Source organism: Delphinapterus leucas, chromosome 8 (genome assembly GCF_059928025.1).
Source record: "Delphinapterus leucas isolate spDelLeu-1000000601 "Yukka" chromosome 8, BTC_Dleu_Yukka2, whole genome shotgun sequence".
Lineage (NCBI taxonomy): Eukaryota > Metazoa > Chordata > Mammalia > Artiodactyla > Monodontidae > Delphinapterus > Delphinapterus leucas.
In genome coordinates this window covers 66,294,145-66,366,233 of record NC_143136.1, presented here as the reverse complement: position 1 = coordinate 66,366,233, position 72,089 = coordinate 66,294,145, and the positions used below count along the sequence as shown (strand labels likewise).

General features: G+C 37.8%; 1 protein-coding gene across 5 annotated transcripts; it reads right to left on the bottom strand.

Moving 5' to 3' along the window:
• Positions 1–24,679: 24,679 nt before the first annotated feature.
• Positions 24,680–71,581, bottom strand: GALNT3 (polypeptide N-acetylgalactosaminyltransferase 3). Of its 5 annotated transcripts, XM_089916742.1 has the most exons (12): positions 70,858–71,135; positions 55,736–55,798; positions 46,633–47,256; positions 42,254–42,426; positions 38,611–38,760; positions 36,350–36,584; positions 35,614–35,731; positions 33,979–34,179; positions 31,842–31,973; positions 31,536–31,637; positions 27,080–27,232; positions 24,680–26,209 (listed from the first exon to the last, which is right to left on the bottom strand). In XM_089916742.1, exons 3-12 carry the CDS (start codon positions 47,145–47,147, stop codon positions 26,087–26,089), a joined length of 1,902 nt encoding a protein of 633 aa, XP_089772868.1. In that variant the 5' UTR covers positions 47,148–47,256; positions 55,736–55,798; positions 70,858–71,135; the 3' UTR covers positions 24,680–26,086. The 5 variants fall into 5 exon arrangements, with proteins under 5 accessions (XP_089772868.1, XP_022425639.2, XP_022425640.2 ...); XM_022569931.3 differs by lacking the exons at positions 55,736–55,798; positions 70,858–71,135 and adding an exon at positions 71,409–71,581; XM_022569932.3 differs by lacking the exons at positions 55,736–55,798; positions 70,858–71,135 and adding an exon at positions 71,178–71,378.
• Positions 71,582–72,089: the final 508 nt, after the last annotated feature.

The window sequence follows — 72,089 nt, the reverse complement described above, 5'->3', positions numbered from 1 at the left end:
GGGCACACATTAAAGCAACAGCAGGACTCAGATCAGAGCCTTTGGCCTGGATCCTATGTTATAGAGGCTTTTGCAAAAAGCATGGGACATGGGGAAAAAAGGATTCCAAAGAAACAGCACAGCATCTGAGCTTTTCCACAGCATTTACTATCTGCTGGCCCACTGCTATGACAGCCTGCGAGCGCACAGACAAAGCATGGTCAGTAATGACCTAGAAAATTTGCGGAAGAGCAAGATGTACATTAGAAAAACCCTCACAAACTTTCATTCTAGGAGGAAAGGTTGTCATGGAAATGTGTTCATAATTACTTTGTGATGGCTCCCCTTACTGGCCGACAGGCAGAACGTCCTAGATCCCATTCTGAAGACAAGTGGGAGGACATACATAACACCGAGGCATCCTGCTTAACTTCTAAGTTTCCTGCGTTAAAAAAAAAAAAAAAAAAAATGTTGCTAAAGTAGATTTTATTTTCTGAATATCAAAGTAAAACAAGGGAAATTTCAGCCATGGCATTTATAAAATCCACCAGACTTATTCTTTGATCTTTATATTAATTATCCCCAGGGGATGGTTAGAGTCCCATGATAGGATTTGTGATTTATAAAGTAATATGATTGCTTTAAATGTTTTAATTCTTTAAACTTTTATAGTTACATCTAATTTCAAAATCTACTTGAGGTGATGGATGAGGTACACACAAGCACACACACACACACACACACACATCAGGATTGATATATATAAATGAGCTGCATTTTTTGAAGACTATATGCTTACAATAAGGAGACTGTCATTGTTCAAAGCAATCTTGAATTTCTTTTTTATTCTATTGTTTGGACTATAACTTTGTGGCAAGTATTAATACTTTAAAAATCTATTTGGCATTTTGTAACATCCAAAAATCATTCAGAATCAACTATGTTGAATTGTGAATGAACTAATAAAGTTAAACAATTGTATCTAAAATAATAAAAATAAAATATATGTCTTCCACAATGTTCCCCAGGATTTCCCCCCAAATAATCTTTAAAATGTCAAATAATGTGCTAACTTAGCACATGAGGTGCTATATATATCATCCACCTTTCCCACAGGTTGTGTATGTGTTTTTTTTATTTAAACATAAGGACAGGAATATTTTATTTAAAAATTTAAAATCTATATATAGGTATGGTCAAATATCTTTATATGCGCTTTGCTATCAAGAAGTCTGAGTAGAAAAATTCAGTTGCTAGTACAAGACTGATTTTTTACTTTAAACCAAGACTAGTAAATTTTGCTTGCAAGACAAATGATATTGGCATGGAAGTAATCACACTATTAAACTGATTTTTTTTAATTTAAGCTGACCAGCAAGAGATAGGACACTCTTGAGATTAACAGTTTACATTGAAATTATTCATTCTCATTAGATTTTTCACTCTTTTCTTTTTATTTTACTATATCGACTGTGTTAGTCAAGAGATTCGAACTTATGTTTAGGGGCAAACAAGCCTCTAAATCTCAATGGTTTGAAACCTGGTCTCACATCAGGTCCATCTTAAATGGGAAGGGCACTCTGCTCCAAGCTGTCCTCACACAAGTATTGAGACTGATGGAAACTTCCAGCATCTGAAACATTTCAGGCAGCGGGAGGAAGGTGGTTAATCGCTCACTGTTTCTTAAGGATTTTTGGCTGGAAGTAACATGTCACTTCCACTACAATTGCAGTGACCAAAATAAGCCAGATGGGCAGAAATAGAATTGCATTTTACTTCCTATTGTCTTAGTTGACTCCCAACAAAAATACTTTAATCTTTCATAGAAACAAAAGGGGTTGGGTAATGCTATCCTACTATGTGCTTGGAAAGAGAACAGAAACACTGAACAACATGAAAAACTACCACACTTAGACTGAATGAGGAACTTTATCTTAATTCAAGGAAAGGGGACATTGCTTCCTACCTGAGAATCAAATACAGCAACAGGATACAGTGAAATTTATGTTTTGATTTTTTAACAGAAAGAGGCTGAACATAATATTTGCTGATTAGATTTAATGCCTGAACTTCTTTCCAAGTCTTACTTTTTACTGAAATAAATTGTACTTAAATTGAGCTCTCTGGGGATTTCACAGTGATTGATTGATTAGACTGTGGTTAGGGCCACTCAGGATAAGTGTGAGACATGGGGCAACGGTGCGAGAGCAGCTGCTTTCAGGGCTCCGGCCTTAATCTTGAGTGTTGCCATGGTGACAGCTGCCAGCAGGAACCCACTGGGAGCCCAGTAGGCGCACTGGCTGCCAGACCTTTGTATCAGACATACCATCCCCAGCCTTTCAGACATAAGCATAATGAACTCTTTAGCCAGGGTGTTTCTGCTTCCTATCCTAGGGGACAGTTTATTCTTGCTTCAACTGTCAATTATCAGATGTCAGTTCGGAAAGACAAACTCTATTTCCTCTTTCTTCCTGTACTCTTCCTTACAGCTTATTTTCATATCACAGCCCACCCTTTTCCCCATTTTATAGTTACATAATTAACAATTCTTAATAGAGCAACCTCAACACGTATGTCCTCTAATACAACGCTGACCAGTAGAACTTTCTGTGATGATGAAAATGTTCTATGTCTGTGCCATTCAATACAGCAGCCACTGGCCACATGTGCCTAGTCAGCATTTGAAGTGTGGTCAATACAACTGAGTCACTAAATTTTTAAAATTTATTTAATTTTAGCTCATTTTAATTTTATTTTAATTAGCTACATGTGGCTAGGACGATAGCATTGAACAGCACAGTTCTAGAATCATATTTAAGCTCAGGGAGTTGTACGACCTACAGCTGCCCAGAAGGGAACCATCCTTAGCAGCTTCCTCTCATTTGGAGCAGCGTATCGTCTGTTCTAAAGCATATTATTGCTACTGCTGCATAAGGTATGCCTTGCCCTGCACTAACCTCCTTGCTTCTTGTAAATTTAATTATGCAGCCAAAGAAAGAGGAGTAAAAGGAAATATGATGATTTGGGCCATTAAAGGTAATAGTCATCTAGAAGCAAACCTTAATAATGGGAAAGATGTTACTGTTTCTAATTAATATACTGGCCACATTACTGTGATTCTGCAAAAGAACCAGATCCTCACTAGAAGTCATCAGTTCTAGTCCCAGAGTTTAGGCTAGTTACTATTTAGGGAAGACACACAGCAGAGGGTTTTGTGGGGGTTTTTTTGCCTAAAATTTCTCCTCTGTATGAAAAGGGGGATAATAATATTTACCGTTTGTTTACTCACATGACAGAGGCTTTAAGTCTCATTTATTCCTTTTAACGAGTCAATAAATTAGGATTTATTATGTACAATATACAGATGAGGAAACTGAAGCATAGGAGGGTTAAGTGGTTAAGATTTCTCAGCTAGTAATTTTAAGAACCAAATGACCTTCCAACTCAAGTCTGTCTCCAAAACCCAAGTTCTTTCTACTAAATATCATTAGAATGTTTCTATAATCCCTTCCAACTCTTGATTATCACTAAAGTGAGTGCCATGTATTTAAACGTATTGAATGAGCTTTGCAAACAAGCAAAAATAGAATTCTTAACTGTACTCCAGTTTTAAAAACATTATAATAACTGTAACTATTAGATACTTCCCCAGCTGGACCCATCTAAGATGCCCCAGTTTCGTGGCTTTCAATCCTGGCTTCACACTAGAATTATTTGGAGAGTTTCTTTTAAAATATGGATGCCAGGGATCTTTCCCAAACTAATTAAATCAGAATTTCCAGGAATGGGGCCCAGGGATAGCTTGTTTTAAGACCGTCAAGTGGTGCCAATGTGCAGCAGGGCTGAGAACTGATCTACCAGGTGTGGAATTTGCAGAAATCTGGCTCTGTTGAGCCACCTGCTAGAACTTCATGAACCTGTGTCCAGGAGAAAGCCCCTTGGCATCTTGGTTGATGTGTTTCATTTTACGGACATGTGCTGGGGGCAACTGCCATGTGGAGATGACGAAGCAGTCTCACACAAACAAGCTCCTCCTCCTGAAGGCTGGTTAACCATGGACACCAGAGGAATTTTTCATTCTGAGCCTTAGGATCCCTAAGCCTCTGTCACACGCAAAATTGGAAGGAAAGTAGTGCAAAAAGAGTAATTATCTGATGGGAGAAAGGACTTGCCAACTTCGTTCTGAATTTCTTTCCATGTGCATAGGAGCTATAACAGGGCAAGTCCAAGTTCAGATTGCAACAGCGTTCGAAAGGCTTCCCTCCTGGCAGGTAATGCCATAGAGAGCAGGTATGTTAAAGTGGGATTCCTCCAACGGGCAAAGGAGTTTATTAGTTAGGTTGGTTCATAGACTAGAAAAATAGGCTTGCCCATCCTCTCACACCAAAACCAGTTGCTTTTGTTTTCCTTTTTTTCAATCTGAATTCTGTGCAGAATTTTCTGTTACCAAAAAAATGAGCAGAAGTAGACCAAAACTTCAGTAGCCCTCAACAGAGCTTAACTCTGACATGATTTTAAAGAGCTCAAGTTTATCATCCTCAAAAATTTTGAGTGACATGCCTTTTCTCACAGCACTGATTCTCAAACTTGAGAAGTTTGTTTAAAATGCATATTTCTGGATCCCAATCCTGGAGGTCTAGAGTGGAACCTATTTGAAATTTGTATATTTTAAGGATTCCAGTAAATCTGTTCTAAGTGATCATGGTAGGCTGAGTAATGGTCCCCATAAGATGTTCACATTGTAATTCTCAGAATATGTGAATAAGTTAGCTTAAATAACAAAAGAGACTTTGCGGATGTGATTAAAATAAGGATCTTAAGCTGGGAAGACTATCCTGGTCATCCAGGGGGGCCCAATGTAACTACAAGGGCCTTATAAGAGGGAAGCAAGAGGGTCAAAGTTTAAAAAGGAAATGTGACAATGGGACCAGAGGTTGAAATGAGGCACTTTGAAGATGAAGGAGCCACGAGCCAAGGAATGCAGACAGCCTCTAGAAGCTGGAAAAGACAAGCAAATAGATTCTCTGATTGTCTCCTAAAAACTCCAGAAGGAATGCTGCTCTGCCAACATCTTGATTTTAGACTTCTGACTTCTAGAACTGTAAAAGAATCGCTTTATGTTGTTTTAAGCCACTAAGTTTGTGCTAATTTGTTACAGCAGTAATAGGAAACTAGTACGGTGATCCAGGCATTAACCCAAATAAAAAGCTGTAGAAATCAGCTTCAATACCTCCCATTATAGAAAAGTAACCTTGAGCACAAAGAGTGAAGTAAATTAGCTAACTTCACTCACAGACCTGTGGAAAGTCCAGGAGAAAAGTGGAATTTTCTTAGTTTGGTTCTATCTCTTTAACCTGGCGCTCAAGGTGTATCTCCTCAATCTAACCCAACCTTTTCCACATTATCCCAGTACTCCTATATCCTCACTCCTATGGAAGAGCAAACTAGGAGACACATTCCTCCCCCTGGATAAGCCCTATATTTTCTGTTTCACTACCTTGGCACATGTATTTCCCTCTTCCTTAAGTCCTCACATTCTTAAATGTTAAGGTTCATTCGAAGTCAAGTTCTGCCCCTTCTTGAGCTATCCAGCATCAGATGAACGTTGGCCTCTGACTCTTGTGGCGTCAGTACAGCTGCTCTGTAGGGATCATGATGAAGACTCCCCGGTCAGTCTATTTATTCCTCAATACGATGATCCGATTAACTCTGGGGCTTATGGATACTCTGTAAAGTAATAATGAGGCAGGAATGGATAACTAAAGACGTTTAAACCAAGTCGAGCACCCGGACTTTCCTTGTTCAATAATTAAAATCTTCTAAGTGCCTTGATTTATAGATAGCAACCTCAATATTTACATCTCATTAGAGTAAAAGTTTTTTAAAACATATTTCTTATTGAGATATAATTCACATACCATAAAATGCACCATTTAAAAGTTGTCTTTAGTATATTCACAGAGCTGTGCAACAATCACGATTATCTAATTCCAGAACATTTTCTTTACGCCCAAAAGAAATCTTTTAACCATTAATAGATACTCCCTATTCTCTCTCCACTTCCCCAGCCTCTGGCAACCACTAATCAATTTTTTCTCTCTATGGATATGTCTATTTCATGTAAATTAAATCATCCGATAAGTGGTCTTTTGTAGCTGGTTTCTTTTACTAAGTTTAATGTTTTTAAGGTTCATCCATGTTGTAGATTGTATCAGGATCTCATTTCTTTTTATGGTTGAATAACATTCCATTCTATGGATATATCACATTTTTTTTACCCATTCATCGGTGAATAGATATTTGGGTCATTTCCACTTTTAAGCTAATACGAATAATGTTGTTATGAACATTTGTGCACCAATTTGTGTGTGTGTGTGTGTTAAAATATGCTTTTAATTCCATTTGGTATATAACTAGGGGTAGAATTCTTGGGTCATGTGATAACCTATGTATAACTTTTTGAGGTACTGCCAAAGACAAATACTGTATGATATCACTTATATGTGGAGTCTAAAAAATAAAACAAATGAATAAATATAACAAAACAGACTCACAGACATAGAGAACAAACCAGTGGTTATCAGTGGGAAGAGAGATGATGGAGGGGCAAGAAAGAGATAGGGGATAAAGAGGTACAAACTACTATGTATAAAATAAATAAGATACAAAGATATATTGTACAGCAATAAGTTTAAATGGAATATAATCTATAGAGATATTGAATCACTATGCTGTACCTTTGAAACTAATATTGTAAATCAACTATACTTCAATAAAAGCTGTTTCATGGTAGGAGTGACTTGGGGACTTGGTACCATTTGGAGACTTTCCAGTTTCCTCTTTCCATTGGTGTTGTTTCCCAAACTTAGCTAGATAAGGAGATGTTATTTGAGAACGCAGATTCTGGAATCTGCTCCAGTCCTCCAGGTAGTAACCTGGAGACCTGCAGCTTAAAAGCTCTTCAAGGATCCTAGTGATTGGCCAAGTATAGAAAATCGATGCTATATGTTTTATTTCTTTTCCAGAAAGACTAAACACCTCAAAGTTAAACATTAAAGATAGTCTGAATGCAGTTGGTTTGACTCTTGGGATAGAAATGACGCTAAATAATTTAATAGGAACTTTTGTCAGGACTGTAAGAACGAGTTGCTAAAGATCTATTGTATCAAGAAGAGGGAAGGCAAAAATTTACTGGGGACACACTTCATCAAGTGCTGTTGTATATGGAACATGGAACTTAAGAGTCCCAATTTCCCTGCCAGATCAGGTTTCCTCTTCCATAGCTGTTACATAACTGAGTATGTGAAAAATTGAAAAGTTGTTTCAATTCAAAAGTAAAAATGTACAGTGCATTTCTTAGTTTACAGCCTTTGTTCCTAAAGTTACCTCTAGATTAGTTGCTTAGAACCACATAAATATCTTTTAGGAGATGTAGTACATGGTGAAAATGGTTAATACACTTTTAGAATTTTTTGCAGCATATTAAATGTCTATTTAAAATAATATAGTAGAAAAACAGTTCAATAAACCTATCTGAAGTTCTGGAAATAGAAGGTCATGGAGAGAAGGCAAGAAGAAGGCACAAGAGGTGAGAAAAGAGGAAACAAAGGGAAAATGTGCTTCCTCTTCTTTTCTGAATGCAGGGTACACCATAAGGAAAGTGGTTTTGTATCTTTCTTTGCCTTTTCTGTACCCCTTTCTTTGGCCTGTATTGTCCTCATAGCCAAACCACAGGTCAGCTGGCACTACCCCAGTCAAAGCTCTCCTAAGCTTAGTGAACAGAACACTTGTTCTTCCAGCACAGTGCAAAAACCTCAGCTAAGCTTAGCTGGAAAACCTTGATCTCATCTATAACCCTTTTACAATTTCAATGGAACCTATCTTGTTTTACAAAGGCCATAACCCAAGATAAACACACACACATATATATAAAATTAATTAGGGAATATAAAACAGTGAAGAACAATGATAACAACAATGAAATCAGGATATAGGCAGGAACGCTAGGACCTCTAACTTTACCCCACTTTTCAAAAAACTTGAGGGGTAGTATCTACGTGGATTGAAATGTGAAATTCTTTGTCAAGTATTAAAAGACTCAAATTCCTTTCATTCACAGATAGCTCCAATTCTCTCAGGTGGGCTGCATTTAACATAATTTGTTGCCAAAAAATCAGTGGTGCCCAGCTTTCTGTAATATGTGCCATAAAGAGAGATGGACTCAATCCTTCATTTAAATTGTTTGTGGTGGTGTTTTCATTCTACTAAGGGAAAAAGCAGGGTCAAAATGGAGATCCATGGCGCTTTATGTTTCGCTCTGTTTTTAGTTTGTTGTAGCTGTCATTGTTCAACTTTTTATTTTTACATAATTTCAGATTTATAGAAAAATTTCAAGAGTAGTACAGAAAATTTACATCTACCAGTCACCCAGTCTCCCCCGTGTGAAATTTCATCATCTTTGCTTTCTCTTTCAAACATTTTTCCTCCTGAACCGTTAGAGTGTGAGTTGCAGAAATGATGCCCCTTCACCACTAAATCCTTCAATGTTCCACGGAGATTTGGATCCGCTCTGCTAGCTAGGTGAGTTCCCATACCCCCTGAAGCACACAGGCTGGAGGGTTAGAATGCCTCTGTCCCTGGGTTTTCAGATCAGCATTAAACCCAAGCTTCTATTGACTGAAACATCTCAATGTTTCAGGAATTTAGAGCAGCTCCTGGAATCCCCTGAAAAAAAAAGAGGGCAGTAACTATTGTCTACCCTGTCAGGGCCTTTGTTTTCTAATGCTTTTCGACATCCAAAGCTGCTCCAGTATTAAAAAAACAAAAAAACAAAAAAAAAAACAGTTCCCCTCCCACCTTAGCTGCTGACCTAATTTAGCTGAACACACCCTATTAAGTATTTATTAAACATCAGTTTGTGGAAACACTATATCAAAATGGGTACACAAGGGCAACGCCTACTGGGCAGGTTTTCGGTAAATCAAAATGCACAGCTCAGCATTAGGAGGGTGACTGATGCTCTGAAAAGTGTAACAAGAACTTGATTATTTGGAAAAATGGTTCTACACGATAGCAGGAGCCCACTTTTCTTTTAAGTGGGTTAAAAAGCAGAACCAGAAACATCATAAATACAGTGGAAGAGAAGCTACATTTCATCTTCCTATGTGGATTTGGAAAGAAGTCTCCTTCGTTTATTGTTCAGCTTTCATGTTTGCAACTGTTCATTTCCTTGAGCACCAAGGGCAGTTGCAAGTGTTGTGGAGGCTGAAGCTTTTACAATTTGGGAGCTTCTTGTTATGAAAATAAAACATAGAATTATGAACATAGAGTACAAAGGTAAATACCCATAATGAGAATTTAAATCTCAACAAATGACACATTTTAAAAAACTGACAAATATCATAAATGCCATAAAATCAATAAAAATAAGCTTGGTTAATTAACTAATATGCCTCTATATTTTCCTGCATTTTTTAGCTGCATGCTCTCTCCATACAATGATATTTTAATGTCATTTTCTACATAGAGAATATAAAAATAATTCCATCACACCTCTACCATGAATGGATAAAATTTCTATCAAAAATAAATAAACTGACTCCTTTATTAGGGCCAGTTTTAAGCAGTGATTTAAACTTCTTTTTACAAGTATGTCCCTCACCCTCTAGACAGTACTGGCAAAATTCTCCTGTGACGCACAACAGGTTGGGAGTGATATATTATGTCAAGTCTTCTCTTGGAGGAACTTTGATCAGTCTTTCTAAATGTGGAGCCTTTTGCCAGAGTGAGGGTAGAAGAACCAGAGGACCTTGGGACTTGGGGGAGAGGGATGGACAAGGAAAAGGGACAAGAGCATTAAAAAAGAAGCAGAAAACAGAGTTAGATGAGAGGATGCTGAAATCATCTTCCTGAACATTGATTCGTAAGGCCTTTGGTAACATTTTCTCTGCCTCCATCACAAAGTGAATTTGAATGCCAACGGGCGGGCACACTCCTGTTGTTGAGAAACAGATCTAAAAGTAAGTACCAAGCAGACAAAAATGGGTGATAAACATGATGAGCAGCACTTTTCAGCTAACTATAGAAGATGTAAGCACAGATGGAGGAGGATAGTTTATCTTTGCTGCTGCTTGAAAAATAAACACCAGAAATATAAATGCCATCAAAATGTTGACTCTTCTCAAACCAAAAATTTTGGTTTCGTATTCAAAGCCATGCCCATTTAGAAGAAAAACACATTCATTTGGGTTTTGTGGTTTGGGGGAAGAGCTGCCAGAGAGGAGTTGAAGCCACAGTGGAGCATTCCTGGACAATCTATCTCAGGCCTGGGGAGATCACCATGCAGGCAGCTGCTGCTCCCCTAATCGTCAAAATAGCAACAGGACCACAAATAATTCAAAGCCCGAGACGTTTTCTTCCCTCCAGTTCAAACTCTCCTGCTTCCGTTAGATGGCTCCAGCAATCCTGCCTCTTTCACAAAGCCTTTCCCAACTGAAACCGTGGCAACTCCCTTTGAACTCTACTTTATATAAACACACAGTTCCCATGGCTCCCTTATAACTCCCAAAATGCACTTGCTCTGTGGTCAGATCATAATGCAAATCCTTTTATGCTGCATTTGTTCAATGCTCGTCGCTTTGGCTCTACAGTGTTCATATCCGGTAGGCCCTTCTGAAGTATTCTAAGTTCCACATCTAATTCACCAAGTGTTTTGCTTAGCAAAGCCTCTTACACAGATACATATTTATCATGAATGCTTTAGGACATATTAGAGACAACAGGGCCATTTTAGAGAAAATAAGAATAGTAGTAAGCAAAGCAGACCCTCCTCGTGATGCGTACCCCACCTCCGCCGGCACCCCCAACCCTCCATCATCTTCACCCTCCTGCCGTCTTTACCTAACCATGTTTTCTTTTAATTATAAAATGCTTCATAAATACAGAAGACTGTATGAAATATAAATCTTCATTTTCAAGAAGAATGAAATGAGTACCCACCTTAAGAAATAGAATGTACCTTAGACAGTCCTTGTGTGTCCCCTCCAGATCACAGCCCTGTCCTTCCACATTCTCAGTAAACACTGACTTTCATGTTAGTCATTGACTTTTGCTATTCTTTAGGTTTTTTACTACCTATGATTTATCTCTAACAACGCACAGTTTAGTTTTTAAAAACTCAGTAGCAACCACAAGCCTATCTGTGTAAGAAAAAGATCAGTGTTGCTCCTGATAGAGGACATCTCCCAGAAGAAAATAAGCTGACAGAGGCTCTCTGTCATAGCATGCCTTCAGTTTCCCTGGGAGTTTACGAAAGTCACTAATACAGAAGCAGAGGAAAATAGACCGGGAGGGAGGGACTGTCAAAGCTAGGGCATCTGGGGTGTGAGTCCGGAGGTGGAGGTCTGGAAGTAATAAAGTCAGGAGAGGGGCCAGCTCGGCTCTCTCTGCGTCTAAGCTCACCGTGGCCCACCTCCTGCTCTCAAGAGTGGGTGAAAGATGACCCTCTTTTACCCGATTCAAAGAATAAATGCCAGATTACTGGGGGAAGCTGAAGGGCAGTCAACCTGGCTAACACTAGGTTGTTCTTCAAAGTACAGCTCCTGGGCATGTCTTCCAGTAAAACTTCCCTGACACACACACACACACCGTTGTGTGCAGGGTCACCCCTGTAACTCTCTTTGCACTCTGTGCTAACTTCTAACATCTAACTTTGGTAGGTGCCAAAGTTGTTGGCACCTACCAAAGTTAGACAAAGTTAACAAGGTCCACTTCCTTGTTGAACTGGACACTCCTTGAGGGAATAGATCATATCTTACTCATTTTAATAAGTCACCTAATGTTTGCCTAACTTACTAATGTGTACACATTTCATTGAAACTAAATACCAAGACTTGATAAGCATAAGGCAGAATATGTGGTCTTGCTACCCCGCCCTTATTAGGAATAGGGGATTGGGGGAATCTCTTCTGTTAAAGTGCTTCTGTGAATTCTTCTTGCATTCTCCTGGCTTCAGGCATGTCACATCTTATAAAAATATTTCAGTACTGTCTTTGGCACAGGCAAGGAGACCTTTCCACAGTGATGCGCATGAAATAAAGGTGTCACAAAAATATTTTTGCCCTCATTTGTGCCTAAAACCAAACACGAGTATATTGTACTAAGTAAATAAAGCATGATGCAATCATCTTCTACTTGTCCTAACACAGCTAGCAGCTGTTTTTACTTTTATAATTAGAAGGTAAACCATGTATTAAGAATGCCACTGCCTTTTAAATAATCTTTACTAACCATAGTTTTCTATGAGATAAGCACCTTTACTGATTTAACTAATCTATAAAATAAAAATTAGTAAAAATTAGGTATCTAGATTATCAGATATTACCCCACCACCCAGAATTAACCATATTACATTACTGTATATCCTCCCAGATTTCCCCCCCCCAAAAATGAGATCATTCTGAACACTGATTTTTAACTGGATTTTTAAAAATTCGGTATGTCCCACATATCTTCCCATCTCGATAAATACACTTCTAAAGCAGTAATGTTTAGTGTCTGTATATGAATCTATACATGTATAGTAAAATTATAATAAAAAACGAAGGAAAATAAACACGAAACTCAGAAAAGTGGGTGTTTTTACAGGGGGGAGATTGGATCTGTGAAGAGTCTAGCCATGATTTTAAGGACATAAATATTTTTCATTATTTTACATGATATTTTATATATAAAATTTATATACATATACTATTTCATAGTATAGATATACAAAACTTTATTCACAATCTTCTTCTAATAAGCATTTATATTGTTCCAATCTTTCACTAAATAACATTCCGACGAATATTCTTACACTAAAAGTTATAAAAACTTTTCTTTATATCCTAAGATAAAGTTCTAGAAACTGAACTGCTGAGTCAAATAGTTTGCACAATTTTAAGACCATTAACACATATTGCTGAACTGCCATTCAGAAAGATTATGCCAATTTCAAATCCCACCAGCAACTTGTGAGTGTCCTTTTCTCTCAGCCCTCACCAACACTAAACATAATTATGGGGAGAAAAAAAACTCTCTTCCAGTGTGGCTAGTGAAAAACTTGTCTTCTATATTTTTTCTAATTTGTATATCTTTAATTACTAGATTAAACCTTTTAAGTTTTGAGCCATTTCTACTTTTTCTTTTATGAATTATTTGTGAATATTCTTTGCTTATTTTTCTGCTAGTGTTATTATTCTTATTGATCTGTAAGAGGTCCTTATATAATTCAAGATGTCAAACTTCTGTCTTATATTTTGTGAGGCAAAATAATGGCCTCCCAAAAATGTTCATGCCCTAGTCCCTAAGACCTCTAAATATGTTACGTTACATGTCAAAAGGACTTAAGGTTGCAGATGGAAGTAAGGTTGCTAATCAACTGGCCTTAAAATAAGGAGATTATCCTGGATTATCCAGTGGACTCAAAGTAATCATAGACATTCTTAAAAGTGGGAGAGAGGGACAGAGGAAGGATCAGTCACAGAGATGTGAAGATGCTGGCTTTGGGGATGGAGGAGTGGAGCCACAAACCAAAGAATGTGAGTGGCCTCTAGAGGATGGAAAAGGCAAGGAAACAGATTCTCACCTAGAGCTCCCAGGAGCACAGCCCTGCCAACAGATTGATTTTTTGCCCAGTGAGACCTGTTTAGGGCTTCTGATATCCAAAACTATAAGATATTAAATTTGTATTGTTTCAAACCACCAAGATTGTGGTAACTTATTATAGCAGCAATAGGAAACTGATACACATGTTGCATATGTTTTTCCAATGTTTAATGTACGGAATATTTACAAAGCTACCAAAGCGCCCCTTGTGACTTGTGCTTTTTAAAATGTATTCACTGTATTATTATATTCTCACCTACAGTGAAACAGATGAGATTTGATCAAAAACACAACTGGTCTAGTTTGGCTTCAAGTAAATTTTTCTCTGTTTCAAAAACTGTTTATAAAAAACAAGAGGCTGTTTTCTCTTCACCTCTTTTTTCTTCTTTTTCCTTTCCCTTCTCTTGGAGGTGGCCTGGGGGCTAAGGAGGTTAGAAGGACAAGAAGGAAAGGGCATTTTCTGGGAATAATGAGGTCAGTACATTGGATATATGTGACTGTAATAAACATAGTGAGAAGAAGAAATGCCTGAAAATATAATTTGGGATCAAATTATAAAGATGTTTATATCCACACAGGGTCTTTTGGCATTATCTGAGAGTAAAAAACCATTACAGGCCCTTAGGTAGGCAAATAATGTGTTCAAGCCTGCAAGTTAGTGGTTAAAAATATTTTAAGCATAGAAAATACAGTCCAACTAAATTGAACTAAAATACAGTTCCAAAAATACAGTGCACTAAAACAAGATATTTCTTTTTTTAAATTAATTTTTATTGGAGTATAGTTGCTTTACAATGTTGTGTTAGTTTCTACTGTACAGCAAAATGAATCAGCTATACTTATACATATATCTCCTCTTTCTTGGATTTCCTTCCCATTTAGGTCACCACAGAGCATTGAGTAGAGTTCCCTGTGCTATACAGTAGGTTCTTATTAGCTATCTATTTTATACATAGTAACAATAGTGTATATATGTCAATCCCAATCTCCCAGTTCCTCCTACCCTCCCTTCCCCCTTGGTGTCCATACATTTGTTCTCTACATCTGTGTCCCTATTTCTGCTTTGCAAAGAAGATCAGCTATACCATTTTTCTAGATTCCACATATATGCTTTAATATACGATATTTGTTTTTCTCTTTCTGATTTACTTCACTCTGTGTGACAGTCTCTAGGTCCATCCACATCTCTACAAATGACCCAATTTCATTCCTTTTTATGGCTGAGTAATATTCCATTGTATATATGTACCACATTTTCTTTATCCATTCCTCTGTCGATGGACATTTAGGTTGCTTCCATATCCTGGCTATTGTAAATAGTGCTGCAATGAACGGGGTGCATGTGTCTTTTTGAATTATGGTTTTCTCTGGATATATGCCAAGTAGTTGGATTGCTGGGTCATATGGTAGTTCTATTTTTAGTTTTTTAAGGAACATCCATACTGTTCTCTATAGTGGCTGTATCAATTTACATTCCCACGAACAGTGCAAGAGAGTTCCCTTTTCTCCACACCCTCTCCAGCATTTGTTGTTTGTATATTTTTTGATGATGGCCATTCTGACTGGTGTTAGGTGTTACCTCATTGTAGTCTTGATGTGCATTTCTCTAATAATTAGTGATGTTGAACATCTTCTCATGTGTTTGTTAGCCAATTGGTTTGTCTTCTTTGGAGAAGTGTCTATTTAGGTCTTCCACCCATTTTTCAATTGGGTTGTTTGTTTTTCTGATATTGAGCTGCATGAGCTGTTTGTATATTTTGGAGATTAATCCCTTGTCAGTTGCTTTGTTTACAAATATTTTCTCCCATTCTAAGGGTTGTCTCTTCATCTTGTTTATAGTTTCCTTTGCTGTGCAAAAGCTTTTAAGTTTCATTAGGTCCCATTTGTTTATTTTTGATTTTATTCTCATTACTCTAGGAGATGGGTCAAAAGAGATCTTGCTGTGATTTATGTCAAGGAGTGTTCTGCCTATGTTTTCCTCTAAGAGTTTTATAGTGTCTGGCCTTACATTTAGGTCTTTAATCTATTTTGAGTTTATTTTTGTGTATGGTGTTAAGGAGTGTTCTAATTTCATTTTTTTACATATAACTGTCCAGTTTTCCAGCACCACTTATTGAAGAGTCTGTCTTTTCTCCATTGTATATTCTTGCCTCCTTTGTCATAGATTAGGTGACCATAGGTGTGTGGGTTTATCTCTGAGCTTTCTATCCTGTTCCATTGATCTATATTTCTGTTTTTGTGCCAGTACCATACTGTCTTGACTACTGCAGCTTTGTAGTACAGTCTTAAGTCAGAGAGCCTGATTCCTCCAGCTTCATTTTTCTTTCTCAAGATTGCTTTGGCTATTCAGGGTCTTTTGTGTTTCCATACAAATTGTAAAATGAAAATTGGAAAATAATTTGAACTGAGTGAAAACACATCATAATTTGTAAGATGCACCTGAAGTAATAAAGAAATTTATAGCTTTTAAGCAAAAATGATTTAAGATCAACTATTTAAGCTTCCATCTTGAAAAGCCAAAAGAAAAAAAGAGAGAACACATTAAAGTCAAATTAAATAGAAAAAAGGAAACAATAAGAAGAATAGAAATACATGAACAGAAAATAGAAAAATAAATAAAATCAACAGTCAAAACGTGGTTCTTTGATATAAATTAATAAAATTGATAAACATATAGCAAGACTAATCAAAAGAGTAAGAAAAAAAAGTGCAAATTACCGGTATCAGGCATAAAAGAGGCACATCACTAGCAATCTTCCAGATATTAAAAGGATGATAAAGGGGATGTTTTAGATAAATTTATACCAATAAATTTGCAATTTAGAGAGAATAAACTAATTCCTCAAAAGTATACAGCAAAGCTGATATAAGAACAGTTGAAATACTTAAAGAACACTAAATTAACCCTTCATTAAAAAGAGAGGGTTAATCTCTAAGATATGTAAAAGAAGTCAGACAACTCAACAGCAAAAAAAAAAAGCAAAACAAAACCAAAAAAAAAAAAAAAAAAGGTTAAAAAATAGGCAGAGGAATTGAATAGACATTTTTCCAAAGAAATATACAAATGGCCAACAGGTACAACATGAAAATGTGCTCAGCATCACTAATCAACAAGGAAATGCCAATCAAAACTACAATGAGATATCACCTCAGTCCCGTTAAAATGGCTATCATCAGACATATAAGAGATGGGAAGTGTTGATGAGGATGTGGAGAAAAGAGAATCCCTGTGCACTGTTGGTGGGACAGTGGTACTACTGTGGAAAACAGTATGAAGGTTCCTCAAAAAATTAGAACTAGCATATGATCCTCAAAAAATTAGAACTAGGGCTTCCCTGGTGGCACAGTGGTTGCGAGTCTGCCTGCCAATGCAGGGGACACAGGTTCGTGCCCCGGTCCAGGAAGATCCCACATGGGCTGGGCCCATGAGACATGGCTGCTGAGCCTGTGCGTCTGGAGCCTGTGCTCCATAACGGGAGAGGCCGCAACAGTGACAGGCCCGCGTACCGAAAAAAAAAAAAATTAGAACTACCATATGATATATATCCAAAAGAAACAAAATCACTATCTTGTAAAGATATCTCTACCCCCATGTTCATTGCAGCAGTGTTTACAATAGCCAAGACAGGAAAACAACCTAAGTGTCCACCAAGAGATGAATGGATAAAGAAAATGTGGTATATATACAAATAGAATATTATTCAGCCATAAAAAGAAGGAAATCCTGCCATTTGCAACAATTTGAATGAACTTTGAGGACATTATGTTAAGTGAAATAAGTCTGACAAACAAAGACAAACATTTTACAATTTCACATATACATGGACCCCCCCCCCAAAAAAAAAACCAAACTCAAAGATACAGAAAACAGATTGAGGTGCCAGAAATAGAGCATGGGGAGGGGTGGGTAAAATGGGTGAAAGGAGTCAAAATTTTAAAAGAAAGAAAGAAATCCAGGCCAAGATGATTTCTCTAGTAAATCCTATCATTTAAGGAAAAAATAATATTTCTATTACACATTGTCTTTCAGAAAATAAAGGAGGAGGAAACAACTTCCCAAATAGTTGGGGTTTTTTGTTTTTGTTTTTTTGTGGTACGCGGGCCTCTCACTGTTGTAGCCTCTCCCGTTGCGGAGCACAGGCTCCGGATGCACAGGCCCAGCTGCCATGGCTCACGGGCCCAGCCACTCCATGGCACGTGGGATCCTCCCGGACCGGGGCACGAACCCACGTCCCCTGCATCGGCAGGCGTACTCTCAACCACTGCACCACCAGGGAAGCCCCCAAATAGTTTTATGAGTCAACATAACCTGAATAACAAAACCTAACAAAGACATTACAAGAAAATTCCAAACAAATGTCTTTCATGGACATAGATACAAAATCCCTAACAAAGTATTGGCAAATTAAATCTTTTGATATATTAAAAGGACATTGTAATGGAGGTTTTGGCCAGAGCACCTAGAAAAGAAAGAAACAAAATACATAAAGATTGGAAAGAAAAAAGTAAAACTATTTCTATTCAGTTATGGCACAATCTTATGTACATAAAACCTTAAGTATTTCACTAACAAACTATTGCAACTAATAAACAAGTTCAGCAACTTTGCAGCCTACAAGATAAATGCAAATGCAAATACAGGATATAAAATCAAAGATCAAGAATCTAGAATAGCCAAAACAATCTTGAAAAAAGGAATAATAAAGCTGGGCAACTTGTTCTACAGGATTTCATAACCTATTATAGAACTGTAGTAATCAAGATAGTGTAGTATTGCCATAAGGAAAGACATGTAGATCTAGATAAAATAGACTAGACAGCCCAAAAATAGACACACAGAGTGCACTGATTTCTCAACAAGGGCACCAATGCAATTCTTTGGGGAAAGAAAGTTCACAAATGATATTAGAACAACTAGATATCCTTATGAAAATTAAATAAATAAATCTCAAACTCCTGCATCACTCCATATATAAAAAGTATTTCAAGATGAATTATTCACCTAAAATAAAAGCTAAGACAATAAAGTGTCTAGAAGAAATAGAAATATATCTTCACACCCTTGGAGCAGGTAAAGATTTCTTAGAACACGCAAAGCAAGAAACAGAAAGGAAAATGGGAAAAATTACACTTCAATAAAAAGAAGTTCTGTACACTAAAACACATCATTAAGAAGATAAACAATCAAGCTTCCGACTTGGGGAAATTATTTACAATATGTATGTCTAACTAAGGACTTTTATTCATAATATATGAAGATCTTCTACAAATCAATAACAACAAAATCTACTCAATAAACATGCACAAAAAACTTAAACACTTTACCAAAAAAGACATATGTCTGTCCAAAATGAACATGAAAAGGTGTTCAAAATCATTCCTCATCAGAGAAATAAAAATTAAAACCACCATAAGATACATGTCCACACTCACTAGAATGCCTAAAATCAAAAAGGTTGAAAATACTAAATGTTAGTGAGGACTCAGAGCCAGTGGGAACTCTCATATACTGCCGGTGGGAATATAAACTATTACAACCATTTAAAAAACAACTACTTGGGGAATTCCTTGGTGGTCCAGTGGTTAGGATTCTGTGCTTCCACTGCCGGGGGCCCGGATTCAATCCCTGGTCGGGGAACTAAGATCCCGCAAGCTGCGTGGTGTGACCAAAAAAATTAATAAATAAAATCAAAAATAAATAAAAAATGTTTTTTAAACTACTGACAGTATCTTTTAAAGTTAAACATACATCAAATCTATGATCCATTCCTAGGTATCTATCTAAAAGAAGTAAAACCATACATTCACAGAAAGACTTGTACGTGAATGTTCGTAGCACTCTTGTTCAAAATAGCCACAAACTAAAAACAACTGAAATGTCCATCAATGGAAGATGGATAAACAAAGCATGGTGTATCCATACATGGAATATTACTTGGCAGTTAAAAGGCAAGCCTACAGATACATAAAACTTCATGGATGAATCTCAAAAACATTATGATGAACAACAAAAGCTCTGTGCATTTTATTGTGTATAAATTATGTCTCAATAAAAACTTAACTTTAGGGCTTCCCTGGTGGCGCAGTGGTTGAGAGTCCCCCTGCCGATGCAGGGGATGCGGGTTCGTGCTCCGGTCCGGGAAGATCCCACATGCCGCGGAGCGGCTGGGCCCGGGAGCCATGGCCGCTAAGCCTGTGCGTCCGGATCCTGTGCTCCGCAACGGGAGAGGTCATAACAGTGAGAGGCCCGCGTGCCGCAAAAAAAAAAAAAAAAAAAAAAAAAAAAAAACTTAACTTTATAAGACAAACTAAAAATTGCTACTGGTAGAAAACAAATTATCTAACTCTACACAGCACAGGAATGAAAAAAATATAATATCTTTGACCTGAGAGGCAAAAAAAGAGGACAGTGAGAAAGTGCTCACAATATGATTAAGTGGAAGCATTTTCATACATATAATATGTATAATCATTTAAATATGTGTGCTTTAAACTTTAAAGGAAAAGATAGCAAGGAAAGAACTCATGTTATAGTTTACAAATCCTAGGATTTGTTCTAAAGTCATCTGTCATTTTTTTTTTTTAGCTCCCTGGCATCTGAACTCCCTTCCTATGCCTGTGAAATTTCTGCCTTCTGCTGCAGAAGCCCCAAAGCCAGATACCAACTTTCATAAGCTCCATTCCCTTGCGGGGAGGGCACATGAACAGCCTGGATACTGGCAGTGGGAATTCACGCTAGCAGCCATGGCAGTAACTTCTGGAATCCAGTTACAACTATAGCAGGAGGGTCATCTAGTAGCCAGTGTCAGCAGTGGCCAATGCCAATGCCAGGTGACTAAGAGGGGCAAACTGTTCATCTGGTGTTTGGTAGTAGCGGAAATGGTATCCTCACCAGCATCCTTCTGCAGCATGATTTTAGCTTCAAAGCTACACGCTTTGCTTTGTCCTGCCCATTTTTCTAGCGTTATCTCCAGTGTTCCAAATGATTCTGTGAACCTACTCAGTATCCTTTCAACAAATTCCTTTTCCACAGAAGTCATCCGGAGTTAAGAACTTGATGGAAAAATAAAATAAAAGCACTCTAATACAGAATGTGAAACACTGGTCCTTTCAGTTAACAAGATTTTACAAATAAGTAGAAGTTATTTGGTCTTTTTTTGTTTTTTTAATTAAGTCATTGAAAGTAACTTTTTTTAAAACACCTTGGATTCCTCTCATACTTTCAAAGAAAAGTGTTTTTCACAATTAATGTTGTTTTAAAAGGGGAGACATTTTCAAAATATCCACCGGAAAAAAAATAGACATCTCCATAATTTACACAATGGATAGCTGAGGTTCCAAAGGAACACCTTAAAATTAAGAAACTGTTAAATAGAAAAAAACACTCTCATAGTTAACATTCAAAGAAGTATGTGTCTGTGGCTGATGTGCTCAAGGGATAGATAGGTCTGGGGACATGCCTATCAGCCTTTGTGTCACCCTAAAAGCTTGGGAACATGCTAAACATCTTACCTTTCCTTATCAATTGTGAATTGATCAACCATCAATTTTGCTGAGTTTATTTTATATCTACGCAAAATTTCCACGTACATAAACTCTTTAGGTAATGAGTTTCATAAATTTACTGTTTGCTATGTGAATTAGTACTGTTATTTTTTGGTTCCATTATTCTTGTACTATAGGATTTTATAAATAAATCTATGTTCTCTGTAAAACATCTTTTGAAGAAATAATGTATAGACTCAGATAATTTTTCCTATCAAGACCTTTTTTTTTTTTTTTTTTTCCGGTACACGGGCCTCTCACTGTTGTGGCCTCTCCCGTTGCAGAGCACAGGCTCCGGACGCGCAGGCTCAGCGGCCGTGGCTCACGGGCCCAGCCGCTCCGCGGCATGTGGGATCCTCCCGGACCGGGGCACAAACTTGCGTCCCCTGCATCGGCAGGCGGACTCTCAACAACTGCGCCACCAGGGAAGCCCTCCTATCAAGACTTTTCTAAAAATTTGTATCTATCTTCATCAGTCCAAGCACAATCCTTTCTTTGTTGTTGTTCTTTTTATTTTTGCCCATTGTTCCTCCGCATCCTCCACTCCTATGCTTATAGCCCTTCCTCACTGGCACCCACTCTGTGTTTAAAATACAGAATGGTTTTATGTAGAAGATGTACACATTACCTAAATTGTGACATGAATTTCATTGTTTCTTACCTTGCCCTCATGAAGCTCACACTTAGTGGAGATAAAAGACAAGTTCACATATAAAATAAGACAATAATTTCAGGCAATTGTAAATGTAATAAAGGAAATAAACAGGGTGATGCAGTAGTGATTGAGTTACTTTATAAAGGTAATCTCTTCTGAGAATATGTTATTTGATCTAAGACCTGAAGCATGTAAAAGATACTGTTGTGAAGAGCATCCAGACAAAGAAAGCATAGGCTCTGAAACAAGAACAAGCTTGACATGAGACAAATGGAAAAGGCAACTGCTGTGTCTGGAGCCCAATGAGCCAGAGAAACCTGGTCATAGATGAGGCACGAAAGAGGCACGGACTGGGTCAGGATGACAAAAAAAATCAGGGAAATTAATTAAGAGATCATCTTACTCCATGTGAGATATGATGGTTTGGAGAAGGGCAGTAGGACTGGAGATAGAAGTATGTGGTGCCAGAGAAGCCCAGAGACAAAAGGGTTTCAAAAATTTTTTAAAACGAGGTTGTAGTCAATCATTTCAAATGTTGCAGTGCTTAGTTATATGACAGGACAGGAAAAGGGATATTGGATTTGGCAACTTGGAAGCTGTCAGTGACAGAGGTAGATTGGAGGTCATTGAAGAATGAATGGAAGTTTTTCATTAAGAATACCAGATTTGACCCTCATTCTCTTCTGGTAACATCCAAAGTCCTATGAAAATGATAGTAAAGATATAGAGAAAATTCATAAGTTCATAGGAAGAAAGAGAAGAGTTTCAGTGACAAAATTTCAGAGTTTGGAAAGCAAACCAATTAGTAGTGAGTGTCAACAGAATGAAGGAAGCTTAATTCAAAGCTAGCAGTGGAGAAAACAGAGCAGTAATCCATTTTACACTGCAAGTCCACTGAAATAATAAAGAACTGTTGGTACTAGGTGCCTCTGGAAGTGAGGGAGAAAATAGAGTCGAAAAAGGAGGACTAGCTAAAAGTCTATTTGCCAGACATGTAGACCCCTAGTTCCTCTCCTGTACTCAAGCAGCAGCTGAGAGATTCACTCACTGGAGAGGGTAAAACAGAGAGGGTATCTAGAACAGGTAACACAAAGCACAGTTGAGGACAGGAGTCTTATATTGAAAACATACCCCCAGTCTTCTTCTCCCAACGACATTTGGGTCTATACCCTCCAGGAAGGTGATTGGAAGATTCTTCTCTGGGGATCTAACCAGCCATTTTGTTTCTTAGTACAAGAGTCCCAGTAACGTCATCTACTACGAAAGACCACAGTCAACAAGCCCTCCCCATACTACAAAGTTTTCCAATAAGTATTCAGTGATTCTCTATTAAAGATAAACAGACAATAAAGAATCACCAGACATTTAAGGAAAGTATCCATTATGAAATGCAGAAAGTAAAACAATATGGGAAAAATGTAGCTCAGAGGAAATAGTCAATACAGTAGATGAAAACACAAAAATTTTCAAATTCCATTAATATTCTTAGCAAAATAAAAGAAAAATTGCATTCATGAAATAACAGAATGGTATACAAGAAGCATTAAATAAATAAGAATATGAATTGGTTTACAAGAATTATGCAACAAGTTTCCTGCATAACCACACTAAAAATGTATCATGTGAAGATACTTCGTTTTGCTTTCTTTAAGGTCAATTGTGAAGCAATTTGATTTTTGCTTTCTCTTTTCTAATTCTTATCCACACATAACTTAGGAGCGTTTTTAAAAATAATTTGACTTTTTTCTAGCTTCTTCAAAGCATCCAACCTTATTTTCTCAGAAATAGTAGCTCCTATCTTTTTGAACTTATATTTTGATGATTCACATAGTATTTAATTAAGTTGTCTATCAACAGTAAGGCCAATTCTCTGTCAATACAGGGACTTAAAAGTTCATTACCATCAATTGTAGTAGTAGGCAATTTTAGTTTACTGCTTATTTTCTGCTGTGGTTAATTGTGTGGTCACGTCATGGCTTTACACCCATAAGGTTTACCAGAGTAGGTTTTGTCCTCTGGAATGAAGGCAACATACCAGGTCTTCTGCAGCCACTGGATCATTTCCCAGGTAGCTTCAAACTGAACAAGAGTTCCACAATTTCACACTTGAGTGCATTCAAATCTCTCAGGTAGATGGCAACCAGATTCCATAAATAACTTCCTGCTAGCACCGTTTCAAAATTCAGATTTTAAAAGATACTACCCTCTACCTGAAGGGCAAATTCTTAATGAAATGAATTATATGACACTTGAGCAACAGCCTGAGGCTCCCAAATCAGGTAAAAAGGATTCTCCCTTTGAATGCATATAATGAAGACATAATAAAATCAACCTAATCTATATAGATTTTGGTTGGATCTTAACATGACGATACATGACTAATACACAGAGGGAGCTCAGATTTGTTTTATGGTTTTTTTTAATATGCTTGACTTAAGCTCATAATTTATAAAATACCTTTGGGGATTTGTTTTGTTTTGTGAGATACAATGAACTCTAAGAGCAATATTTGCTCCTGGATGTTCACTCTAGAGTTAATAAATTGAGAAACAGAAATTATACATGTATGTGGGCTCTAGTGTATATTTCAGAATTAGTATTAGAAAAAGTAATAAAGAAATACCTTTACTTACTAAAGAAATATTCAATATGACTAGTGAACTGTCATTTGCATCATAAAATATAACATCATAATGTCACTCACTGTGCTATTTCAAAATTATTTGTCTTTCTGCTCCATAAGACCTAAGCTCAAAGGCAATATAAGTCTTACTATGCCTACCATAACTTCTGGCACAAAGTTAGACACACAATAAATATCAGTTGAATTAAAATAAAAGTTGGCATTGTAATAAATTAAAGAGTGCAGGGGTTTTTTAATGTAAGTTCAAAGTACAAACAATGAGAAGATGGAGTCAATAACTGTAAAATATTTTCTTATGTACAACTGAAGCCAGGTTTAAAACATAAAGCCAATCATACATTACTTCTTCAATAAGAATAGATCTATATATAAAATGACCAAAAATTGTTAAATCTTCTCAGTAAGCATCACATTTTTAAAAAATTACTCTATCATATGTTCAAGGAAAGTTATCAGAAATTGGTACAAAATTTTCTAAATATCTAACACATAATCTTCTCCATTCCCCACTTTTTATGCCATTACTATTAAATGTTTTTTCCCTTCAGAAATATCTGATGACTCTGCAGTGGGTGCTTAGAAATTCAGGATACAAAATTCATGCTTTCCCTAGCTATTATCAATTATATATTTTATCCAAAAAATAAAAAAACAAATAGTTACAATAGTGATAAGAATTTGTTTTATTGTGTTTTCCATAGATAGTAATAAGGTTTTTTGGTGAAAAAATTCATTACAAAACAATCTATAATTGAATCAGTAACAAAAAAATTTTTGCTTTAAATGAGTCAAGTATTCTGCATTTGAAATTCAATTTCATAAACATTCAAGATTAGTGAATTTTGATAGGAAAAAAGACTAACAGAAAGGAAAAAGACACCTTTTTAACAGATAGCGACTTAGAGGTTTTTTTTTTAATTTCTTTGGGAAAACACACAGTATAGTTATTTTTTTAAGTCTTTTGCTTCAAGTCAAGTGAACTTTAGACTAAGAAATATTTTTAAATTTGCCAAGAAATTGAAGTGTTAAAAATAGTCTTCTCCTTATTCATTTAATTTCATGTTTAAGGAAATATTTGACAGATAAGTTAACAAAATGCAAAAGAAGTTTACCTGCATTTTTATATAATAAATTCTAGCTCTATAAAAAATTTCCTGGTTTTACACAAAGGCCAATTTTTGACCTTCATTGATCCATTTCTATGTAGTTAAAAAAATACAGTATCAAATCTTTCTCCCTCCCCCCCAAAAAAACTAGAAGAAAATTTTTAAATTGTGAGTGTGTGAATGTAGCTATGCATATTCTCAAGCGTACAAAGCACACGAACATCACTTTACTTGGAAAATTATTTTCATCATACTGTAAACATCTTTTCCTCTGCATCTGGACTTTTCAAAATAGTCTTTGGTATTACTAGCTATTGTGCTTTGAAATGGAAACTTAAGGGGTTTCTGTAGTGGTGCTACATAGACATTTTAAGATATAAATAAGAAAAATGCACTTGGAATAAGTTACAGTTAGCTGCTTTTGCATAATTTTCAAAAACTACAGTGTATGCCTAGTCACAGTTTTATGAGAAAGAATATCTCCTTTTTCAACTCCTTAATTTTAAGGAACACTTAACCATTTTGGCTAAAAATCCATTTTTGGAGTGGATCTGATGGATTGCATGACACTAAGCTTGGATGCTCTCCACTTGCTGAAAGGCACATTTTAAAGAATGAATTATATAGAAGTTGGTCCTAGAATAAAAGGAAATACAACAGACATTAAGTTTCAAAACTCAAAGTTAACGGAGAAATATAAAAACACTTTATGGTCTCATGGAAGCCAAAGAGAGACTTATGTAACAAATATACACCATTCTTAACTTTTAATCTTTCTAATATCTACTATGTCTGATAAAATCTTGTTGGTTTTTGGTGTAGGCAACATCATTTATGCCACCACTGTTCAATTCACAGGTGTTATATAAATGAAGAGAGGTATGCAGAAAAAGGTCTCAATCAAGTTCTCAAATAACAAATATTTCATTGATATAAGTGATAAAACTCTAAAAAATCCTGTCATAAAAGTCAGTTTTATAGTGTTCTAGAATTACACAAATCAATATTCAGGTAGGAACTGTTAGTTTCCAGCTAAGCTTTAAAACATATTTTTAAAAACAGAAGAAAAGCCTTTCACATATTCTCTCAATTCTAGATTCATGAAAAAGTATTAAAATAGGGAAGGAAAGAATTAATCACTTTAGGTAAGAAAAAATAATTATTTTTCTCTTCTCTGCCAGGAAAACAAAAGTATGACTGTCACAAGAAGCATCATAAGAAATTCTAAAACATATACAAACAAATATTACTAATAATCCACAGACATGTTGAACTGCATAAATCATGCTGTAAGATATTTTATAACTATTTTGCTCCTAAGAGTATTTAATTCATAGATATCTTCTTTCTTACCACATGGGTAGACATACGTAATGACAAAGTTAACAAAGACAGAAATTCTGACAGATAATATCAATATAGTATGTTTCATGTATTTTCCCAGATAAGCAATTAGAGCTAATCAAAATAATTACATAAAGGGGTGAATTAATTGTACTGAGGTACCTTCTGGATCTCCCATATCTGTTCTCCAGTGACAAATGTCTTGTGACCTTTGTAAGCACATGCCTTCAGCTGAACGACACCTTGAGCAGCATGAAGACATAATTCCTTCTGGATGTTATGCCGAATTTCATGTTGAACAGAGTATTCAAAGTACTGTGAAAGGAAGAATGCTGTTACTGACAAGAGCACTCTATATCCTCAGTTGCAAAATTGTCGGCCAAAAAAAAAAAAATCAGCAACTCACTGAATAATGGAGTCAGGTGTACTTCACCAAAATAATACAATGAAGTAAGTATCAGAATCGTCACCTGAGTTTTTGGGACAGAAGATATTATAGCCTTTCTCCAGCCTATCACCAACAGGTAGTTACTTAATTAAGAAGGCATTGTCTTCCTTCCCATGTCAGAAATTGGAAGCTATCAGGTAGGATGGAGGCTAGAATAGGTTTGCCACAGAAAAGAGCCTGGAAACGTTTAGCAAGCCCATTAACTACCTCTTTCTCTCCACAAGTGTTTCTTCTCTCTTATTCATCTCAATTAATGGCATTTTCATTTAAACTAGAAACATTTGAACAGGGTACTCTTGGGAATTCCCTGATGGTCCAGTGGTTAGGACTGGCTGCTTTCACTGCCGTGGCACAGGTTCAGTCCCTGGTTGGGTAATTAAGATTCTGCCAGCCGCACAAAGGTGGGGGGCGGGGGGCACACGATGACACTTTTCCTGCCTCAGTTTCCTTGCCTGTAAAATGGGTAATTTAATAACTCCTACCTCATAGGGTTATGAAGATAAATGGTTTAATACATGTAAAACATTTAGACCAATAACATGGTAAGCATTCAATACATTTTTAGCTATTGTTACTATTATTGATGTTTCTCTCTCCCCACATGTCCAATTAAGTAGCCCCTTAGTCTTACTGAATTTTCCTCTCAGATGTTACCATCCCACCGATCCTTACTTCCACATCCTCACTTCTTTTGTTCAGGCACTCAAAATCTCTACTGCAATACCTCCAGGTACCTCCAATTTCTGCTCCTATAATTTAGTCCACTCTGCTGCCAGTTATTCTTTTGTAACATTGATTTGATCCCTTACATTCCCTGCTTAGTGATTCACAATCACTACTGTTGCTAAGATAAAGTCCACACTTCTTTTTTTTTTTTAATTAAGGGTACTTTAATTAATTTATTTATTTATATTTGGCTGTGTTGGGTCTTCGTTTCTGTGCGAGGGCTTTCTCTAGTTGTGGCAAGCGGGCGCCACTCTTCATCGCGGTGTGCGGGCCTCTCACTGTCGCGGCCTCTCTTTTAGCAGAGCACAGGCTCCAGGCGCGCAGGCTCAGTAGTTGTGGCTCACAGGCCTAGTTGCTCCACAGCATGTGGGATCCTCCCAGCCCAGGGCTCGAACCCGTGTCCCCTGCATTAGCAGGCAGATTCTCAACCACTGCGCTACCAGGGAAGCCCCCACACTTCTTAATTGGTACGTGAAATCTTCCACTTTTAGTCTAACATCAACCATTGTCCCAATTATACACTATGCTCCTTTCACACAATTCTACCAATGCAGAACATATGTATCCATAACTCCACTTTGCTTTACTCCCTAGAATATCTTTCTGGATCCTTTTCTGCCTAGCTAACTCCTTTTGATCCTTCAAAAGCCAATTCACATATTACCTTCCTTCTTTAGTTTTCCCTGAATTTGTCTTATGCACAAAATTACACTCTTCTCAGGCTTCCCATAGTGCATCAGAGATAACCTTCATAGCACTCTATTGGAATTGTGTGTGTAGCTAGCTGACTTCACCATAGACCAAAGTCAGGCAGTATATCTAGTAATAACATCCATTATACATCAAATATTTCATAATGTTGACATTCCAAAGAAAAAATGAGTGAACATAATTGATTTTCAATAGTGAAATTATTAGTCTTAGCACTAATATTTATTGAGCCCTTATTATGTGCTACGCAGGGACTGTTCTAAACCCTTTATGTGTATTAGAGTAGGCACTCCACAAACATTAGCTGAATTAATCTTGAGTTCCCCTGGTCTTAGCCTCATGCTTAATTTATCTCATTCCACAAATATAATATCATTTTTATAACTGATAGCTCTTCAGATGGAGACATTGAAAAAAAATGGGTTTAGATCACGAAAACAGCACCCTGGCTGTACTTCTTTAAGAAAGATAAACCTCAGGATTTCAAAGATGATAAGAAAGGCTGACCAGAACTTTACATTACTCATATTATTTTTTAAAAACCACTAAAACGGAAGTTATGAGAATGGAGAATAGTTGAAGATACTTAGACAACTAAAGAGTATGTTATTATCTAGCTGAGAACACTGGAGAGAATTTTACCTTAGAACAGGACAACTACAGTGGAAGAGAAAGGGGAAGAGGCAAAGCATTGTGTTACAAAGCCATAATGAATTAAACTGCACTGCACCAGTATATTAGTCAATTTAGTCACATTATCAAAATATTTATTTTCATTTGGAATAGTGCAATACTGTTACAATGGAGTTTTATGCTATAAAAAAAATATCATTATCTGGTCAAAACAGTAGAAGGGAACATGAGGAAATGATGGAGTTAGATGATATCTCAAAAACATCTAGCACTCAAGGAACTACAATTCCCAAACTAGTTTAAATGCAATGCTTGATTGAAAATAACATTTAAAGGAAATAAATCAAAATAAAATCAATGGCTATGTCAGGGTGATAGAAGCCAGAGTTATCTTCTTAAAATATAAACTAGAAAATATAATTCTTTAGCTCAAAATCCTCAGGCGGGGGCTTCCCTGGTGGCGCAGTGGTTGGGAGTCTGCCTGCCAATGTAGGGGACGCGGGTTCGAGCCCTGGTCTGGGAGGATCCCGCGTGCCGCGGAGCGGCTGGGCCCGTGGGCCGCGGCTGCTGAGCCTGCGCGTCTGAAGCCTGTGCTCCGCAGCGGGAGAGGCCGCGATAGTGAGAGGCCCACGCGCCGCGATGAGGAGTGGCCCCCGCTTGCCACAACTAGAGAAAGCCCTTGCGTGGAAACGAAGACCCAACACAGCCATAAATAAATAAATAGATAAATTAAAAAAAAAAAAAAATCCTCAGGCGGCTTCTGTCACACTTGGAATTAAATTACGAGGCCAGCAAAGCCTTATATGACCTGGCCCCTAATTCATGTCTCTGACCTCATTTTCCACCCCTCTCTTCCTGGACCACTCTGCTCCAGCCACACTGGCTTTATGCTTGCTCTTTTTACCTGCCGCTGGGCCTCTGGCCTTGCGTCCTCTGCCAAGATGCTCTCCTCCTGGAACATGGTTCCTCTCCCAACTCCTCAGGCCTCCACTCTAAGGTCACCTTCTCAAAAACGTCTTCCTGAACCTCCAAAATTAACAACCCACCCCCCGCACACACATTATCCCCCTACTCTGCTTTATTTTTCTTTATACCTAAAATTACATATTTATTTTTTCCTTTCCTTCTAGAATACAAGCTCCACAAGATAGAGACTTTGTCTTTTTCACTACTGTAAGAGTGTGAGTTACATTATAGACGCCAAACAAATACTTGTTGAAAGAATATGTGAATTATTTCAGCATCCCCAAATTTCTAAAAGATGGCTATATGCTATTTATAATTTAAAAATTATTTTAGAGACAGAACTATAAAAACATCTTTATGGCAATGATAGGAGAAAAACAGACAGAACAATGTATAAAATATATCTTCAACTTTTATGATAAAATAGATGTAATGCTAGAAGAAGCCTGAAATAAATTTATAAGTATTTACATTTAGTGATAAGATTTTTACAAATGAGGAAATATTTCTCATTGCTCAAAACCTTAATTTTTACTAGGATAGTCCCGTGTTATTTCTAAAAGAATGTAACTATTTATATAATTTTTTTCTTCTAATATATAGTATGTAAGGAAAATTTTAAGATATGAATATATATACACATCGACATATATGTACATATATGTATATGTATCTGTATATATCTGTGTGTGTGTGTGTGTGTGTATCTCCATCAAACTTTTAATATCATGGACCACAGAAATACAGTATGAACATGATGTTATTTGCTGTCAAATCCAGTTAAATATAGCCTTTACGTATAATTTAGCAAAATCACCATGCTAATAGTCATGCAACATCAAAGATTCGCATAGAAGATCCTGTTTTTCATTTCAAATGGTATTATTCTATTATTTTCTCATTTACCTTTCTACTAAATGGGTAAGCAACCTCAAACTGCTTTCAGAGGCAGAGTGAAAATCAAAATAAAGTACTCTACAACTTCTATATGAATTGCCAAACTTAATCTAAAAACATTTCACATACCAGTTTACCGGAACATAAAATTGATTTAGGGATTCTGAAAAACGTGCAACAACTTACTTCTGTTTGTAGGTACTAAAGAGAAGGGAGGATTTTTAGTGCAGTGCTCACCTGGTTTCCCCCAAGTCCATGACACGTATACAAAATTAATGGTTTGCCTCCTTGATTATTTTCTCCAACATCCAGACATAGAGGCTGACCAAAACTCTTAATCTAAAGGGAAATTTTCAAGTTATAAATTTTTTAAAAAATCTATGTGGTTTATATTTTTTCGCAATTAATTTCAGGAAGTGGTGTTAATAATAATGTAAAATCTCAAAAGTAATAAAACAGAAAATATTTCAGCAATTTTTCTGAATCACATAAATATTGGTGGAAGGGAATATACCAAGTAAAAAGGAACAGGAAAATACTCACATATCCAGCTATAACAGGATTAAGGTCTGGCACATACGCTTCTGGATAAATATTGTTCAGATACCATGTAAAATTTTTACACTGAAGGCGGTGTTTTATTTCAAATCTTTTTGAAAGATCACCAAATGACTTCTGGAGAAAGATGAGAAGTGAAGGTGGATGTTTAATTAAAACAGAACTGATAAAGTACTTCGAATGCTACTATTTGTATTTACATTTAGGTCTTAAAAAAAAAAAATTCTGGGCCAAAATATAAGATGCGATTTAACTACAGTCACCATTCATTCAGGCAACAAGTATGCCTGGCTGCTCACTTCTGGCTTCAAAGAGAATCAAGGACCACTGCAGTGCCGACCTAGTGCTATTTTATTCTTCCTTTGTGCCACAAACCTCTGTCATGGGACAAAGATCCCTAGCGAAATGCTGAAGGCAAAAAATGGTAGTGGGGGCATCCAAAACTGATCCTAGTTTTATATGCAAAAGTGCTCTGTAAAGTGTGGTGTGAGAAAGCAGGTATAGAGAAACGGTGCCAACTGTGCATCATGTAACATATCTCTTCTCCAGTCAAGACCACAAAAAGCAACGCAGTTGGCAATATTTTTTTCTAGTTTTAAGGGTGTTGCTTACTCCTAACAATATCTTCTAATAATATCCTAACAATAACAATGTTTTAGTAGAAAAAGTCAAGTTTTTAATCAATTGTATTTTATTTTCCTTTACCTTATTTAAAAGGACTAAGGAAACTTAAAAAAAAAAAGCACTAAAATTGAAAAGGTATTTGGTACAGGCAAAATTTTAAAGAAAATATACAGTGGGTGCCTAAATATATGAAAAAGTAAATACTCAAGCTTATCAGTTCAACTAAGGAAAATATTTTCTCTGCCACCTTCAATGTTTTGAACCCAGGTGTTTTAGCAAAAAGTATGAAACTCTGAAAGACTTCTGGGTAGCTTATGCATTTTACCGTATGGATCTACTTGCCCTATGTTAAAAACAAGGGTTTGCTGGCTCACTTGCCCCTCTGTTGGTGACAAGAGAGCATAAACTGTATTTAGCATCCACTCGCCTGGTTAGCCAAGTACTTTTGTGCAGTACACAATCTGCCCGATTTGTTTTGGTGGCCCTGGGTAAAAAGTTAGCAATCTGACCCAGTAGTGCTCTGACTTTGCATGGTACTGACATGTTACAGGGAGATACCAGAGACCAAAGAGAAAGCGAAATGAGGTAACCAGATCTTTCTTTATGACATTCGAAATGTTGATGCCCTTTAATCCCAATATATACCGGCTTGCAAATCGGCACTCTTTCTTACAAAGAGTTGGGTGCCATTTGCCGAAGCATGTCCTTAAACTCTCTAGTTTATTTACCACATCCAATGTTGAAACTGTTGGGACTCAATTCTAATGCATCAGGCATGATGATTCTGCAGAGCTTTGATCTAGGACAGGTCAATAACAACCACAGTGCCATGCATTTGTTAGCACTTATTTCCTTATTTCACAGCTGCTCTGGGAGACAGGCAAGTATTTTATCTCAAGACAGGGAGGGAGAGAGAAGAAACGTGGTGGAGCACATGCTCCATGTCAGGCCAATCTGTCAACCACCCTATGAAGCACCATAACCATTTCACAGTCTCAAGGGGCTTTGCCAAAGTCACCCCTCCAGGGAGCAGTGGAACCAGAACTGGAAATAAGAAAGCTTGATACTTCTGGTTCATTCTCCTGCCCCATTCTGACACTGTCTAGCTCTCCAGTTCAAAATGCCACTTAGCACCTTGATTTAGGTGCTAATCACATCACCTAAAACCAGTTAAAAGCAGTTCCACTTAATCTTATTTTCTTTGAGTAAAATACTGAACCAAAGCAGTTACAAAAACTAAATATCTTCCATATTAAAAGGGTAACATCAGGTAGAATGCCTCAACTTTTTAAATGCAGTTTACTTGACTTTAAAAAAAAAAAGAAGAAAGAAAAGAAAACTGACATCAATGAGTTATATATTTTTGAGTTCAAAAGCCCAGCTTTAAAAATAACTTTTTAAAGAAATGTTTTAGGCTTGAGTTGACTCAAACAGGTAAAAGGACATGTAAACTTGTTGTGGATTTTTACCGTAATTTAATTATTTAGTCCTAACTTACTTGTTTAACAATTTTTGCTGCATCTGTGTTTCTCCTATAAAATATTTCCTTATATTCATCCATCCAGACTTCTGCAAGGCGAACTTGGTTGCGAGCAATCACCTGAGTGCCTTTTGGAAAGGTATGAGGGCTTTTGCTGCGAAAAACATGTCCAACAACAGAGCAAGGCATAATCTCCAACTGCCCACCACATTGCCACACCTGATAATTAATGATATTTGTTTAAATTTACAGTATTTTAGGAAAATCAAAGTGTTGCTTTTAAGCTCACCTTTAAGATACTAATAAAAACAAAATAAAAGATTTATTCCAGCTTTACAAATAGTCTCTGTTCACTGCCAGTTCAACTTAAGTTCTCAAAGATAAAGAACTATTATTAAATGGTACAGACCCAAGAGACAACCCCCCCCCACATTTTCAGAAATTACTTTAACAAAATAGTGATTTCAGAGCTCTCATAAAAATAAAGTCCACAATTTCTTCTTCTTTTTTTTTTTTTTTGCAAAAATTATTCAAGCTATCTAGTATCCACAGAAGACCAATGGCTCTTCTGCATTTGACTTCCACAGCAGACTTGGAGTAAGTGAGCCCAGACTCTATTTATCTCTTGTATATTCAATTTTGTGATCAAGAAACAAATTCCAGACAGTCATTATTACCAAAGCACAATCTATTAAACTTGATCATTATAAAAACTTCATACTATTTAGAGATAGAGGGTCAAAAAAACTTATTTGCATTAACTCTAAAATGGCAAATCACTAAATCAATACCTACTCACTTAAATATCTTGACAGTTTGTTCTGCCATAAATGAAAAATCTAAAAGTCATGTTTAATAATATGTGCTAATATTAGGGCAGTGGTTGTATTCTCTCTCTCTTTCTTTTTTTTTTGAACAAGTGAGAAAGCTTGGTGATATGTTTAGTTCAACAGACTGCTTGAGATCCAACATGTGCTGGGGGTTAGGAATACTTAAATGAAAAAAACAAGACCCCTGCCCTTAAGCAGCTCAAACTTGGCCAAGATCATCACTGCCATTATGTGATGAAGCCAGAGCCAAAACTTAAATCTTCCAACTCCTAGTTCAGTTCTTTTTCCACTACATTCCAGCCTAAGTGATAAGAAATGAATGACAAAATCATTGTAGAAAATGAACTCATGAAATCAAATACGTACATGTGGAGACCATCTAACACCTTTCTTTTATTTCTCATATTAACGTTTAATATGTATAGGGGAAAAAAGCTTGTTTAATCCGAAGAGTTAAGTTCAATGTCCTTTAAAATTATACATAAATGTTTTTCCATTCTGACTCGCTTGATAATCAACCAATTTCCTGAAGCACTAGATTTAATTATATTTATCTTGGCTGGAATTCAGTAGCTACAAGTGCATTAATTGGTGTTACTGCCTGGACACAGGCGTTTAACTGATTCTTCTTGTTACACTGGCAGCAATAAATAAATATATTAAGTTACACTTTAAGAGGAAATATATTTATTCTAAAATTTCTAACAATTAAATTTTAGAAAGCACAAAAAGTAAAGACTACATTCATCCATGATAATCTGTATCAGCCAGCTAGAAATATATATTTCATTGTTTAGTATGAGCGCTATATTTATAAACTTACTCTGAAAGACATTTCTATATTTTCACCTCCCCAAATTTCCATTTCTTCATCATAAGTTCCAATATATTCAAAATAGTCTTTTGATATGGAAAAAAGGCCTCCTGCAAAAGTGGGTGTTCTGAAAAATAATCCATTGTTAAACTTTGTTATAAAAACCAAATAAGAATAAAAACATATTTTAAGAGCAACTGAATCAAATGTACAAATAAATTAAAGAGAGATGACAATTTCAAGGCTTTATATAGATTAATAAAAACTAAAAATGCTATCTTCAAAGTCAAGTTTTGGGGGATGGGGAGGAAGAACTTTAAGTATCCTTCCCTAGCAGAACAAAATTATTGTGTCTTCTAACCAAACTTAAAAGATTCTCAAGGGAATTCCCTGGTGGTCAGTAGTTAGGACTCCGTGCTTCCACTGCTGGGGGCCCTGGTTCGATCCCTGGTAAGGAAACCAAGATTCTGGCCTCACGGCTCGGCCAAAAATAAAAAAGATTCTTAAGTAATGATTATAAGGAAGACATAAGAGCTCACTTAATTCTACTTCCTACTCAGTAACATCATGTATAAACAAGTACATAAATATATAAATGACTTTCCTATTCCTTCTATACAGAATATGTGTATTCTTTATTTTGTTAATGTGAATTACCTTTGCAGAAATTACTGTAAAAAGCAAAGAATGCATACGTATTCAAATACTTGAACTGTATATAAGACTTTGAGAGCAATCATCTTACTTAATTGGATAAGTTTCATCCTTCCTTCTTTGCTTCTCATGATCGGGAAGTGACTCCCAGCCAAATGAAAGACTCCAGTCAAAATTCCCACGGTTGTGGTTACTTCCATAAGGAGAAGGTTTGTTGAATTCGAACGTGTTCAGATCTATGGATGCAATATCTGGGCTCACGACAGCAGTGTAGTTCTCAGCTATTCTGGCCAACAAAGGTTCTAACCAGCCATAGAAACACTCACCTAGAAGGAATACAATTTTAATTAATTCAATGAAAACGCTCAGGGTTTTTTCCTTTTGTGTTTTGGAAGAGGGTTTACAGAGAAATGAGAATAACCAAGTCATTAGTGTTTTGAACATTTATATAGGGGAGATTTCTTAAAGGTTTCTTGTGAGATAAGGGTAGGATGAAAAATATAAGACAAGATTAAGCATAGTTAGTAAATGACTGATTTTTTTAACCTTACAATGGAAGCAAAATGATACTGATATATTTAAGTTTCAGACTGTGTATTTCTGTTTAAAATGGGCTATGAATCAAGGATAATGTTTTGCTGATCCATACCACCTAGCTCCAGAAGTGTTCTGATTTACTTAAACTTGTCTCCCTGAGTAAGGTACAGTAACTGAAATCTTTATTTCTCTGACAGGTTCTTAGGAGAAAATAAGTAAAGGAATCAGAATATTCTGATTTTAGTAGTTGGAGACAAAGTACCATTCAAACCTGCCCAGCGCTAATGAAAGAGAGTGGAGGAGTGGCATGAAAGGTCTGGGTTCTGGCCCCAGGCCAGGCTGTCTCACATCACACATGGAGTTCAGGAGATGTGGCATGTACAATGCTACTCAGGGCTTCCCATCATTCAGTGGAGTTTGGCAGTCATGGTCCAGGAGGACCATCAGACACATTTGCCTGGAGGGGAAGAATGCCCAGTCTGACAGTATTGTAATTTTGGACCAGGAGAGGGAATGCTGGAGAAGCAGCCATTTCCTTTTGAAAACACCTCTCCTGGATTACCTTTAGACCTTTCTTAAATGCTGGGTATTAAGAGAATACTGAGGGCTTCCCTGGTGGCGCAGTGGTTGAGAGTCTGCCTGCGGATGCAGGGGACACGGGTTCGAGCCCTGGTCTGGGAGGATCCCACATGCCGCGGAGCGGCTGGGCCCGTGAACCACGGCTATTGAGCCTGTGCGTCTGGAGCCTGTGCTCCGCAACAAGAGAGGCCGAGACAGTAAGAGGCCCGTGCACCGCGATGAAGAGTGCCGCCCCCCTCCACGCCGCTCGCCGCAACTAGAGAAAACCCTCGCACAGAAACGAAGACCCAACACAGCCAAAAATAAATAAATAAATTTATATTAAAAAAAAAAATAGTCACAGGACAAGGCAGTTCCCATTCTACCATTTAAAAAATAGAAAAAAAAAAAGAGAATACTGAATGTGAAAGCTCTAAAGAGACTCAAGCAAATCCAAAAGCCCTTCTGTAACAATTAGCATATGCTGAAAACCATTTGCTTGGTCAAACATAACCTAAAGGCTGGCCAATCCAAAGCTAAACACTCACACAAAGAGTAAAACTCACTAAACTTAGAGCTCGAGGGAATAAGTGACATTTTAATAATACCTAACATGTACATTAAACATTGACTCTAAAAATACTGTCTAAGTACTTTATTTAAAATCACTGACACTGAAAAAAAATTAAAATACAAAGAAAAAAACCCCAACAGCAACAAAAACAAACAAAAGCTAACAACATTCATGGGAAAGATACCAGAAGCTGTAAAGGGGCACCCCTAACTTGGCACAAAAAGGAGTGTGTGAATCTTTGGGGGAAAAAAAGAACTGAAATATAAAAAGTAAAAGTGTTAGGACTAGGACAAAGTTTAATGATAGGGTTGACTACACTTAAACAAACAAAACTTTCACTCACTTTAAAGTGTAGTAATCAAGAATAATAAGGAAAACCACATTTTTTTGACAAAATGAGCATAGAAAACATCCTAGGCATGGATAACTCGCTGGGGAAGCTGTTCACTGGAGGCCATAAAGTTAAGGAGCCTCAAACAAAAGGACGTAAGATCTTTGAATAAGTGAAAGGAATTTCCTACCCAGAGCTGTAACCTGCTTGGGCTGTCACTGCTATAATCACTAGCTGAAAATGATGTTAAAGAAAATGCAATTAGGCATTTAAAGAAAAGGCTTCCTTACCTTTTAAGTTAGAGGGAGGGGGAGGGAAAATGTTACAACTATGTCTATACATGTATACTTACAGTGAGCATCTAAAAATGTGAGTGTTTCAGCTGTTGCTACTGTTGCTCCTAGCAACCTTGCAGTGATCAGACCTTTTCTCTCCTTTTGTCTGATTATTTTTACGATAGAAAATTGTTTTATATATTCCTCTAGTTTACCATGCAAGTACTCTGTAAGAAAAAAAATCAAGATTAACTCCTTTCTAAGTATATTTTCATATATATGAAAGCTAATAAAGAAACCACAGGGCAATGAGTCCTCCACATGCATAATCTTAACGGTTGTACACATCCATCCTTAAGACAAAAATTATATCTTCAACTCTTATTGGAAAACAAAAATTATATATACAGATCTTAACTTTTGAACGATTATAATGAGTGACATTACCACACATAGTTATCCTGCCCATGTCATATCAGTAAACACAATGTGTTTGGAGGGGGAGACTTCCAAAGGAATAGGCCCCAGGAGTTAAGAAGACTCATTTAGAGGCCAGAGAAAAGGGACAAAGGAGTGAAAGAAACTGAATTTGGCCAAAAAGATATTTGATTCTTATTTAAATTGGCATTTAAATCTGCAAATGTATAGAAAAATTTCAAGTATCAAAAAAATTATCTGATATTTAGGCAGTGGTCAAAATAATTTAAGACCAAAATCTTGAGAGAAAGATGAGTAGGAAAATCCAGGGCTACAGCAGTTTGGGAATATTTCTACAAAGAGTCAGCAAAAAGTTTTTGAAAGCTCTAGAGTCTCCTGACACAGAATTTTTTCCAGTAAAAATACGAAGGAAGAAAAGAGTATGTAAATCAGGAATGAGGTTAGAAACAGGCAAAATTTTAGTCATGGGTGTGTATAATTTAAGGTACTCAATATTCCAATTTGGATGACATACATACTAGGCAAGAGTTAAAATAGCAGGTAAAAGAAAAACACATCAATCAAGTCAATCAAGTGTTGTCCATATTTTTAAACAACGTCTTAAGCCTGCTTGTTCACCATTGAATTGACTCTTTGTTGAGTATATAATGCAATTCTTCAAGTGGCCTTCTTGGACCCATAGCACAGACTCAAAAAGATTTGGGAATATTGAGAACACCAGCAAACATCCTGGGTAGATGTTTGCTTCTGCCAGATTTCAGAAGCAATTGCAGGTGACTTTGACTTTATCTGTAATTACATATTTTTAAAAATTCTCCAGTGGTGCAGATAAGAGAGTTGCTTATTTAAAGCTTAAACATTCATGAAGGAGGTAAGAGTCCAGGAATAATTTTTGTGGAAAAATAAGCCTATCTAAACATTATCGTCTCAGGGTAACAGATTAACTTTTTTAACACCTTCTAAGTACCTCAGAATTAATACTCTGAAAGACAAGTAGGATTGTAATTTGTCTTAAAAATATAATCATAGCTATTTCTGCTTTAATCATAGACTTATAGAGCAACTTAAAAATAGAAACATTTTAAAGGTCTTAATGGCAGTTGATTTTTAAAACGGAGTCACTACAGATTCCTTCAATAAACCCTCCCACTGTTCATATGTTAAGAAATTTTTATACACCCACAACTTCTGAACTTCCTATAAATTCTTACCTGCCCTTTAAATTTAGCCCCCATCCACATCCTAATTTTATGAAGTTAAAAACACAAAGCCGTGAAATCAGATTTCCTGGGTTTGATTTATAGCACCATTACTTTTAGCTATGTGACCCTGGGCAAATTATTTTACCTTATTATACCTCGGTTTCTTTACCTATAAAGTGAGATAATAGAAAAAATGGGGCTAATAGGACTAACCCTCACAGGGAATTGTTAGGAGGATACAATGAGAGATTATTGTACAAATAAAACATTTAAGACAAGAACTAACTAGCACATGGTCTATGCTCTGAAAATCTTAATTATATTTCGTTTGCTATCATTGGGATTTAGCTATCAGTTAACTGATTACCTACATATTTATGCTGCTTTTCCTTAAGCAAATTGAAGTCAGGGACTATGGTTTCTACTTCACAAGCTCTTCTATGGTAACAAGGGACACATTTTCCACAGTGGGGGACTCGTTAGATAGTTCTTTGACTGATTCAATAAGACAAATTACACTACTATTCAAAGATAGCCCTCGCCAAGAAAACTTTTCCAAATCTATTGTTGATTGCTATAAAGAATTATAAAAAATACTCAGACCCTTTGACCAAGCAGTCCTACCTCTCCTAACTTATCTAAGGATATAATTCAAAAAAAGGGAAAATAACATAAGCACAAGGATATTTATTGTAGTATTACATATAGTAAGGCTAAGGGGTAAATAAAAGTGAATGGTTAAGTAAAATGTATCTAGTCCATTTTTGTCATTAAAACTAAAGTTTTGAAGGTAACAGAAACAGGCTAATAATGTTACATGAAAATGTCAGATTTCTAAACTAGATTTCTGACATGGATATAATTAGATAAACATTATATGTTTATGTAGACAGTGATTAGGAGAGAAAAGATTAAAATGGTTGAAACATTAGGTTGAAACATTAGGTTAAAAATGTTATGCTTTATTCACTTACAACCACGTCTAAAGTCTGGATACATCTTATAATTAATTGATGACATGTCACCTAATAGGTAGTGGGTTTTTTTTCCCCATGGTCTGTAAAGTAATGACTTACCTTACAGTAGATGGTGCTTTGGATTTGATGGGAGTGTTATCCTCAGTTTACAGATATAAGGAAACTGCTCATTAGTGCTGGAGCTAGAATTTGACTTTAAGGAATCCAGTTCCAAACTTGGGCTCATTCAGGAATAAATTTTGCAATCGTTGAAATAATCTGTATTTGTTTGGTACTTAAAATACTTGTAATGTTTGAAAACTCAGTAAATTGTAGTATTTGCCTGATTATCCTTGTGAGTCCAATTTAAAATGTGTAACTTAGCAACTGATTATTGACATAAAATTAAGTGAAAGTTCATTAAAGATTTTGGCTAGCTTTGTAAATGGTATTGGAATATTTAAAAGCGCCAAAATAAAACAGGATGTGGTAACTCTTCAGTAATTTTTAACTACTCTTTGATATTATTAATATATTATTTATATTAATACTTCTAATCTTTAAAACAACCCTAGGAGTTATGTACTAATGTATTCCCTCATTTCTAAGCTATAAAATTATATACTTCTTATAAGCAATGGCATGTTCGTTTAATTGGCTGTAAGGGTCTTTTATTCTACTGGTATGTAAACTAATGATGTATTATACAATAAATTTGATGAAATATGGCATTTCCCCCATTTTACAGATAACGAAACTGAGGTATAGGGGGGTTAAGTAACTTTCCCAAGTTACATAGCTGGTTAGGACCAGAACTGGGATTCAAATCAAGGCAGCCTAACTCAAGGCTCAAGTGTGTGCTCTTAACCACTATGTCTTACAATAAAAGTCTCATATTGAGGACTACAAAGTTATAAATAATGGTGTTTCACACATTTCTGAACTCCAAAATATTTGAATATGGACTTCCTTGGATTCTCCCTTCATCCATCATATATAGCATCCAAGACACTATATTCAAGATCTGAGGTGGCATACAGAGAGCACAATATACCCAAATAGACTTTGGACAACGCCACATGGATTTACTTAGGAAACAATCTAATTTGCATGTGCTTTCTTACCATCTACACTAGCATCATCCACCAAAATGATCTCCTTCAGCAATATGGCAGGTGAAGAATAGAGCACGCTGTGGACAGTTCTAAGCAGCGTGGACCATGCTTCATTATGAAAAACTATTATGACACTGGTGGTAGGCAGGGGAGGACAGCGCTTAAATTTTTGTTCAATACATCTAGAAAAAGTCAAAGTAGAAGAAAAATTATGAATTTTATTACTTTATTTCACAGCTATACCATTACTAAATTATCATTATTTGAACCTTTAAAAGAATAGAAATGATAGTGGACACTTTATTTATATGTAAGATGATCTTAATGCTATATAAAGGCAAATAGATCAAAACAAAATTTCTTACAAATAGACCACTCACCCAGAGATCATGTCCACTGATATTGATCACATGTCACGAATTAAAACATGCTATTGTAAGCTTTCTCCATAATATAATTTTAAATACAAATAACATTTTAAATAAGAAAAATAACCTAAAAGTGAGACAACCTGTAAAAATAGCAAATACTTGTAACTGCTCAAATACAAACCAAGTTTTTTTCTTTCCTTGTAGAAATCATGCATTTTTCTTAACATTTGCAATTTTTAATTATTAAATGAATATTCATCTTTGTAGAGATTATCTTAAATTAGATACTTTCCTAGGAATGTAATATTTTTTAAGTTTAATCAATTTCCTTAACCTGTAACTGAACCAAAAGGGGAAAAAATTGCTTACTATAAAGCCTATTTCCTTCAGCAAAAACTTAAGTACCTACCATATGCCATGCTGTGTTAAAGATTTTGCTCCAGTAAGGAGGGAGACCCTAAATAGTTTTTGACTGATTAGCGGTATTACTCATTCACTAAAAACTTTAGTTATAAATTTATCTTGAATTCATTTTGATAGCAATGTCATCCTCAATGAAAATAATCTTCATATGAAGCCATTGGGGTATGTGTGGGTCTGTACAATCTCCAGGCTTTGAGAATGGAGATGACCACAGTCCCTCACCTGCTGAGTTGAGGTGAGGATCAAATGAAATAACATACAGGAGAGGGCTTCAAAACACTGTAAAATCAAACAGAGTGAAGCTGGGACATAAAACATGTGTGATCTATGGTAAAGATAAATAAGTAAAATAACTGGATCTTTGATAACCATAAATGGTTGTACAATTTTAGACAACAGACTATGAAATCCTCCTACACAGTCAAAAGCCACTATAAGTAGTGTGTGAACAATCAAACAGTGCTGTTCAAACCCAAAGATAAGGAAGTAAATCATTCACTCATGGAGACAGGAGCCCAGCACACTTTGGTTGCCCTGCCAGGGCCAATGGGGAAACCAGAGCCCCCAGAATGGTGGCCTGGGAAAGCCACCCTAAAAGAGAGATTCTACAAACTCTCATTAATTACTACTTTTACAGCCATACCTCAGTATGAATGTGTTTCAAATCCTTTCCTGAGAGGAGGTCTTTAGGTTGAAATATTTGTAGTGATAAGAAAGGAATTAAATTAGGGATAAAATATTGAGAGGGCGTCAACACCACTGAGTAGGAAAAGAGGAGGAAGGTGAAACTGATTTTGCTTTCTAGGACCATCATGATTTTAAAGTGTAACATACATACATAGCCAGAAGAAAATAATCACATTCATCCTCACTGGTAGATGAAAGCAAATGATTTATTCTAAAGTGAATTTTGGATAAACTATCAATTAAAAATAAAGTCCAAACACAAACTACCTATTTATCTATCTTCGAATTAAAATTACATGGAAACAAATGACTAAATATAAGCTTGTATTTTTAATACATAAAGTCTTATAAGCCAACATAAAAGTATAAGTAAAAATTATGAAAAGCTCCATACTATAGTATTTCTTTTTTAGGAAAAAAATTTATAATTTTGTCTTATAAGCATTTGGGGGAGGGAGTTTGGGGATTTAAAAAAAAATTTCCTATATTTATTTGTCACGTGACTAATTAATATAGTATTAATATAGAATTATGAAAAGGTTTTGAAGATTTAAAGTATGACACTTTACAAAAATTCACACTAGGGCTTCCCTGGCGGCACAGTGGTTGAAAGTCCGCCTGCCGATGTAGGGGACACGGGTTCGTGCCCCGGTCCGGGAGGATCCCACATGCCGCGGAGCGGCTGGGCCCGTGAGCCATGGCCACTGAGCCTGCGCGTCCGGAGCCTGTGCTCCGCAACGGGAGAGGCCACAACAGTGAGAGGCCCGCGTACCGCAAAAAAAAAAAAAAAAAATTCACACTAATAAAGTGTTATCTCTTTAATCTCACAAGGCTTTCCCTCAGTTTAAGCAAGGATTTATTTGCTTAACTGATAAGTACTAATATCAAGTAAAAGTGTCATGTTATATCATCAATGCAAGTGATAATAAAATTTCACAGTATGATTTCATAAGCCCCATTTATTTTGAAACAATTAGCATGCTCAACTTATGTTTAAAAGTTGTTTCACATGTCATTTAAAGTAGTGAAATTCAAATAACTAGCCAAAGTGATTACAGATTCCCAGTCAAACCATTTGAAAAATTTGGCATACAGAAATGTGCTTAAATTATCAGTCACAAGACCATCTGGCTTCGGGAGAAACTGGATCTATATTTCTAATGAGCATGTAAAAGATTAGCAGTTCTTCAGAAAATGTGTTCCTTGATGATATAAGTTAAATTTAAAGTATGAAAGTATTAAATCTTCACAGTTCTAGGTACACATTCCTGTCCAAAAAAAAAGGTTCTTTGCGTGCATAGCTATTTTGCACTTACATATTGATTAACATTATTGAATATTACTGCAGTTTCTCAAAGCTATATTGGAGAAAAGGCTTATCCTGAGCTCCCTTTGTCATGTCAGAGAATAAAAATCATGCTTCTTGATTTGTGATGGGAATTGCTTTTCAACCAAGACCTCTCCCAAAATCAGTAAAGGGCCATATTGCGTTTTAACCTATTAGCATAAAAAAGGAACTATACTATGCCCTGTCAGAACAACTAGAATATTCTACATTCATTTGTTTCTTCACACATTCATTTAAAATGATGAGCAATTTAACCTTGAATCACACAGATTAGAATAGAGCAACAGAAATCTAATCTACATAGCTTCAATATTGAGGAACTCATAGTTGGAGCAGGTATTCATGATCATAAACCTAGAAAAATATGAAGGAAGCAATAGACCTAAGTCTACTAAAGTACTTTTCTTCAGGTTCACTTATAAATTTAATTGTCGTAACTAGAAAGCAAAACATGTAAGCACTGTTTGCTTACAGTTTGTCTATCTTGCACTTTTAACAAATCTACAGATTGTTTAAAAGTGCTGAAATTCATTTTAGCCATTTCAGTTCAAATAGAGCATTTGAATACTACCTCAAAGATAACAAGATGGTTAACTAAGAACAAAGAGACAGCACAGTAGAATCGGGGGCTGGGGGAGATTTTAATCAAAATGCTGTATATTTGAGATAAACATGTAAACAAAGTGACAATGAAAAGCAATGTTGGCCTCTCAGAAGAGAAAGGGAGAAAACTCTATAAATACAAGAGCTTATTCAACAAAACTCCAGAGAAAGAATCACAGTTGAACTAGTAATTAAAACAATACTGTCGGGCTTCCCTGGTGGCACAGTGGTTGAGAGTCCACCTGCCGATGCAGGGGACGCGGGTTCGTGCCCCGATCCGGGAGGATCCCTACATGCCGCAGGGCGGCTGGGCCCGTGAGCCTTGGTCGCTGAGCCTGCGCGTCCGGAGCCTGTGCTCCGCAACGGGAGAGGCCACAACAGTGAGAGGCCCATGTACCCCAAAAACAAACAAACAAAAAAACAATACTGTCTCTTAAAAGAAAGGTTACAAAACACAGGACATTCTGAAATGTAGTTATAGCACTAAAAGTAGCCACAAAGTCCATGACTTAGCTCATAAACTATCATAGCTCCAAAATCTTGCCACAGTTTTTAATATTTCTATTCTATAGCAATACACAGAAGAACAGAAACAACTCCTCCACCTCCCACATTTCCCATAAAATCCACCTCATATTTCCTCCCTTAATGGATGAGAAAACTAAAGCATTTAAGAATAAAGGATTTCCTTGTGGTTCTATAGAGGTCAGATCTAGAATTCAGTTTTCTAATTTCTAAGATGATAATTTTTCACATCTGCAATGCCTCACTAAACATAGATATAGAAATCTAGCCTCAATAACAATAAGCAAAAAATAATTAAGACAGGTTAAATAAATGGTATTTGTCGATTCTTTGCCTCAAAGTGACTAAAGAACAAGCAACTTCCTTAACTAATGCCCCTCCCCTGAAAACCCTCCTGATAAACACTAAACAGTGAATATTCTTCAACATACTCAGGAGGTCGAGTGTCTGGTCCAAGATCTCGGTGTAAAGAAATCCTGTCACTTGCAAAAGCATTAAAACAGTGTTTTGCTTCTCCACGTTCTTTTTCCTTCTGCTCTTCAATACTTAAATTGGTTGTCTTGAATGCTTTGCCAGAAGCACCAGGTGCATTAGAATCCTGAGGCGGGCGGTCAAGAATGGGTTTCAGTTCTGCTGCTGTATAATATCCTTGCAAACAGGGTCTCTCACCAGCATCAATGTTTTGCCTGACAGGTGCTCCTATTTGCATTTTTGGCATTGCATCTTTAATATTGTTTACAGCTTCTAGCATTAAATCAAACATCTTGTTTTTGTTTTTCATGTTTCTTTCCATCCTTGATTCCTCTTTGGAATATTGAACACTTACTTCTCTTTGCATTAAAATCAAAAATATTATAAAGAAAAAAACTACTGCACCAAGTTTCCAGAACTTTTTATGGTAATGTCTTTTAAGATGTAGTTTTACTAGTCGTTTTAGGTGAGCCATTCTGACATTAAAAGCTTGTCACTTGACAAATAACAGTTACAGTTTCCTCTGTTACATATATTTTTTATCATAGATTTGCTGGCAAGAAGGTTTCCTTAAATTGCAATACCTATAAACAGAAATGACAGGTTAGTAGCTATTCATTCCTATAGGCATGGTTCACTTCATTCACTCAGCCAACAACTGACCATAAGCTATAAACAATGTACTCTTATGGTTAATAACAATACAAAGATATCTTGCCCTCAAGAAAATTACACTTTTGGAAGAACACAGTTGCTATCATTAACTATAATCTATCGGGGTTATAAAATATTAGAGACTTCTCTCCAGTAAAAAATACATTGTTAACTCTGCCTAATATCTGCCATATAATATGCATAAATGAGTTTTATAAATATATTTTGAGTTTTTTAAAAAAAATCTTAGCTCTGGGGCTTCCCTGGTGGTGCAGTGGGTGGGAATCTGCCTGCCAATGCAGGGGACACGGGTCCGATCCCTGGCCCGGGAAGATTCCCACATGCCGCGGAGCAACTAAGCCCGTGTGCCACGACTACTGAGCCTGCGCTCTAGAGCCCGTGCTCTGCAACAAGAGAAGCCATGACAATGAGAAGCCCACGCACAGAACAAAGACCCAACACAGCCAAAAAAAAAATTAAATAAATAAATAAATTTATTTAAAAAAAAAATCTTAGCTCAATAACCAAGGGGCTAAAGAACTTCATTAAGCTGATTGTAAAGAAAGGGGTAATCCATAAGAAAGCAAAGGTACACTGACAGGTACTGTAAGGCATACATCTAAAACTGTGGCTTTTAAGAAGTTCACCATCAACCTATGAACTTCAACTAAATCAATTAAGATGATAAAGCAGCTTCATCACCAAGTAAATTGGCATTCTCCCAAATCTGCTCACTTGATAGCACTTGTTGAATTTAACAGATCCAATAAAGACTGGAAAATTAAGATAATGTGTTGTTGTTATATAACAGCTATTTTCAATAACTCACACAAACACACACAAAAAAATAAGAAGAAATAGGAAAAAAATGGCAGTGAGCATCACTTGGAAGTGTCTCTGAAGAGGCAATAGAGATCATTGTTATAAAAGCAGTATCTGGTGCAACAAAATGCTGCTTGCACTTGATCCTAAGAACAGAGCAGCATGTTTACCAAACCCTAGTATGGGACATCAGGAGCAAAAGAAACGAAAAATAAAAGAGGACACTGACTACTGCCAGAATCACAGTGAAGACGGACTTTCTTCATGATGTCTAAAAAAATGTACTGTGAAGGGTTCAGTACATGATTACATACCATGCACCATTATAGTCAGTCAAGTAATTAGCAGAGACAAAAGGGCAAGGAAAATGCCTTTGCTCCCTAACCCTAAACACATTTTAAGAAAAATGTCTATAGGAGTAAAAATTAACACTTTATTTAACTTCTTTTCCAAAGTTATCACTAAATTTAAAATTTAGTGATATTACTAAATTTAAAATAAGAAAACCAAGTTCTGAGATGGATTCTTTGGTCTTTAGCAAAAAATTTGGAGCTGAATAAACAAAATAGGCAGAACTTGAAAACTTAGTTCTACATACTATTTCTAATTGGACTGCTCTATATGTTTTCAGTACAGACTGGATACTTTGGTTCCAACAGAGACCTCATTTATGATGTTTTGCCCATAAAAATGAGATTCCAATATTTCTGAGCTTTGGTTGCTTCAAGAGCCTCATGTAAGGATTAAAAGGACCTCTTAAGATTTTAACATCATTTTAAGATATAATGTAAGGAGTTTCAGACCACACAATTGCGGTTATATCGTTTCCTACGTGTCAAATGTTGTGCTAGGCTATGGCTATTAAGGTACCTTAAAGGTAAGCTTCAAGGAGCAGAGGTCAGTATGAACGATGGCACTTCAACAGGCAACCACAAAGCAGCGTGATATGATGGAGACTACGAAAGCACATGGAGGATACGAAGAAATGTTAGAGAAAATTTCCCAGCAATGACACCATTGAGCAGAATCTTGACAGATAAGCAATTTGTAGGCTGGTGGGCAAGAGACAGGAGAGAGAGGGAATGGTAGATGCAAAGGCATACGGCAAGAAAAGATGTGGTCAATCCTTGGGTACAGCAGAAGTGGAGGGCACAGGCAGGAAAGGGCAGGAGGTGAGGCTGGAAGTTCAGTTAAAGACCAGCTCACACAGTGAATTTGGAATCTACCAATTTTGTCCTGAATGAATAGAATGGAAAGTACTGAATGATTTTAAGGAAGGATCGTAATCATATTTATGTTTTAGAAAAATCACAGGTTCCTCGGCGCCAGTAAAGGTAATGTACACCAAAGAGTTGAGGGAAGCAGGAAGGATGGAGAGGGCTGACTCAAGAGTCCAAGAAATGAGATCGAATAGGACTCGGTGAGAGAAAGAGAAGAATGGGAGGTGGATGGGGAGAGTGATGACATTGACAAAGGCAGGGAATATAGGTAGAAAGATTTGGGATGGGATGTTCAATTTTGGTCATGACAAATTTGAGGTGCTGGTAGGGTTTCCAAGGTGAGTTCCCATGAGCAAAAAGATACATAGGACTGAAAATTAGGGAAAAGCTCTGTGCTAAAGATGAACTTTGACAGTCTTGGGGTACAAAAGAGTTCACCTACAGTATATAAAGTAAGGAAGGCCAGAGAAATAGCTACAATTAAGGGTTAGGGGAGGAAAAAAGAGAAACTGGAAAGAAAGAGCAAAAGGAATGAGAAAACAAAACAAAGGAGAATCAAGGGAGAATAGATTGTCAGATAATGTATCCATGTCAAGTGGATACAATCTACATCTTACCCTTGAGAGATGTTAATTGTTTGACAGTGGTTGATCTTTAAAAGTAAACTTCACGAGACCTGGTCCAATGGGCTTTAGTGCAAACCAGAAATGAACTTTGGCAGAGAATCCAATAGGCTAGTTGTAGTCATGCCCCCAAGATCCTAGGGCTTAGGATTCAGGACACTTTCAGACTAACGGGGCAACAATAATCTAAGAGGTTCCAGGGAGATAAGGATGGCCAAAATGTTGAGTTTTCATAGGATAATGGTTCCCCAACTTATGAAATACAACTTGATCACCTTTCTCTCTTCTAATGGCCTACCCACAAATATGATTTCTGCATAAAATATTCATGCTTGGGGCTTCCCTGGTGGCGCAGTGGTTGAGAGTCCACCTGCCGATGCAGGGGACATGGGTTCGTGCCCCGGTCCAGGAAGATCCCACATGTCGCAGAGCGGCTGGGCCTGTGAGCCATGGCCGCTGAGCCTGCGCGTCCGGAGCCTGTGCTCCGCAATGGGAGAGGCCACAACAGTGAGAGGCCCGCGTACCACAAAAAAAAAAAAAAAAAAAAAAAATATATATATATATATATATATATATATATATATTCATGCTTGACAACAGATAGATGTAAATTAACTTATGTTCATCCCCCTTTCTGTCTCTGAGACAATCATCAAATATCCCCTTCTCCAGTGCTATTTAGTGATACTAAATTTCTTCAGTAGCCAGGATAAGCTAGATTAGGAATTTGAGAAGGAATGAGGTGGTCTCCTTAGAATGTTTTAACACAACATAGAACAGGAAAGAGTCCCGGGAAAGTATAGAGTAGAAGGAGATGACAGAACAAGATCTTCCTCTTTTTTAAAAAATAATTTATTTATTTATTTATTTATTTATTGGCTGCATTGGGTCTTCATTGCTGCACGAGGGCTTTCTCTAGTTGCAGCAAGCTGGAGCTACTCTTCGTTGCGGTGTGTGGGCTTCTCATTGCAGTGGCTTCTCTTTGTTGCAGAGCACGTGCTCTAGGGCACGCAGGCTTCAGTAGTTGTGGTTTGTGGGCTCTAGAGCACAGGCTCAGTAGTTGTGGCTCACGGGCTTAGTTGCTCCGTGGCTTGTGGGATCTTCCTGGACCAGGGATCAAACCCATGTTCCCTGCATTGGCAGGCAGATTCTTATCCACTGCGCCACCAGGGAAGCCCCAGAGTGAGATCCTTCTACAGTAGTGATGGGTTTTCCAAAACATTTTATGCCAGAAATCATATCTGTGGGTAGGATGGGGAATTGGAAAGAAGGATTGAATTAATGAGGCCAGTAGAAGAGAGTTCTTTTTTAAGGATGCATTATAAACTAGAGGAGTTCATCAATAGGGTAATAATCCTATACTGTGTGCATGTTTATCTATTTAAGCGAGTCACTCAGTTAGGTTTTAGTATAGGATATCTCTAATGAGAGAGTCAAGACAAGCTCATAAAGGACATGAATAGTATCTCCCTTACTCATGGTTGTTTTTTTGGCACTTACCACAATGTTGGTGACATAATGGGTACCCAATAAATGTTTGTTGACTAGAAAAGGGATGAAAGAAGACCAAGATTTCATTTACTATCAGAAATAGTTAATTTTTGTTAAATGTTGATTAGGTCCCTGATACTTTAACACTTAACTACATAAGTTCTCTTTTAGTCTTTCCAACAATCTTGCAAAGTTTATGCTATTCCCATTTTACTGACAAACATTGAGAGCCAAGTAGATTGAGTGCCTTGGCCAAGGTCATTCAGTTTAAGTGGAAGACCAGCATTTCCCCAACTGTATTCCAACTCAGGTCTGATGTAAAATCCTGAGATTTTCACTGAAGCTGTCTGAAGTAAGGTCTTTATAAAGGAGTCAAGAATCGATGCTATAAGTGTAAGGAAGTAAGGGAAAAACCTAGGAGAAAAAAACTACAGACAGCCTCACATCACCTCAAGTGAGGTTTTCTGGACAAATGAGTTAAAAAAAAAAAAACAACTATTTTCAGAGCATGTTTTTGGAAATAAAGATCGAGGAGGATGAGACTGTAGATTTTGACAATGGCGGGTTAAGAAACTGAGACTGCTTAGCGGTAGAGTCTACTAAAGTAGGAACATGATGCTTTGCTTTTTTCAGATTATTTCTAAGGGAATAATTTTATTTTATTGATTGCTGATCAGTTGAAGATTACAACATAGATCCCCCAGGGACTGTGTATGACTTTTCTTTGCTGCTAATGTACAATATCAGCCTTCCATTAATGATAAATTACACTCAACATTAAGCATCTCCATCAGTGGTCTTCAACTCTGGATACACATGAACAGAAAGCTCTTTAAAACTGCAGTGCCTTAGGCCCCATCTCTACAGAATTTGATTTTATTTATTTTTATTATTTATTCATTCATTTATTTTTGACAATCGTGGCTTTTATTGAGAGGAAGGAACTCCAGCTGTTTGGATCACTATGTATTATTAAAAAGAGACTTTTTAAAACTTTTTTCATAGCTTTACTGAAGTGTACATGATGCACAAGTTGTACATATTTAAAGTATATAATTATTTTTGTTGTTCTAGGGATGAGACTTAGGCCCTGCTTTTGTTGTTATTTTCAACTCTCCATATAATTCTAAAGGGTGGCAAAGGTTAAGCATCACTGGTTCAGGTAACAGGACTTTGGGCAAAATTAGCACCTGATGAGAAAAGAACTACATCTGGATCTAGAGGCTGTCATACAGAGTGAAGTAAGTCAGAAAGAGAAAAACAAATATCATATATTAACGCATGTATGTGGAACATAGAAAGGTGCTACAGATGAACCGGTTTGCAGGGCAGAAATTGAGTCACAGATGTAGAGAACAAACATATGGACACCAAGGGGGGAAGGCAGTGGGGGGTGGGGTTGTGATGAATTGGGAGATTGGGATTGACATGTATACACTGATGTGTATAAAATGGATGACTAATAAGAACCTGCTGTATAAAAAATAAATTAAATTAAATTAAAAATTAAAAAAAAAGAAAAGGACTGCATCTAACCAAAGGCAACCACATTATTAATTTCTAATACTCCAAAGACAGGTTTTCAAAATAAACTCTTGATGTAAATTAAGGAAATTATTTTGACATGGAGGGATAAGATAAAAAATCCAAAGGAAGAATGACCCAAGGATTCCTGAAAAGTCTAAGGGATTAACTGCTGATATAAATGAGGCATTGAGGTTATATTCCAAATTATGATGTTGTAAAATCATTTTTAAAATATTTTATTCCCATGATAAACATGGAAAAACTGAGACTGAACAATAAAAGACATAATCCAAATTAATTAATTAATGAGATAATCCTAATTAATTAACTAGGATTCTTTATTTCTATTCCTGGGAATAATACCATGTTCCTAGACCACACTACTTGCCAAACTTGAAGACCATATAAAAACAGCAGAAAGAGAAAAACAAATACTGTATGCTAATACATATATATGAATCTAAAAATAATGGTCATGAAGAACCTAGGGGCAGGACGGGAATAAAGACACAGACCTACTAGGGAATGGACTTGAGGACACGGGGAGGGGGAAGGGTAAGCTGGGACAAAGTGAGAGAGTGGCATGGACATATATACACTACCAAATGTAAAACAGATAGCTAGTGGGAAGCAGCCACATAGCACAGGGAGATCAGCTCGGTGCTTTGTGACCACCTAGAGGGGTGGGATAGGGAGGGTGGGAGGAAGCGAGACGCAAGGGGGAAGAGATATGGGGACATATGTATATGTATAGCTGATTCACTTTGTTATAAAGCAGAAACTAACACATCATTGTAAAGCAATTATACTCCAATAAAGATGTTAAAAAAAAAAAGAAGAAAAACAGCCAGTGAAACAAAACAAATCTCTCCAAAACCAACTTCTAATTGGATTATTAAGTTTGAGAATTAAAAAACTCAGCACAACAGCAAGCTCAGGATATTTGCACATTAGAAATGTTGTATTTGCACATTAGAAATGATTAGCAGACAAAGGGCTTGTTCTTCTTGTACTCTTTCTAAAATCTTTAAACATGCCTATCCGAAATGGTCAATTGCTAATTATAAAAGATCACATTCGCAGAAGAGAAGGGAATACCATGAAATAGTTTTTTAAAACTAGAAAAAGAAAATTAAAATTCAGAGATTTTCTAAATTCCAAATCCCTATAAATGTCTAAAGTTAGAAAAAAATTAAAATTCAGAGAACTTCTGGTCTTAAAAAAATTAATCTATACCTTAGTATATATGTAGACATTACAAAAAGGCATTAATAATAAATAAAGGTATCCACAAAATGATACTTTGAAAGGTTAAAACAATATGCACAATTCTAACAGTCTGTGAGACTGGGTTAAAATCAATGAATTGTTCTCAGGAGTAAAAATATGCTTCCATCTGAACAGAAAAAAACCAAAATCTCATAAATTAAAATAATATAACTACAAAACTGTGCTTCCAGGTATCTGGACCATGGCTTCTTAAACTATGATGTGGCAATAAATCATCTGGGGATATTGTTTAAATGAATATTCAGGTGGGAAAACATCAAGATAAGATCCATCATCCATCATTATAGTCATGATTGTCCTTCCACATGAAAAAGCACACACTGCAAGATTAGTTGTTAGTTTAATTTTAAAATTCCACCTAAAAAAATCTTCTAAAGCAGTGAAATGTAGAACTTCATAACTGCACATGAGAGTAACATTTAATAAAATAAGCGGACAGTGGTTCTTTCCATTTCTTGTTTCTGTGTTTGTGACAATAAACATTTACAACTCCAGGGATTTAAGGTCTGGTTCCAGTTGAATTTAATTGGCACAAAGCCTAATTGTTATGTGAAACTTACTTACAACTTGAGTTAAAGCATGCTGTAAAGACTTAAGAATAACTACACAAAGCAAGAAATTACAAAATTACACCCTCAAATCACAGTGTAGATTGTAGATTAACAAAAGTACACTACTGTGAATTAATACTCATTGGATCTTTCCTATGTATTATCATCTGGATTTTCTAACTGAATTTAAAAACAAAACAAAACAAAACTTGCCTCGATAATAAACCCTTAAGTAGTTGGGCAGAAATTTTAAGTGCCCCTCATCTGCTGGTGAAAATGTTAGGGAATGGAGGAGTGGTAGGAAGTCATTTCTGTTTGTATTTATTGATGGGATCAAATTTCATGGTGATTTGCTACTGTGGTTTGTTAGTTTTGATTATGTTTTAGTCCACGTTCACATTCTCGCCAACAATTCTGAGAGGAAGTAACTTCCGGATGTATGACAAGTGACAGACACTGATGCAAACCAAACCACATTGAGAAAGCCGCACGCAGCGGACATAACTCAAAGATCCCAGCTAAAGATCAAGTACAGCTGCTCTGGGTGGCTGGAAAATGCCACCAGCAGCCAACTAAATGCATGAAATTGTCATAAAGTAGGATGACTTTTGTCATAAAGTAGGACGACTTCTGAACCTAGGTTATCTTCAGGTTATGAGACAAAAAGCCTAGTGACAGATTTGACTTCCAGCAACTGTAAGGCACAGGTTAATAAGGAAAAGGGCATGGTCTGACATCCAGCTTCTCAGCCACACCTGGTCAGATAAATATCTCCATTAACTTTATCTTAGGTGATGAAACGTTGTAGACAGGATCTTGATTTGTGGACCAGCCAATCTATCGTTACAGTTTGGAACAAACAAGTAATTACAGAGCTACACTTACCCATGGGGGTAACAGGGTAGGTGAGGAGGGAGGCTCACATACTATCTCCTGCCACATCTGCACCTATGAATGAATTTCACATAACATATAAAAGATATACTATATTATTTATGGCATACTAGAGGGTAGAGGAATTTTTCCTCTACTGGAGTGATTCCAGGGGTTCCACAGATTGTCCACTTAACTGATTTTTCCCCCAGGCAGAAGCACTGCATTTTGAAAGATCTGTCTGTCTAACTATTTACCTTGAAACATAGTTGATGGCTTTGGATTAGTAAGGAGACAGAAACTACATAGTGATTTGAACAAGGAAAGTTTTTATCTATCATTAAGAGAGGACTGGAGTAACAGGGAATTGGCTAGTAAGAGTTAACAAGAATGCTAAAGAACACAGGAGTGGTAGATATAAGGGGCAACCACCACCCCTAAGGCTGAGATGAAGGCCCAAGGAAGAACCATCCCTTCTTGAGGGCTGAGATCCAGAGATCTTAATGGAGATGGCAGAGCACTGGCTCCCTGATGGTGGAAGAGTCACAGAGATGCCTCACTGGTGATACTCCCTCTGGATCCTGGAAGAAGCCATTCAGAGAGAGGTGTCAAACCCTGGAACTTGCTAGGTGCTGAGGAAAACTGCTGGCTGCTGATGGAGTTGGAAAGCTGTCCTCTGTAGGAGTCTAGTGCACTTTCATGTGCATCCTGGGCCAGTGTAGCTCCAGGCTGGTACCTGAGATAAAAGCTGGGCAGCGGGCTCCCTAGACACCCAGTGCTGTGGGGCTCCCAATGTGTACATGCGTAGGGCTAAAGAAAGAGTATGGGGAATGGTGATCTCGGCTGGGAATAGGTCCATGATGTCTGTGGCTCCAGCCAGTATACAAATCAATCTCTGGAGAAAGTGCAGGGGGCAAGAAGGTGCCAACTCCAGAGAAAGCTGTGCCATGCAGTTACCTAGCACTGGAGAAAACGATGTGGGGCAGTAGAGGAAAAGTATGCCCAGCAAGAACCTGGCTAGTGAGCCACCCTGAAACCAGGAAGAGAAGCTCCTTCTACCTTCAGTGTCCCTCCAGTGTCCTCTACTGAAAAGGCTCAGGAGGAATATTTACAGGGCCCAGCTCCATCATTACAAGCAGGCAAACAGAATGACTTTGGAGCTGAGAGAAAATAAATTGATAAGCAGCACAGTCTGCCCTTTCGATGACTCAACCTCTCTGCCACACATCTGAACTCCTGGACAATAACAAAGTAATTGTTATTTACTATCTCCTGCCACATGTACACCTATAAATGAATTTATATTCCACCTAACAAGACGCAAGCATCCTTCTCACCAGTGAAGGGGAGACCTCAAAATGAGGAGACACAGAGCGCCAACAGCCATTGCATCCATTGTTGTGACTATGTGAATTACTTCTCAAATTCTGTCACAGTCCCACCTAATATTCTGTCACCTAAAGACTAAACTGTAACCTCTAACAACTTCTATGTAATATTTTTTTAAAAAGAAAATGGGGGGACTTCCTTGGTGGTCCAGTGGTTAAGAATCCACCTGCCAATGCAGGGGACATGGGTTCAAGCCCTGGTTCGGGAAGATCCCACATGCCGTGGGGCAACTAAGTCTGTGCACCAAGTCTGTGCACCACAACTTCTGAGTCCGCGCTCTAGAGCCCACGAACTGCAACTACTGAAGCCTGCGTGCCTAGAGCATGTGCTCACAACAAGAGAAGCCACCGCAATGAGAAGCCCGCGCACTGAAATGAAGAGTAGCCCCTGCTCGTCACAACTAGAGAAAGCCTGCGTGCAGCAACGAAGACCCAGTGCAGCCAAAAAAATAAAAAAAATAAAATGGGAAGGAAAGAATAAAATTAGTAGCATATACAAATAAACACATACATATAAAAAGCAAAGGAAAAATGTGCAAAGCTACTACAATCCTCATTTATCTAATTGGCCACAAGGCCATAACTGATATCTATGTCTTCCTTCTTCCACTACCCATTCTGAATTTACCCTGTCCTCAGGCATTCCATGCTGTTGATGTTGGCAGAAAAGGCAAATCCATATCCAGAATATTTGTCTATTTTAATGAGGAAAAATCTGCTCCCTCAATGATGGAAAATGTCATATCTAATCAACCTGCCACCCAGTGGCTGGCTGGTGCCTGTAGGCACTCCATGTTGGCTTCATCATTGACTAGGAGGAACTCAGCAGTAGTGCTAGCAAGGTCAACTTTAGAAAGAAGAAGTCCACGTTGCTTAACCCACACACACATAGCTTCCACTTCTGCCACCATGGCCACTATTCATGGGCTCACTGAATGAGCATTGGAGTGGCTGGGAGAAAGGCTGACTGACATCCACAGAGTGTGTAATTTTGCCCACTTGATTATTAAGAGCAGTAGATGTCTTACGGTAGGCATTAAGATGGGACATGAATTTCTTCAGGGTCTACTCTTTTTGAAAGGTCCATCTTCATACCTCTTCCTCAAAATTCCTTGTCACCAATCTTCCAACCCTGTTCCTCCCAAGTCCCTGACCACACAGTCAAACCATTAGGAACTGCCCATGGCCCATTATATATCTTTACTTCTGGCCCTCTCTCATTCCAGATATTGTATATAAATCTTATCTACTATTCAAAATTCTGCTGACTGGGAGAATTTTCCTTCTCCACTGTCCTTCACGATTACTCATGAGTAGGACTGTAATGTTGCAGCTGTCCACTCTTGAATGGTACCAGAATAACCTGTAGACTCCTCTGTAAACCAGGCTTGAGGTTTTTCTTCTTCTATCAACTAGACTAAGGAAATCCTCAAGAGGCCAAAGGCATGGGTTGGAGGAAAAGAGGCAATACAGCAGGAGTTGCTATCAAAGGAGTCTGAGTCATTTGCTTGTACAACTTACTTGTACTTTCCAGAGCTGCCCAAGCTCTGCCTCTTATATACTACTGGGGCCCAGGGCAGGCCTCCCCCAAAATATGCCTCAATGGCATACATCCGATGCAAGAAGGACACTTTGACCTTCCTGTCTCCCAGAAAGCAGGAAATAAATCTCTCATGTGAACGGCGCACTCCCTGCATCTGGAGGTAGAAGGACAATTTTATCGCCAGAGACAGGGAATTTGGGGCCAAGAAGCCTGTATTTTAAAAAAAAACAAGCACTTTGTTACTTCTTTAATTTACTACTCCAAGCCCAAACTCTGTTTAGATTCTTCACTAAGCACCCAAAGCCTAAGTTTCTTTGTCCTGTCAATTCCTCACAAATTTATTGTTCGTCTAAAAAGTATAAAAGCTGCCTGCTCTGGCCACTTCTTAGGTCCCATTTGCTATGAGAGCTTCATGCACACAAATTAAAATGTGTTTCTTTTATTCCTGTTAATCTCGCTTGTGTCAGTTTTATTATTAGTCCAGCCACAGAACTCAAGAAGAGTAGAGGGGGATATTTCCCCCTCCCCAACAATACCATGTCCACTTGCTGGTAGACTGCTTCTGGGCATGGCCAACCTTGTGGCCAGGTAGGTCAGACAACACCCAGTTAATGATGAGAAGCCTGGTCCACATAATAAACTGACACCCCATGGTCATGTGTTCAGGATCTACCTGGTAGCAAGCCAAAAGCAGTTTGTCAAAGGGTGAATAGTTAGCTGAAGAAGTCAGAGATTTTCTTCAATATCTCAGAGATCTGCATTGTGATTCTGCTATTGGTTCTAGCCAGAGGCTCTGTGCAGCATCCCTATTTGCTACAGACACTTAGAGAATCATTGAATCTGCTATATCTTAAAGCCAAATTGGTAGCACAGCATGCACTGTGTCCTGGACTTGCTGCACAGCCTTCTCTTGCTCTGATCATCATTCAAAACCAGCAGTCCTATGGGTTACTCTGTAGATAGGTTGAAGGGGCATGTTCAAATGTAGTATACGTCACTTCCAAAATCCAAAAGGGCCTTTTGAGCATAGGGACCACTGAATATCCAGAAATGTTACTGAAGTGCTCTTGAATTTTTGTGGGGCTGGATTATTACCCTTTGGTTCTCATATGCTTTACTAAGCTATCTAAAGTACTTGCTACTTTCTGCTCATTGGATACAATCAACATGATATCATCAATAGTAGGCTAGTGTGATGTTTTGTGGAATGTTGGGATGATTAAGATTTCTAGAACAGAAGAACTAACCTGACCCTGAGGCAAAACTGTGACAATATATGGTTGGCCCTGCTAAATAAAAGCAAATTGCTTTTAAAGAGGGGATATATGTATACGTGTAACTGATTCACTTTTTGTTGTACAGCAGAAACTAACACATCATTGTAAAGCAACTGTACTCCAATAATAATTAATTTTTTAAAAAGCCAAATTGCTTTTGGTAGTCCTGGTAAATTCATAAAGTCAATAGCCACACACCAAAAGCCAGGGGCTGTGTTGATTTGATCAAGTAAAGACGTTGTATCTGGGTCAGCAACTACAGTTGATCCTTGGACAGCATGGCCTTGAACTACATGAGTCCACTTACACGTGTATTTTTTCAATAGTAAATACTACAGTATTATGTGATCTGAGTTTGGCTGAATCTGCAGATGCAGAGCTGCCAATACAGAGAAACTACATAGTTGGAGGGCCGACTATAAATTATATTCAGATTCTCAACTGCTCGGAGGGTTGGTGCCCCTAATCCCCACATTGTTCAAAGGTTAGCTGTATAGTATTTGGAATTGGCCAATGATTAAGTTTATGATAGTCCAGTCATTCTCTAAGATCCATCCAACTTCTACACAGGCCAAATAAGTGAGGTAAATGGAGACATGACAAACATCACAAGTCTTATTTCAAATCTTTGATGGTGGCATTAATCTCATCAATTCCTTCCAGGATACGGCATTACTTCTGATCTACTGTCTTAGAAGGGAGAAGTTCTAAGGTCTTCCACTTAGCTCTCCTTCCACAATGGTCCTAGATCCATGATTTAGAGAGCAAATATAGGGATTCTGCCAATTATCTTGTATGTCTATTCCAATTATACTTTAAGGAACTGGGGAAATAAGCACAGAGTGGATCTTCTGACCACCTGGGCACACTGTGAGTCAGGCTTGAGCTAAGACTCCATCTATTCCTTGGCCACTCTAAATCCCCATTTTGACTAGTGGACCACAAGGATACTTTGGGTCCTCAGGAATAAAGTATGAAAGTTCTGATTATTTCCTTTTCCCCAAAGTGCAATCTAACAAGTGGCTACAGGTCCCTTTGGGGAAGGCTTAAAGGAGGGTTTATGGTGTCTGCTTGAGGCAGTGATGCAGTGCTCTTCCTCAAGGGGGACAGGCCTCCGCTTCAATCAAATGACTCTGGATCTGTGAACTGACTTGGGTTTGGAAAGGTCATGACTCTCAACTGTGGCAACTAAAGTCAACCTTTTTGCTACCAGATCTAGAATTTTCCTGTTATATACACGAAGCGACACTGGAGACTGCCATCTATTTCATTTCACTCATTACCTGCCACGAGAAGTCTGCTGATGAATTTACCTTAGGCTTTACCCACAGAACCATCTGTGGGCCAACGCCTTCTCATTACACCTATGTCCCTGCTTTCCACTATTGTACAGGTAACCTACTTCATCTGTGCTGGTTAAGTGCTGCCACCTGGTTTCTGCTACTATAGGATCCCACCACCTCCGCTGAAATCAGGGAGCCAATTTTCAATGGGCTACCAAGGAGAGCAGCTACAGAATTTTTTCACCAATGCAGGGGTTCCCTCATTGTTTTTCCTCAATACTTTAATGAAGGAAGTGTGTACTGGGCCTTGTCATGGAATATAGTTGGAAGATGGGTGTACAAGTTGCGTACAATAAATCCAGTCAAACATTCCTTTTTTGAAGGAGTCCCAAAACTCACAAGTAGTAGACAATGTCTGTCCACTCATTCTCCTTTTGAGGCCTCGTAGCATTAAGGGATATGGGAGCAGGGGAGTAAGATTGCTTGCTCAAATTGCTATCACTTTGCATTCACCTTTCTATAGGTTTATGCACAGCTCATTGAGTAAATGCTCATTCTCCACCTCTCAACTTGCATTCCCCTCTAGAAAGTGTCAGCAAACTTTCTGTAAAGAGCCAAATAGTAAATATTTTTTACTCTGTGGGCCATATGGTCTCTATTGCAACTGCTCAACTCTATTTTTGTGGTGCAAAAGCAGCTATAGACAATACATAAATGAAAAGGCATAGCTGGTTCTAATAAAATTTTGTTTACAAAAACAGGTAGTAGACTGAATTTGGCCCAAGGGCTGTAGTTGCCAATCTCCCAGTCTAGAAATTCAAAAAGACTCCCATCTCAACATTTATATATTTCCCTTACTTATCCCTTCTCCATTAGCTGCCACATCCCCAGATATAAAAGAACAAAATATATTCTCCACAAATCCATAACATTATTTTTTTATTTATGCACAAAAACAATGTCTGCCTTTAAGATTAGGGTAGACATGTGCCTAATTTGAAGCACACAATATCCTGCCACTGACCCAGTTACCATCTGAAATTTCTGCATTACCCACTCCTCATGGTTAAAGTATGAAAAGACCCTTTTAATATATGTTTCAGTTGGAAATAAACCAATGTCAGGCTAAACTTTAATTTTTCTTTCAACAGCTGGCCTCAAGTAGGATAATTTTCATCAGGACCATACCTAGACAATTACCACACACTGAGGCCTATGAGACACATGCTGAATGCCAAGCTCCACATAGGGAAGGGAGGGGTACCTAATTCTGTGGGATTTGTACTTAATTCTTTAGGCAAAGGGGAGAGGCCTTAATGGATTTTAAGCAGGGTGATGACCTAATCAGAACTGAAATTTAGAATGACTGTTCTTGAAGCTGTGCTGAATATGGATTTTTTTTCCTCAGGGGAGGGGGGTGGGGAGACCAGAGAGGAGGCTAGAGGCGATTAGGAAGCTATTAAGAGCAATCCAGGTGAGAGAGGAGTAGAAGGGGTGTGGAGGCTTGGGATATGATTTGGAAGGTAGAGTTAGCTGAACTCAACAAATAAATCAATGTGGAGGCTGGGAATGCTGTTAAATTATAAAGTGTGTTAAATATGGGTTCTTGACTTGTTGAAAAGGACCAGCTAATGACATGCTCTCTACTCTGGATTATCTGCAGAGGTAGACCTGGAGCTAAAATAATGGAGCAAGAAGCCATGAACACTAAAGGAGGTGATGACAAAGTTCAAAAAGATGAGTCATTTCTGAAAAAACAAAGGTCATGGTCAAAAGCTCAAAGACAACAATTTGCATTAGAAACCCTCTCTGCACTATTAATTGTCCTCCAGAAGGGCCCACTTACTACCAGGTGTTCTTTTACCCTTTACTCTTATCCCATTTGATGCAGAATTATCAAACATGCGAGGTCTCACACTACTCCAGTCTCCGTCAAGGTATCAATCAGGTATGAGAATAACTTCTAGAAATTTATCCCACTGATATGCTAGTACTCAAGTGAAATGACAACGTGTAAGCTTGCACATTAAAGCATTTTTTGTTAATATCAAAAGGTTGAAACAGCCTACAACTCTACCAAAAGGGAACTAGATAAATAAATTATGATAGAGTCCTATGATGGTATAGTATGCCAAGTTAAAAACAAAGAAGCAACTTTATATGCTGATATGGTGTTAACTCCATAATAATTAAATGAAAAAAAAGCAGGATTTATTTGCATTTCAAAAACAGAGAAAATATATACATATTGTTTTTGTTTAAAAAAAAAAAAAGCATTGGTTGCCTCCAGAGAGGAAAACAGTGTATCAGAGGGCAACAAGGAAAGGAAAAGGGCTACTGGGGCCCGGCGGGGGCGGGGGTGGGTGGGGGGGCGGGGTTCCATACATATTAGGGAGTAAATAAACACCAGAAGTCAACGTATCTAAGAAATACGAACTCCGTCAGAAATGTCAGCAAAGAAAAGTCCCAAACAATTGCTGTGGAACAGGAGTAGAAAGCAATAGTCCAAATAGAAACAAGAGGACAGAGAGTTCCAGGAAGGGACCCGTAAATCTGATAGGTCTGATTATGTGGAAAAATCTTACTGAGAAAGGGTTGGATTATATAGAAATAGAAATTCATATATGGAAAAACTAGGCACATTCTTTGTTCTTAAGTGAGTTTATTATTAACTCCACGATTTTAAAAAATTCTACAAGTAAGGAACCATGTTCATAATACACGTGCTTGGCTCAGCAGTGAACAAGATTTACACAATAATAAATACATACTAAAATGCAAACGAAATGTGAGAATTATACTGCGACATCTATTGGGAAGTCAAGAAAGGGAGGGCAAGGGGTATGTGTGTGAAAAAGCTTAATATTTATCTACCATAATGGACAGTCAGTAGGTAATGTCAAATATTGATACATTAAGAAATAGCAGTATAAACATATTATTTCAAAAGGCAAATATGGAAAGAAACATCTAAAAGAGGTGAAAGTGGTTGCCTTTACGCAGCAGGACTGGGGGAGATGAGGGTTGAGTGGATTTCTGTTGCTGTTGTAAAATGTTTAATAGTCTTACTTAATTTTATTTACATATAAGTCAGGGGGAAGTACAGGATTTGGAATGAGACTGCTTAGATTTGAATCTTGGCTCTGACATTTCACTAGCCTTGTAGATAGAGGCAAATTACTTACTCTTTCAATTTTCCTATCTCTAAAGTAGAGGAAAAATAATATGCACCTCATAGAACAGCTTTGAAAATTAAATGATTAATTCATGTAAGTTGCTTAAAATATGCCTGGCACATAACTGCTCAGTAGTAAAACAGTAACTAAGGACTAATACTTATTAAGACAATAAATATTAACTACTGTTACTTGATAAAAATATAAAGGTGTTAATAACTAAAATCTATTTTTTAAACATATGAGCCACATATTAAAGTCTGCTCCTTTTGTGAGGAAACTTTTTTTTTTTTTTTAAGTTAATACTCCCAGGTACTAAGTAGGACTTTATTTCTTTAGGTTACAATCTTCACTCTAATCCATAGTTGGAAGGGGGAGAAGACCCATGAAAAATTCCAGTCATAGTAAGAGCTTAAATTGGAATCTGAAGATAAATTTTAGTTAGATTGGCCAAAACGGGAGGAAAGAGAGCTCCAGGCAGGGAGAATGACGCTTACAGAGACCTAGAGGCAGGAGGAACTTGGCAATAAAAAAAAATGGCTAATAGAACTAGAACAGAGAGTGATGATGCGAGAGGTGTGCTCTGGGCAGGAACTAAATCATGCCAGGCCTCTAGGCCACGTTAAGGAGTTTGACTTATCCTGTTAAGCAGGGGGTAACAAGACCAAATATTTTGAGAAGATCCCTCTGGGTGCAGTGTGAAGAATCAATTAGAAAGATTCATTTAGGCAACAGGGAGGACCTTGCGGAAGTCCAGGCAAAAGATGATGATGGTGCTAGGAATGGAGAAGAGTAAATGGATTTGAGAAATACTAATTAAGAGGTAAAACTGACAGAACTTGGAGAAGGGAGACTCCTAGGAAGGAATCTTTTGCCTTTTTTTTTGGTCTAGTCTAATTAAATTATATTCTTCAGGTAAAAGCTGACCTCCTAAACTTCTCACCAATGCTAATGTACTCAATTGTAGAATATTTGCAAATAAAAGCTGTAAGACATTTCAATCACAAAGTTAACTTTTCACTTCTAAATGGTAAAATCCAGATCTTGGAACAGAGGCACAGAAATAACATCACAAAGGAATGAGATGGAAATAACAGCAACCTAAATTAAATAGCCTAATTAATTAAGTACAGTGAAACAAGTTTCCTACTTCCCAGTTTCTGCAGTTGCTGTCCATAAAAAAGGCAAATATACTGCTGCCCAATGCCTCTCCCCTTCCTGTGCCACTTTTACTCTAATATTTTTACTCTACAATAGTCTTAGAGGAAAGAGAAATTTTACATGCTCCGCAAATAATCTACAAGTTGTGTGTGTGTACACAGGTGAAAAAGCAGACTGTATTATATCACATATGTAAGTCACATGATAAAAGGATACCTCACCCAGCTCAGGTGTATGTGGAGGAATGTTGGCTGGGTTGTGCCGTGTCCTCAATGAGGTGAGACCTCAGTTGACTCTTAAGAACCGGAAAAAGTTATAGAAATAAAGATAAGAGGAAAGGAGCTCTCAGTGGTGGAGAGTAACAACAATAGAAAAAAACAACAAAATCTGTTGCCGGAATAAAAAATTTTGGTTTACGGAGTATAAATCCGTAGTTAAACAAGGGTCATATACTGTGGGACCATTTTAAGGGCCATAGGTTCTCTATCCTGTGAGCTATGAAAAGTCACTACATGAGTTGAAGCAGAGGAGAGAGTTCAGGTTTACATTTTTAAAGAGATCCATCACCTCAGGGGTTCTGCTGAGGATGGATTTAAGCTTAATACTATCCACTGAGATGTCAGGTAGCAGGTGACTGTGGTACCAAAGTCAAAAGTTGATGAAACCCTGAACTAGGGCAGTAGAAGTAGGAGAGGAATTTGTGAAAATAGGTGGAAAACCTTGAGCAGATCCGGTGATCTGATAGTTGTGGAAGTTAAGAAAAGAGTAAAAAATGACCTCTAGATTTCTGGCATGATACCTGGATGGTAGTACAGATCCATTACCCATTCTCCAACATCCCAGGAGCCTAATGTGTTTCAAAATTCAGAATATTTTGGATGTTAGAAAGGAGATATGGTTTACACGCCCAATATAACAGTGTACCCCCCAGCAGGGCCTGGGACAGTACCATGTAATCAAACACAGAACTATTTCTGCAGTAAGACACATCCTCCAAGCAGAGTAGATGATAAATAGCTTCCTGACAGTTCTCGCAGGTTTTACAGCAAATGCATTCAAGTTTTGCTGAAAAATGAGTTAACCAAAAAAATTTTTGCTATCAGAGATTTTTTGGTTTTGGAATTGTGGATAAGAAACGGTAAATGTACTAATACTCATAAATAAAATACAGGAAGTAAAACATTGTTTTTTGTTGTGGTTGTTGCTGTTTTGATGGGATAGAGTTTCTGGTTTACACATGTAAAATCTCAGGTAATTATGACATCTTAAAGATGTCCAGCAGGCAACGGGATAGATGAGATGAGCAAACTAGTTTGGGCAGTTTGAAACAATTATAGGGAAAAAAGTGTAGCTGGGAAAATAATCTCTATTTAGTGCCAAAAAATATGAGCCCAACCTAGAGAATGACTGAAGGAGACTTCATCTAATTGCCAGTAGTCACTAATGACCTAGAATTCAGAGCCCTACTTGTCTCTGCTTTGCCATAAGTTAATGCACTTTGGTCTTTTGCCTTTGCTGGCATTGATTTGAATTCATTGTTGCTATTGGCAGTATATTAATTGTGTTAAGATTACCCAAATCATATAAAACTAATTATTCTGATACTAACTAGATGCATAATTAGATAGGTGATTGAAAATACTTCCTTCTCAATTTTATAATCATAAAAGATCTGGCATACCAAATGTATTTTTACACTTTATGGACCAGAAAATTGAATATGTCTGAAGATGATTTGGGCATTGATCATTTCCAAAATATTAAATACATCAATATTTTCTTTTGGAGAAAAATTCCTTTTACCAGCAATCTGAAGGCATGTTAAAATTAAAAGCTTCTATGGAAGGCTTAATCATCCAATCAGAGCTTCCAAGCCTATATCCCTACAGGTCCTAGGGATCTAATTTCTTAATTTCTCAATCTTTTTTGGGGGTGAGTGGTATGATTCCCACAATATGTCTCATATTTGTCTCATTGTGAAAGAAAAATATATATTAACAGACTACAAACCAAGTAATAAACTTGCCTGTTTAATGATTTTTTTCAGACTCCACCCAGCATTATAACTCACCCATAAAATTTAGAACTTATAATAGAGCTGGACAGAATTCTTTTTCTCTCTCAAACTTTCACTTGATAATATTTGGTATTATCAAGATTATACTTGGTAACTTCAATAGTTACCATCAAAATCCCTTCAGAAAAACCTTTTCAGTTTTTTCTATCCCCAAAATACTACAGTATGCTGAGAAGCCATTTAAGATACAATAATGTACAATAAGATTTCACACAGTTCTTAATGTTTGAGAGTTTTAGTCTAGCACCAGATCCTAGAGTCTCAAGCCCTCCAATAAATGTTTAATAAGGATTATAGTATAATTTTATATATTTTTAAAAGTACAGTTTGATTTTCTATTCTGTGAATGCATGGGTGAGTGTGTGTGTGTGTGTGTGTGTGTGTGTGTGTGTGTGTAAGACACAGTAAACTGGTAGAAAAATCAGCTTTAAAAAAATGTAAATTCAATAGGATACTGCTATTTTTATTGTAGGTTCCAGCCCATTGTGGTCAGAAAATCGATGAAAATCAATGTAGTGTTTTAAGACCAACGTTTTTTAAAAGTAAATAATAGAGAACATCCATGCTGTAGGATTAAGTATTGTTTTGTAAACCTTGTTTCATTTATATGCACACATACTTGAGTGTATTGTGTTGAGGAATAGAATGCATTTCTAAGGATTGCAGTCCAAAACAAAAAACAGTTTAAAAAACACTGATGTTAGGGAAGTGTGCTTGCCAACCAAAAATCTAGAGTGTTGCAAATGGAAGGATGACCCTGGGTTGCTGCCTCATAAAATATATTTTAAGCCAATATAATAAAAGATCAGAAGACTAAATTATGTTGTCCGAGTTGACTCAAAAAATTAACTGTTGATCTGAAATACCAAGAAAGGATTAAAAATCTCAATCCACAGGGCATCTTCAATACACATGTGATCCACAATGACAGGTGAAGAATTATGGCCTCAATCTCCCTGGAGTCAGGCATCATCTGGACAAGTAGAAGTTAGGGTAAATCAGAGCTGGACAAAGAACAATTGACTATTCTGTAATTACAAAGGCCTTACAAACTATATGAGACACAACAAGGTAAACATCTTATGATAAATGAGAATGTAGGTGGTGAAAAGTACAGATAACATGAGTCGTGAGTCAAGCCACTCAAATAATAATGCCATGTCTACCACTAACTTGCTGGGTGAACTGAAGTTAGAATATCTCTCTCAGCTTCAGTTTATCACAAACTGGATGGGTTGACTAGACATCCAAAGTGAGAAGGGGATCCTAAGAATGCTAGGGCTAGAAGAGATTCCTGATTTAAGTCCTCATTATCTTAATCTAGGGGAGTATTATTTTTCCTATTTTACAGTTTAACTGAGACACCCTGTTACTCTAGCTAATGCAAATATGTTACATTTCTCCCTAAAATTAAGGGTAAAGATAATCTAATAACATCTGGCCCAATAATCAGTGAAGATTAAATTAATACCCTACACTCAGAGAGCAATACCTACATCTAATTTTTAAATGGTATTTAGCACATATATCTCTCCATATGGAGACAAGATTAAGAGGACAGGTGAGGCTCTTTTAAGAAAAACAGAAAGCACTGGTTAAAGGTATCATAAATAATTATGTCCTATTGTGCTGCGGTTGACTTTTTAATTTTGACTGCACCTTTAAAAAAAACAACTATATGTGTTTCCTACAGCATTTTATGTTAAGTGTGCAATTTAAAATATATTTTTTAAAATTAGCAAAGATAGAACTAAACAAATATAGGCAGTGAGATTGCCATTTATTATTAAAATTTCTATGTAAAAATGTTAGTTAAAGCATTGCAAAAAGAAAGATGCTTGGTACAAACTCTTCAGAATGTTTTAACTAATATGTATGCTAGACTTCAGATATTAAAAGTTAAATTTAAAGAAGTCTATTTGTAGGGCATGACTTTAACCTCATGTATTTTAGACAGAAACTCAAAGAAAAATTTATACAGTAAAAGAAGCAACAGATTTTCCCACAACCAGAAATTCTCAAATAAATGAATTTTTAACAATACAATTTGAATTTAAATGTCTTCATTATGTAGTATAACTTTTACAGCAAGTTATGTTCACTTAATAAGGTTTTCTGAAAGCCAGAGAAATTGGTAATTCCTTGGAGTTCTAAAAACAGAAATAGTTATTTGATAAATTTGAAGTGAGGTGTTTGGATGAATATTTGAGAGAGAAGGAAGTGCTTTGATGGGCTTTGAAAGAAAAGGAAATAAAGTCTAAGGTAAGCACCAGTTTCACCCTCAATTCTTAGGCTTCAGAAAAGCCTAATTAGGCAGGGAAAGGAATTTGGGCCTGGCACACCCAGGTTCAGACGTGGCAGGTTCCTGAAACAAAGTTTTTTTGAACCTTTGACTCATATGCCACAGGCAGACCAAAGCCGCGATAGGCAGGTCGTTTAGTCAACAGGTCCTTCAACGCGATGGTGTGCGGTTGGTGAATGGCAGTTAGATTTCCTCCTGCCACGAAGAAAATAACTTCTCGATCAAACCGGAAAGTGGGCGCAGCTCTGGCTTAGGGAGCGCACCCGGAAAAGTACAGAGACCAGAAAAAAAAAAGAGAGAGAGAGAGAGAAGGATGTCCGCGTCCCGACCGCAGACCGCCTTCCAAACCACTCGGAAACCATTTGAACGGCTCGGGCGGCCGCGGTTTCCAGCCTAGGACGGTCTGGGGTCCGGCTGGGAAAGTTGCCGGGCCAAGCCGTGCCCTTCTAGTCGCGGGTTCGCCCCTCCGGCCCCCGCACCGGGGCGGCAGGAGACCAGCAACCTGTGAGCCCGAGAGGAGCCCGCAGCCTCGCGCCCGGCCCTGCCCTGCCCCTCCCACCCCCCACTAGGCCACCCTCGCAGGGACCAGCTCGGGGCCCCCAGGACTTCGGCCCGGGTCCGGCTCTTCTGAAGCCTCCTTACAGAGACCGACAGGGGGCACTGCGAGTGACAGGCAGGACAGGGCAACCCCCGGAGCGCCACCTCCTCCCCGGTCTCGGGAGTCCCTTTCGGCCTCTCCCGAGGGCCAACTGAAACATCGCTCTCGAGACCATCTCCAACCGGCCACCGGGACCTTCCCCGTCTCTCCGCCAAGTGAGCCCCCGCGTCTGTCCGACCCCCCCCCCCGCCCCCCACACACACACCTCCGACGCTGCCCAGGGGCAACGGGTCCCCCGCCCCGACCCGAGCGCCGGCCCGCCGAGTTACCTGGCGGGCGGGCAGGGCAAGGCGGCGGGAAGCGGCGGCCGGGCGGGCGCTGGACGTGGGCCGGGCGCCAGGTGCAGGTGGCGGCGGCGGCGGCGGCGGCGGCTCCGGTGCCTGTAGCTACAGTTGCCGATTAGTCCAGCTCCTCCTCCGCCGCCGCCTCCTGCCTTCCAGCGGGGCCTCCGGCGTTGCCAGGGAGAGGCCGAACCGAGGCTCGGCTTCCTCTCGGAGTCTCCCAGGTGAGCTCCAGCCTGCGACGTCGGCAGGGGCGAGGCCCCCGTCCCGCGCGTGCGCGCCAGCCTCCCACCCCGCCCAAGCCCTACCTGAGCGCTCCAGGTGAGGACCGAGGACCGCGCCCGGGGCAAGGGCGCCGTCCCAGGCCGGGCGCGGCCGCTGCGCGGCTCCTCTCTCCGCAGGAGGCGAGGCTGGCTCTCGGCGCGAGGCGAGTCTCAGCCCGTCTGCCCTGGGGAGTCCTGCTCTGACCTGGTGGTAGGGGTCACCTTGTAACCAGAACACGGTCTGCGTCCTTAGGGAACCAGAGAGTCTAGATTTACCTCACACACACTTCCCTTCCTCTGCGTTTTGCCAAAATGAAGGGGTGCGCTGCCCGGAGATCCGGGGGCCCCGTGCCTCCGAGGACCACCTCATGACGGCAGCAGTGGTTGGCTCGTAGGGTTTCCACGAGCAGGGTTCAGCAGCGTCTGTCACCACTTAGGTTCGTGAGCTATTGGGTGAGCCTCCTTCCCGTGCAGTCTTGATTTCATCACTTGACTCACTTCAGCGCAGCTAGTGGTTTCCGTTTCTGCAAGCGCGCGCTCTGGTAGGGGCGCCTCACGTCCAAAGGAGGAGCCTCCCTCTTCCAAAGAAGAGCCTCTGGTATTTGGCAAAGCCTTGCGAATTTGGGGCGCACCACCCCTTCCTGAGTTGCTATCGAAAGGCAAACCAATTCCCAGATGAGAGGGAAAGCAGCGACAATAGAGAAAAACCCGCTGTCCTTGTTTGAAAAGACACTGTGGTTTCCTAGAGAGGGCTTGCTTCTCCTGGTGGTGTGCTTAAACCCAACATCTATTGGCAAGGTGAGAACGCAGGTTCTAGGGAGATGGTGGGGTTTGCCGTTGTTTCTAAGACAAAAAAAAATTTAATTCCTTTCTGTTTGTCTTCCTTCTGCTGTTCTGAACAAACATTGACACACTCGAAACCAGGACTTAAAATGACCTTTCTACTTTCCTATGAAC

Bases quoted from the DNA above. Each gene is read 5' to 3' on its own strand.
- GALNT3 (XM_022569931.3), bottom strand. From the start codon at position 47,147: ATGGCTCACCTAAAACGACTAGTAAAACTACATCTTAAAAGACATTAC. The intron at 27,233-31,535 runs GTGAGCACTGCA...TTCCTTTCACAG, and splicing joins ATGGACTTGGGGGAAACCAG to TACTTTGAATACTCTGTTCA. The intron at 26,210-27,079 runs GTACCTCAGTAC...CTTTTATTCTAG, and splicing joins AGATATGGGAGATCCAGAAG to GACCAACTTCTATATAATTC.